Source organism: Chelonoidis abingdonii, chromosome 5, assembly GCF_003597395.2.
Source record: "Chelonoidis abingdonii isolate Lonesome George chromosome 5, CheloAbing_2.0, whole genome shotgun sequence".
Taxonomy (NCBI): domain Eukaryota; kingdom Metazoa; phylum Chordata; order Testudines; family Testudinidae; genus Chelonoidis; species Chelonoidis abingdonii.
Window position 1 is genome coordinate 33,553,728 of NC_133773.1, and position 64,607 is coordinate 33,618,334.

Here is a 64,607-nt window from a genome sequence, read left to right on the forward strand (position 1 = left end):
GACTGCATCTCAGAGGACTTTGAGCACTGGAACCTATTCATTGAAAGTTGTTAATATATATACACTATATGTCCTCAGCTAAGCCATGAGATAAGAATATGATAGATCTGGGATTAAAGTGGCAAAAATGGGTGGAAGTAGGAATCTGTTTCTTGATTTTTTCGTGATGAACAGTTCAAAGCTGAGTTACCTTGACACTTACACTGAAAGAGCTCCCAAATGAACTGAGAAAGCTACTGAGAAAGTGATAAAAAAACAAACTCATGAAGTGTTTGGCACATGAGCGTCACCTTGCCTCCCACTGTTGATCTTGCCGGAGGGGAGCTTCCAGTAGAGAAAACAGGTCTTTAAAAGTAAGTGACCAGTGGCGGATTGATTGCTTTTTAGCCACTTTTATTGCAGATGTTTATGTGAGATTAATGAAGCTATTTTCCCTTGAAGGAGCCAGGGAGACTGGGATTTTTCTGAGCTGAGAGCTCAAGTTAGCAGGCTGTGCAACCAGGTAAGCTGCACTGCTTATTTTTCATCCTTTGAATAAAGACTCTGCCTGAGTATACACATATAGAAATGTTATATATTGTATATATGTAGAGGGGGACAAGGTATTCAAAAGGAAACACAGGGAGAGGGGCAAGGTGGTTGGTTACAGGAGGGCCATCAGGAAGCACTACATGATGCAGCAGAATCTGTTGCAGCAATCTTCCTGAAAGGTAATGATAGGACTGTCAAAGCCAAAAGGGCAAAATTCTAAGCTGGTGACCACTTTCCATTCTTGCCAAGGCTTACCTCGGTATTCTCCACATTTGTTCTGGTCTGTGACCCAGCCCATTTATGGCCTTGCCTGCCTGAAGAAAGGAAAATACAGGTCAGGGTATGTGGACTTTCTGGTATTGGTGTGGCAAAAGGGCCTGTGTATCTAATTCCTTGCGGTAAAGCTCATAGACCATTTCCCACTGGTGCCTTGACCTGCCATGCAAGTGTCAAACCCAGAGGTTACCAAGTGAGAGCAGTTGATACCACACAAACAGGGGCTACACTCTGACTCAGTGAGACCAGCAGACCGCTGCTTGGTCACTTCTTAGCATAAAGCTTCCAGGCCCCATGTCTAAGCAACTAGTTGCTAGGCCTCTTGCCAGCCAGAGTCGTCCTGCCTCCTCCTTTGGTTCCTACTCCTTGTTCCTGTTGCCTTGCTTTGCCCCTACTCCTTTGCCCTAACTCTAGTTATTGGCTCTGGCTTGACCCTGGGTGTGACACTGGTTTGATCCTTGGTATGGCTTCTAATTCTGGCTGTAACCCCAGTGCGACCCCTGATGCTACTCTAGGATCTGACCTTTAGGTCAGACTGCTCACCTATGGGCCCTGATGTTATCTCAGCCACTGACCAGGAGTTGGGAGTGAAGAATGATGAATATCCCTACCTATATTAAAAGCTACTGTTAATTATGGCTTGGGACACTGCCCAATCTGAGCAGGGACAAACTGGAAAGTATGGAATCCAGGGTTTCTGTGCTGTAATTTATAAAGGCAGAACGATGTGTCCAGTCTCTGCTTTCACCATTCTTAATAGCTTCCTTCTCTTTTTATTTTCTTAATTAAAAAAATAATTCTCAAATTAAAAATAAAATGCTAATACACCATTGTTCCTGTTGGGAGAAATCATGACCCAAATTTGCACTTTGCTCACTTTGATCTCTATACTGTTTTTATTTTTAATGAGGAGGAAAGGTAAATTTACTAAGCAAAGGCTAATCTGGGTTTTTCTTTGTTAGGGGGTCACAGCAGCATAGCAGCACTCTTTTCCCAAGAAAATATTCTGACTTGATTGATCAAGTAGCTGGGACTGTGACATCAAAGCTAACCAGGGAAAGCAAGAAAATGAGCTGGGCAAAGGTAAAGATACAGGGACACGAATCCTGATTTAAAAATAAAATAAAATAAAGGTGTAAAATTTCACCAAAGCCATAGAAAGTTTGTATTAAAATGATGTGAGGTTTTGATGTCTGAAAACTTCACAAATCAAGAGAAGAAAATGGGTCCTTTAGGCACTGCTGTAATATAAATAAATGAAATAATATCTATTATTTATCTAAATTAAACAAAAGTTTCCAGATATTGCAGGTATGAACTATTAGAAGTAGAGCCCCTAAAATAACATAATAAAATAAACTCAACTCTACTTACTCTAGACTTTGCCCCCTTTAATTAATGACAGAATTTCTTATTACTACAAGGTGGTATTGCAGATCAATAGGTGAAATTTAAACTCTAGTTAGAATGGGACAAAATGATGCTCAGGTCTTGTGCCAGGCCTTTCCACATGGGGATGAGTTTCACTCAGCAAGTGCAAGAATGGTTGAGTCTAGTCTGTAGATGGAAGTAGCATTATAGTGAATGTTGATGACGGTGTGATTGCAAGTTGAGAGCAAAAGCACTGAACTAGCACGTAAGGTATTAATGAAATGCTTTTATTAGCTGAAAAAGATAAAAACAATGATTTTCTCCAGAGGGAAGGTAAAATGGGACACCGAGTGGTGTTTGAGATTTTTTTAGTGATAAAATGTTTCAAAATATTTTTTTGGTATTTAAATTGCTTGCCATGATAGCTGATAAAAAATGTTTATGGGCAAAATGTATTGATAGTATTGTTGTAAAATACAAAAGAAAAACATGACTGCAGTATATAAAGTCAGAGCAAGGAAGTCCTTCAGATTTAGGTGATTATAAAGCTGTAGAAATGTTGCTTTGCTCCAGTGACTTTCTGGTAGAGTGAAATTCACCCTGTCTGTGCTGAGGACAAGCATAAAGCCTGCTGAACCATGTAAGTCCCCTGTAAGTCTTGTAGGCTGGATTCTGCTCCCTTTGAGATAAATGGCAACACCTTCAGTAATTTCAGTAGGAGCAGGGCTGGCTACAGGCACCAGAATTCCAAGCTGGTTCTTGGGGCAGCAATCTGCAAGGGGCGGCAGTCCCTGTTGTTTTGCCTCCAAGCAGCGCGCCAAACTGCCGCTGCGGGCGGCAGGGACAGTACATGCGCCATTAGGGCGGCAGGTGCATTTCCGAAGTGAGGGCAATTCGGCAGCAGCTTCTATGTTTAGCTGTCTGCGACGGCTTCAGCTAAACATAGAAGCTGCCGCTGAATTGCTGCCGCTGCGAAAATGCGCCTGCTGCCCTAAGGGCACACAGACTGCCCCCACCGCCCGCAGTGGCAATTCGGTGCGCTGCTTGGGGAGGTGAAAACTGTAGAGCCGGCCCTGAGTAGGAGCCAGCTTGAGCTCTGTAAATAGAACTTAAGTGATGCACAGGCCTTGTGCTGGACTCCTGTACAGGGTGATTTTCACCTGAAGTAATCAGAGCAATGCAGACGTGCTGGAACAATTTGTGTAGGTGAGGTGCTGTAAGCCATTGAACCAAACGGTAAATCCTGTATATAATGGAAATCACTTCAAGTTTGGGGGTGCTGCCGCCATAGCCGCTGACTTCTGCTCTCCCCAGTGGGTGCTCGACCTCAACCCACTCCACCCCTTCCATGAGACCCTGCCTGTTCCCACTCCTGCCCTGCCCCAACTCCGCCCCTCCCTGCCCCTATTCCAACTCCTTCCCCAAATCCCCGCCCTGGCCCCGCCTCTTCCCTGCCTCCTCCCCTGAGTGCACCACGTTCCTGCTCCTCCCCCTCCCTCCCAGCTGTTTGGTGGCGGCTGGGCAGGAAGTGCTGGGAGGGAGGCGGAGGAGTGGGATGTGGCGCGCTCTGGGGAGGGGATTTTGGCTATGGAGCAATGCTTTTAAGACTTTGGGTATATCTGCACTTCAAGCTGGAGATGTAAATTCCAGCTTGAGGAGAGACATACCTATGCTAGCTCTAATCAAACGCCCTAGAAATAGTGTAGGTACAGCAGTAGGAGGGGCTAGCTATCCCAAATACTGTACATACCTGTCCGTGACACTAGGTATATACTTGGAACAGCTAGCCCCCTCCCACAGCTGCAGCTACACTCTATTTTTAGTACCCTCCCAGGTAATGTCGTGAGTTAAAAATTACACCTCCAGCTCCCTGTGTAGACATCCCCTCCTAAGAAAAATTGTGTGCATAAAAGTTAGATGAAAGTTATTTCAGAAGAAATTACTTTTTTTTAAGTATTTCGATACTTCCAACGCATTTGCTTAATATATAATGCAGAACTAAAACTCTCTTTTGCATTAAGGATTCAAAATCTCATAGAACTGAGGGAAACTTCATGCTAATAATGAGGAGGTTCCTTACCTAAATATGACTTTAGGAATCTAGTGTATAACTTTAACAATACTAACATATATGCATAGGAAGTCTATTTGGAGCTTTATTATTATTTCTATAGCACCTAAAGTGTGTTAGGTACATAAGAGAACAAAAAATAGCCTTGGTCTCTGCCTCCCCTGACAGTACAGGCAGGATACTATGCACAACCTGGAACTCCTCTACATTTTGTTGAAAGCTTGTTGCTGACTGAACACTACAAGATAAGTCCCTAGATAACACCATGCTTACCTTACAAACTGCACAAAAACCCACCCTTATTTATTGCATCTTACAAGGCCCTTCCTCCAGCCCCAGGCATTGGTAACAATTCACAGCTTTGTATTTCACTACATAGCTAAGTTAGGCAAGCAGAATGATATGTCCTGGGATCTTCCCTTAGCAGTCAACTTTACAAGATTAGCAAAACACTGACTGTGCTCAGTAGGTGACTTTCAAAGGCTCCTAAATTGATCAAATATAATCCAGCTTCCTTTGAAACAAGTGAAAGAACTTTCCAGTGAGAGTTATTTCCATAACATGTTAGCATTCAGCTTCAGCTGTAGACCTAATCAAAGAAAGTTTACAATACTTTTTTTATAATGGAAGAAGTCTACATTTTTTCGCTTTCTTCACATTTAAAAACTGTAGAAATGTTTTTTTCCTAAACTTTAAAAATAAACAAGCTCCAAGCAGAGACTATGCATGGAGCGTTTCAGTCCTAAAATGTAAAAGTTTCAAAAAGTTATAGCTAAGGTGTGACTGAAAAGAGGAGGTCTGCTAATATCAGTGAAGAAAGATGCCAACTCCTTGCAACTCATATTGCTGGTCTGCTGTGGATTGGTGAAGCGTTGCTGTTGGGTATGATTTAGCAGCTTCTATGGAGATGGAGATGAATGTCCCTTGGCCTGCAATACAACCTCCATGTCATTGTGAAGACTCTGTTATAATATACTTAGTAAATGATCATGAAAAATCACAGAAAAATACAAATATTTTATTTCTACATAGCCCTTTTTGCCATGAAAAATTCCAAGAAGTTTTTGCATACTACATACGGTAAATAAGGCACTACTAAAATACAACCACGTGTAGGGTGGCAGCTAATTAGCATACTACTGCACAGAAGTAGGATATATTGGACAAGGCCATTGGGAAAATCCCTTATTCTTACAAAAAGTTCCATGGAACCTTTAGTGTCCATATAGAACAGACAGGCCTGTTGCTTTTGAGATGAGAACCACAACCTTGAGCAGGAAACAAAGAGTCTGGGAAATCAGTGAATGTTTAGAACTAGTGGAGGGGACTGATATGGCTTCTCCCCTGAAAATAAATCATTGCCCATAACGTTTGAGATGGAGTAGTACAGTGTATGACAGCCAGTGTAATAAGTGGTTCATAGAGATCAGCTTTTGAGATCAGTATCAGATTAGTGATCAAAATCACTTTTGGCGATCAAGGGCCACATTTTAAAAGGATTTAGACACCTGGATAGGCACCAAAGTCCACCATGTTGGTACCCTGACATTTTCAAAACTGCAGCGCTGGTGTTGCCTGATGCCTCAGTTTTTACTGATCAGCATTTTCAAAACAGCCTAAGATCTACTGCCATCCCACAGTGAAGGAGCTGTGCCCAGCCTTACCTTCAGCCAAAGCCCTGGAGGCCCCAAAGTGGGATTTTTAAACTAGGTAGGAAAAAGTCTATTTTGACTGAAGATCCCAATCCTGTAGGTGTGCTGTGATATGTGTCTGTTGCCTGATATGTGTCAGTTGCTGCAGCGAGGGGTGGCTCCAGGCATCAGCAAACCAAGCGCGTGCTTGGGGTGGCAAGCCACAGGGGGGCACTCTGCCGGTCGCCGCAAGGGCAGCAGGCAGGTTGCCTTCGGCGGCTTGCCTGCTGAGGGTCCGCTGGTCTCGCGGCTTCAGTGGACCTTCTGCAGGCTGCTGCTGAATTCGTGGGACCAGGGGCCTCCCGCAGGCAAGCCACTGAAGGCAGCCTGCCTGCCATGCTTAGGGTGGCAAAATAACTAGAGCCACCCTGGCTGCAGGCCACCAATAGGTAGGAGAATAGCACAGCATACGCAAAAGACAGATGAGAGCACAGGGAAACTTTGAGTGACTGTGTGTTTTTCACCTGCCAGGGCCTGGGCTTGCTAAGTGGCTGAGCTGGCTTAGGTGCTTAACTCCAGGAGATGGTTCATGGCTGAAGATCCTGAGTGGAGGGAGCTGCTTATTTCTGTATCAGACAGGCATACCAGCTCAGTCACTTGAGCACTTATGCCTCTTTTGTCTCCCTGTCCTCCTGGCTGGTTTATGTGGCTCCTCACTCAGCTTGCTGGCTTCTAAAAAGTCCCTTCCTTAGGCACTTTAATATCCCTCTACAGGGAGTCTAGGCAGCATGTAATCATCCAACTTGAAAATTCCACTAGGCAATGTTCTGCCTCTAAAAATCTGAGCCCAAGAGTAATCAGCTACAACACTAAACAGGGACTCAAGAGACCTGGGTCCTATTCTAAGCTATGTCACTGACTGATGGTGTGACCTTGGGCAAACACTTACCTTCCTTATGCTATGCCTCAGTTTTCTCATCTGTAAAATGGGGCAATGAGACTTTCACTTCTTTATAAAATGCTTTTAAATTTATGGTAGAAAAGCACTACAGAAGTGCTACGTGTTTATTAATTCTTATTATACAGGAATCAAAACCAGTAGAGATCTTCTTTAAGGATCAATAAAGATCAGCATTAAGGGTATCAAAATCTAAAGGAATCAACATTGTGCAGCTCAGTTTATGGAGTAATATCAGTAGGGAATCAGCTGTAGGGCCAGTTCAACTCTGAGGACAGATATGGATCTAATTTAAGGATCAGCGTGGATCTGTTTAAACATAAGCCATAAGGATCTGAGTTAGGGATCAGCAGCTGTAGGGCTCCTGTACAAATAGATGCTGCAGCCCAACCCATGTTGTCTAGGCAGTAGGTGGTGTACACACCCCTGGGTTTGAGTTGTGTATAATCTTTTGCTTCCAATTAAAAAAAAAGCAGCAGCTATATTTTCCTTAGCCTAGAGGCTTCAATTTCTAAATGTTGACTTCCCACCCCCGTTTTGTGCCTCCATTCTTTATTTAGTAGGGACATTTTTGGTTAGTTTATTTCGTGATCTTTTATTCCCATCCTTGAAACTGATGAAGTTGGCCATGAATTTTTCTAAATAGAGCATCATCATGTATGAAAAAGTTTGACCCTTCAAGGAAGAAGTGGGAGGAAGACACTGAATCACCTCTCTGGTGGCCAGTTATTTCCAGTTTTTTTTTTTTAATAGAAATTAGGTAGATAGACATTAACCTAGATCAATGGTGTTTGCAATTCTCATGAGTCATGCACGCATTCGCTGCGAAGTTTGCACTTAGTGCTTAGAACTTCACTCCCCGCAGTCACGTGGTTACGCGAGACTCTGGGTTTTCACTAGGAAAAGTGTCTAGGGCTCGAAATCAAACGTTTGAGACTCCAAAGGCTCAAGAGTAAGAAAGCAAAGAAAGCAAATAAAATCTCCCCATTTATTGCCTTATTTTTAAGCCAATCTCATGATTTGGGGGATGGGCCTACCCCAAAATGTGGCACATTTGGGGCTGACGACGTGGCCAGCAGCAGGGGTACGTGAGCTGCCCCAGAAGCCCCTCTAACAGGTGTCAGAAGGGTGAGCCCATCCTGCTATTCCCACCTTCATAGCTGATCGCTCCCAGGCCAGGGGTGTGAGTGACCTGGCTCCCACTACTCACTCTGGCTTAGGGTGACCAGATGTCCTGATTTTATAGGGACAGTCCCGATTTTTTGGGTCTTTTTCTTGTATAGGATCCTATCACTCCCCCATCCCCTGTTCCGATTTTTCACACTTGCTGTCTGGTCACCCTACTCCGGCTGCCTCTGTTTTTGCCCCCTCCCTGCGCCTCCTGCTGCTCCTCTGCACCCCACTTCTGCACCAGGGCGCAGCAGCGGCCAGGCAGAGCCAGCAAGGGCAGCAGCTTCAGCGGCGGCCACCGAGCATGCTCAGACTGTCAGCCCGGCGCAGGAAGCGCAGGGAGCTGTGGCAGCGCCAGCATGCGTGGGGGGCTCGGGCAGGCCTTGCGGGGGCTACTGCTGCTCTCGGCTCGGAGCTGCTCCTACTCCGGAGCGGGACGGAGGAGGCGGCTGGTGCCGCCGCTGCCGCGCCGCAGCTCGCTCAGCACCATGGCCCAGTGCAGCACGGAGCAGCGGGGGCGGCCCCACTCGCCCGAGTACCGCCTCTACTTTAGTAAGTAGCAGCGCCCCTGGGGCTCCGGGCGCCGCAGCCTCTGGCTGGGGAGGTGCCGGGCGCAGTGGAACGCGGGGTGGCTGCGAGTTCAGGGACGCTGCCCCCTGCTAGCCGTAATGGGGGGCGTTCCCTAAAGGGGGTGAATGGAGAAAGCCAGGATTCCCCTCCCCCCCCGGCCATGCTTTAGAGCTTAACTAGGAAACTTGGCCTGGGGTGTTAGCATAGGCACCCCCTCTTGCTGCCCCCCCTCCACCCCGGGGCGCTGGAGCATTGGGTTGAAACCTACAGGCTTTTTCTACAAATGAATAAAGACTAAGATGTGGCTAGATGCATTAGCCCTTCCTAGGCCTGGAGAGTTGGCCTGTGCAGAGGGTTTGTCTCCAGCCCTGCAGGGAATTTGAATGTCCCAGAGAAACAGCTGAAGGCTTGTCTCCCCAGAGAGTAACTTTAAAAAAAATATAAAAAAACCCAGTAAAATTAATTCAGTACAAAGGAGTCTCTTGTTTCCCACTGGGTGAGACTTATGGTAGTGAGGGCCTTTCAGCCAGTGGCCCCACTATGGGGCAAAACACACATCCCAGAATGAAGATAAGGTGACCAGATGTCCTGATTTTATAGAGACAGTCCCGATATTTGGGGCTTTGTCTTATATAGGTGCCAATTACCACCCCACCCTCTGTCCCGATTTTTCACCCTTGCTATCTGGTCACCCTAAATGAAGAAGAGAAGACAATTACAAATAAAAAAAAAAAACACGTAGGAAACTTTTTAAGCAGTGCATGAGTTTAATTACTTTGGCAGGAATAACAGTGTGTAGACTCTGTTTTATGAGTCCGTGCTTCTGATGTAATAGTAGTGAGTGCTCCAAATGTGCTTGTAGTAAAGGGAAATTTGCATTTGAAATGAGGGTAGCTATTTTACTGAGGGCTAGCTGAGCAGTCAGCATGTGAAGGAAAGTGTGAAGGAAGCTCTCAGACCTATCAAGACAGAAAAACCTAGTGTGACAAGGTGGGTGAGGAAATATATCATTTCTTTGACCAGCTTCTTTTGCCTCACTTATCTTGTCTCCCTAATGCCCTGGGACAACATGTTTACACCAACATTGCAAACAAGAAGCTAGTGTGGTTGCTTTCAATTTCACACTTCCTTTTTTTAGTAGTTATGAAGACTTAAAAAAAAAAAAACCACTTTCTGATTTTGCTCCTAACTCTGATTTTTATACCACTGTCATTCCATTACCTTCAGTGGAGTCACTTCTGATTTACATTGCTGTGAGAGAAATGGACAGATGTAAATGGTCAGTTGCAGTCTGTGAGAAATTTGTCACACTTTCTCGAGGTTGGGTGTGATAGGTTTGATCTAGTGACTATCACTTCAGTTTGAACAGTGGCCTGTGAGTAGGCCCCTACCAATTTCACTGTCCATTTTGGTCAATTTCACAGAAGATTTTAAAAATCATAAATTTCATGATTTCAGCTATTTAAATCTGAAATTTCACAGTGTTGTAATTGTAGGGGTCCAGACCCTAAAAGGAGTTGAGGGGGTGTGTGGCAAGGTTATTGTAGGGAGGGTTGCAGTACTGCTACCCTGACTTCTGCACTGTTGCTGGCAGTGGCCCTGCCTTCAGAGCCGGGCAGCTGTGGAGTGCTGACAGCTGGCTGGGAGCTCAACTCTAACGGCAAAGCTGCCATTAGCAGAAGCATGTTATGGTATTGCCACTCTTACTTTTGCACTGCTGCTAGCGGGGCGCTGCCTTCAGAGCTGGGTGCCCGGCCAACTGCCGCTGCTCTCCGGCCGTCCAATTCTGAAGGCAGTGCAGAAGTAAGGGTGGCAATACCGCAACCTCCCTAAAATAAGCTGATTTTTGTCAGCAACTGATAAAAACTGCAACTCCCTATTGGGTCAGGACCCCCAGTTTGAGAAATGCTTGTCTCCCCTGTGAAATCTGTACCGTATAGGGTTAAAGCACAAAAAAGACCAGATTTTGTGGAGGGAGACCAGATTTCATGGTCTGTGATGCATTTTTCATGGCCATGACTTTGGTAGGGCCCTACCTATGGCTAAACTTTGTCTTTTATGTGCTGGAATGTAATACCTTATTTGTACAACAGTTGCATAACAATTGTTTTCTGCATTAATAATAATAGCTGGAGAGATACCTATCTCATAGATCTGAAAGGGACCCTGAAAGGTCATTGAGTCCAGTCCAGCCCCTGCCTTCACTAGCAGGATCAAGTACTGATTTTGTGCCAGATCTTTGTGAACTCACATCCGTGGGTATAGCAGGCCAATGCTCAAACCACTGAGCTATCCCTTCCCCATATTGCCGGGGTAGATGTATAAATTGACCATTTTATCGTAAAATTTGCAGTTTGACTCCAGAAGAGACTTTGTTACAACATAAATCCCCTGGGAAAGCAGTGTTTCAATTTAAAATACTCATAGACCCTTGTCTGTCTACAGTGATGGAAGCAATAGAGACATATTTATTAGTAATGTGGACATCTTTCAGCATGTTTGGTTTAGATTTGTAACAATTTTTTTTGTCCCGCAGAGAATGCGGAGGGTAAATATATTTCCCCGTTTCATGACATTCCTCTGCTTGCTGGATCTAAAGAGGTATATGTTAGACTCAAATGCAGTTGTTATTTCTTGAAATGGTGGATGTGTCGTCTAATGGTCAAAAGCAGGTTGATTTTTTTTTTCCTTTTCAATAGAAATCTTGTTTTATTTTTAGCAATTACTACAATAGATTCATATATTTTAGGACCAGAAGGGATCTTTATGATCTGTGGCAGGGGTCACAAACTCAAATGACCATGAGGGCCATATGAGGGCTAGTTCTTTGGCCCTAGGGCCCCATCACTGACACCCGGCCCTCGCTGCCCCCACCCTGCCCCCACTCCACCCCTTCCATGAGGCCCTGCCTCTTCCCACCCCTTCCCTGTTCCCATTCCAATTCCTACCTTGAAGTCCCCACCCCAACTCCGCCCTCTCCCTGCCCCCAGAGAGTGCATAAAGGGTGTGGCGGGGGCTCAGGGCAGGGAGTTGAGGTGCAGCAGGGGGTTGGGGTACAGGCAGGGGGCTCAGGGTGCAGAAGGGGTGGGAGATGCAGCAGGGGGCTCAGGGTGGGGGGTTGGGGTGCAGGAGGGGTGTGGGATGCCGCAGGGGTCTCAGAACAGGGTGTTGGGATGCAGCAGGGGATTGAGGTTCAGGCAGGGGGCTCAAGGCAGGGAGTTTGGGTGCAGCAGGGGGTTCAGGTGGAGAAGGGGTGTGGGATGCAGCAGGGGGCTCAGGGAATGGGGTTGGGGTGTGGGATGCAGCAGGAGGCTCAGGGCAGGGGGGTGAGCTGCAGGCAGGGGGCTCAGAGCAGGGAGCTTGGATGCAACAGGGGGTTGGGGTTCAGGCAGGGGGCTCAGGGCAGGGGATTGGGGTGCAGAAGGGGTGTGGGATGCAACAGGGGGCTCAGGGCATGGGGTTGGGGTGTAGCAGGAGGCTCAGGGCAGGGGTTTGAGGTGCAGGCAGGGGGCTCAGGACATGGGGTTGGGGTGCAGCAGGAGACTGGGATGCAGGCAAGGGGCTCAGGGCACGGGGTTGGGGTGCAGCAGGGGGCTCAGGGCAGGGAGTTGGGGGATGGGGTGCAGGAGGGCTTCAGCTCTGGGGTGGCAGCGGCGCACACTGGGGCCAGGCAGGCTGCCGGCCCCAACTCCGCTCCGCTCTGGGAAGTAGCTGGACTGAGGGGGCCGCAGGGCTCTGCATGCTGCTTGCTGTGCCTCCAGGTACCTTCCGCGAAGCTCCCATTGGCCGCGGTTCCCCATTCTCGGCCAATGGGAGCTGCGGGGGGCGGTGCCTAGAAGCTAGGGCAACACGCGGACGGAGCACTCTGCTTCTCCTCCCCGCCCGCTGGCCGCAGGGATGTGATGCCAGCCGCTTCAGGGAGTGTCGCGAGGCTCGAGGGGGCAATCTCACAGGTGTAGTTTCCCCGCCCCTCACCTGGAGGTAGGCTGGGGAGAGGGGTGCACAGGAAATAGCTCCACGGTCCGCCTGTTTGAGACCCCTGATCTGTGGTGACTTCCTCCATAGTACAGACCATAGAATTTCATCCAGTAATTTCTGTGTTGAGTTCAATAATTTGTGGTGGAACTGGAGTGTGTCTTTTAGAAAAATATGCAGTTTTGATTTAAAGACTTTCAAACAATAAGTCTACCATATCTTTTGGTAAAGTGTTCCAGGCGTTAATTACCCTGGCTGTTAAAATTCTGTGCTTATGTGCGCTAATTTCGAATACTGTTTCTACTGTTACTATTCCTAAATCACTTCTTGTTTCACCAAACCCATGTAAATTGGTATTTTTCTACAGTACCGGCAGTTTTACAGTAGAAGAGGCTTACACAATACATATTTATGTGAATGGTCTGTTTCTTTAATTCCCAAAAGACATGTTATAATTTGACAGCAATAATGCCCAAGAGAGGAGTGGTAATCGCACCTTTGGAGAATTACAAGGCATGAGGTGCAGCCAAGCACTTTCACGTATTGTTAGCCATATTCCCTGGAGTTTCATTATTGCTATAGTGAAATGCCTGTTTTCTATGTCATCTGTGAAAACTGCCAGCCTTCAATTTAGTCTGAGAAGAGTTTTGCTTATTATGGCATACTAGTTCCAAAAAATAGCTTGGGAAATTTTCAGCCTTTAAGGTGTGTTTCCTCAACTGTTCAGTTGATTTGTAGGATGGAACACTGAGAAAAAACTGCAGCCCTATCATGTGCCCAGAGGGGTTTTCCTAAAGAGATAAATGCTACATCAATATCATTCTGTTTAATCATTTACAACCAGGGCTTGAAAAGTGTACCTGATGCCTTTGTGTGGGAGGACTAAACCTACTGGTGAGAGGTTGATGGGAAAGACAAGAGTTGGAAGGCCTTACAAGAGAGGTCCAGGGGCCATAACTTTACTAGCACCTCTTACTATCCTTAGCTGCTGGGAGGGAGGAGGGTACTGACATTTCCACTAAGATGCTGTTCCTGCATCCTTCTTTCAGTCTTTTTTTAAACTTGCCTCTGGCAAGCAGATGTCTGATGAATTTGAAGCTCCTCCCATTCTGGCTGATGGACAAGGGAAGAAATTACTGTTTCTTCTGTCCCTCCAGAGCCTCCGGTCTGCTGGGAGAGACATGGGTCTCCACTTTGATCCCTCTCCCAGTTTCCTAGATGCTGGAAGGCGACTGGAGAACAGGGCCGCCCAGAGGGGGTGCAAATGGGGCAATTTGCCCTGGGCCCCGCAGGAGCCCCCACAAGAGTTTTTTTGGGACCTCTGGAGTGGGGTCCTTCACTTGCTCTGGGGGCCCTGGAAAACTCTTGCAGGGCCCGGGCCCCTGGAGCTGCTTCTACTCTGGGTCTTTGGTGGCAATTTGATGGCGAGGGGTCCTTCCACTCCAGGACCCGCCACCAAAGTGCCCCGAAGACCCACGGCAGGAGGTCCTTCTGCCCCGGGACCCGCCACTGAAGTGCTGGGTCTTCGGCGGCAATTCGGCGGCAGGAAGACCCCGGGCCCCCTGAGTCCTCTGGGCAACTCTGCTGGAGAATGAAGAGGCCTCTGCTACTCTTCCTCTCTTCCAGCCTCTGCCTTTAGAGTCCTCTTCACTTGTGAATAACTCCAATGCCTGCTGCTGTTTATAATGCAATTCACAGCTGTTGCAAGCAGCAGCAGGATGAAACTGACCTGGTTCTTAACAGTTTTGTGGGTGTCTATTGGAATCTGTAAAGCAGCACTGAAACTAACAGGTCTTAATTTCACTCAGCTGGGGCTTGGCAAAGAAGCTAGATTTGTCCCTTTCTGATTCAGGAAGATGAAAATGCATCAGTTCACATTTGGAAGGTTACAACCATTAGGAAATTTAAATGTTATTAAAATGAGTTACAGTTATAGAGAAATTGATGGCTTAGGTCCCCCCTCGTATTCTCAAGGACTAGCTTGCCACTCATGAGTGGATTTTTCAAGCCCTTTTAAAAACTACTAGTATAGTCCGTGTAGAATCTACAGTGTAGTAATTATTTATAGAAACACCATGGTATTCTTTTCTCTAACATTAATATATTTTGGATTCGACTCCTGTAAGTGAGCGTTCTAAATGCAAATTTTTCTTTTTCTGTATAGGATAAGGAGGTTCCTGCAAAGAGATCAAAGACTAATGGAAGTGAGGTACAGTTAGAAATTATTTTTCATTAAATGTAATTTTGCTGTGCTCTGGTTGTAATGGACACATTAGCATGGGGCTTTCAGTCATGGTGGGTAAAATGAGAGCTGTTCAGTACCATCCATTTTTCACTGAATACAACTGATAAACCTTCAAATACAAATGCCATGGGATGAGGGACCTCAAAGGGATTTCAAGTCTTCTGTTCAAATGGGCAAAAAAGTCATTTTTTTTAGTAATCAAAATGTTCTAAAAGACAAGTGTTTTATATTTTTCAGTAGAAGCTTCTTTCTGACAATTGTAAAGTTCATACACTGTATTTTCTCCTATTACATACAGAAGCCTGCTCAAGTAAACTCTCTTAGTAAAACATTCCCTATGTGCTCTGACTGCAGAGTAATATAAAAACAATTATAAATCTTTTCTGTTAGAGCAGTGGTTTTCAACCTCTTTTCATTTCTAATGGAGGTGAGGACCCCTTTGAAAATCACAGACGTAGTCTGCGGACTCTCCTAGGGGTCTGCAGACCACAGGTTGAAAACCGCAGGGATATTAAGTACGATGAGCCAAAACCCAGACTTTGCAGGTGTGTTTTGGACTGAAGGCATGTGCTTTTCTGGGATGTGCAGCTGTGCACAGTAGAGAAAAGTGCCCTGTGCATGTGCTCAGCATTGTTGCTAGTTAGAGAGAGAATGAGTGCCCAAGGTTTGTTTGTGTAAATGTTTGTGAAGGAGTCTTCTTTTAAATTGTATAGTTTCTAGTAAAGGTTGTCTTGGGACCTAAGTGGGGGCATGGAATCATTTTAAGTATTGAGTAGAATGCGAAAGAAACAATTCACTTTTTAAGCCTCAGATTTTCAAATATGGGTTCTTAAAGATGGGCTCTTAAATCCCTATTTAAGCACTGAAATAAGTTCTGAGTAACCAGCAATTATTAGGCAATATCTATGTGACCAATCAGTTGTATTTCAAATACCGCTAAATGGCATTTTAACTAGACAGAGCCACTCTAATGGTTTGGTTTCTAGCACACTTGAAATATTATTTCCTGCCACTGGTATGGTCCCATGTACCATCCTTACACTTCCATTCGCTCACACATACACATTAATTCTCTCCCACTCATAATTCATTTAACCCACAAATACCAGTTATATGTACTATTTAAATTTCAGTCTTTTTTTCTAATGCTGACGTAAGAATTATTTAAGTAGGAACACAGTCATTTATAAATGCGAATAAAAGATAAACATAAGGGGAAGCTAGACAGCTGTATAACAGGTGATGAGGCATGCACTCACATGACATATGCTATGAATTTTAACTAGCAGGCAGTCATGTATTCTGTTTCTTATCTGTCTAAGCAGTGTGTGACAATATCTGATCCTGATCATCTTGCAAAGCCTAATCTACAAAAATGGTTAAAAGTAGATGAAACTTCTGAGCTGTAATGTTAATATTTATACTTTAATATTTTTTTCATTTAGTGGAAATCTTCTTAAACTTGACTAAAACGACATCATTTCCTACATGCTATAGCCCTGATCCTACAGAGGGCTTCAGAGGATCCGTCTAATATAGTGCTTAGTTAGAAGTTCAACTTGATGGAGTATTGTTTTTGCAATATCTTACATATGTTTTCTTTCATCCAAAAGGATCTCAAAATTCTTCATAAAAGTGGGTATATTACAAATTATGAGTATGTAATTCACTCACTCAGAGATAGATAGACGTAAAAGAATTACTTTGCTCACCTTTTTAAAACATAGCCATGTCTAGGATGAAGCATAGAAACTTTTTAACACCACTCAATAATATTACACAGCAGTTTAGGACAGGAATACTATATTCAGTTGAAAAGGCAAGAGACATTATGGATACAAATTGTACAATAGATAACCAACCTGGCTATCTTTCCTAATCCCATGAAAAGTGGCATAGCTTTTTTTAAATAAGCACATGTGCTCAGGATCTTGCTTATTTGTTGGCACTTCTAACAGTACTAAAACCATATGTTAAATTATACTAGTCAAGTGTTTCTCTGGTAAATAATGTACATCCAATGGCAGTTTAAATATAGAAAATAGAAATAATTTGGCATAAGTCTCCTGAGTTTCAGATTTATTTAAAATTGTTCTGAGCACTTGTGATATTGAAGAGGGGACTACAAAATATTGGTCTATCTTTTGATGTGCTTAATTCAGTTCTTCACTGAAGTATGGGGATACATCTTAGCAGTTTGCAAGATCAACTTGCTTTGTTAGTTCTAATAAAAAAGGTTTCCCCAACTTTTCCTGGTATGGGGCGTCGTTTAGTAATGAGGCCATATTGTGGGCCACCTCCCTTTCCAAACTCTGATTTACTCTCAGATTTGCAATCACGTCAACCCTGTGTAACTACTGTGATTGCTAGCATGGAAAAGAGAATAAAGAAACTAGTTATATATTTAAACTACTTAATGAGTTGGGGATGGCTGCCTTCCAGATGTTAGGTGAGATAATTACCTTTCGTCTCAGATCGTTTTCATCTTGTAATCTGAACCTGTGCTTTGTTTTAAGTACTGCAAGCACTGAAAATTCACTCTCTCTCCCAGGTAAGTAAATGTGAAAAGCATCAAAAGTTTCAAAAACATCTGTGAATGCTGGATGTTCGTCCTATAGTTGCAGTCACAATTCTGTCAGGGGCTGGTTCTGTAGTCTTCAGGGTATATCTACATTGCAATTAACCCCCCCCCCCCCCCCGGCTGGCCTGTGCCAGGTGACTCAGGTTCACAGGGCATGGGCTAAGGGGCTGTTTAATTGCGGTATAGACATTTGGGCTTGGGCTTGAGCCAGGGCTCTAGGACCCCTCGAGGAGTCAGCTGGCCCGGGCCAGCTGAGGTTGTCTGATTGAAGTGTAGACATTCCCTTAGCCCTGGTCTGCACTATGAGTTTAGGTTGAATTTAGCAGCGTTAGATCGATTTAACCCTGCACCCGTCCACACGACGAAACCATTTTTGTCAACTTAAAGGGCTCTTAAATTGATTTCTGTACTCCTCCCTGGCGAGGGGATTAGCACTGAAATCGACCCTGCTGGGTCGAATTTGGGGTAGTATGGATGCAATTTGATGGTATTGGCCTCCAGGAGCTATCCCAGAGTGCTCCATTGTGACCACTCAGGACAGCATTCTCAACTCAGATGTACTGGCCAGGTAGACAGGAAAAGCCCTGCGAACTTTTGAATTTCATTTCCTCTTTGGCCGCCGTGGTGAGCTGATCAGCAGAGATGACATAGAGTCCCAGAATCACAAAAGAGCTCCAGCATGGACCGAATGCGAGGTACTGGATCTGTTTACTGTATGGGGAGATTAATCTGTGCTATCAGAACTCTGTTCTGAAAGATCAAATGATTAAGGGCAGCCAGACACCAGGGCGGTTAGAAGAGCGCAGCAGGGCACACTGCGCATCAGAGAAGTTTTGAAAATCAGTTTCATGACTGGCCAAGCTACGGTGTGAAAGTTCTTTTTGTTTCTCCTTGATGAAAACCCGCCCTCTTGGTTCACTCTACTTTCCCGTAAGCCAACCGCCCTCCCTTCCCTCCTTTGATCTCCGCTTGCAGAGGCAATAAAGTCATTGTTGTTTCAGATTCATGCATTCTTTATTAATTCATCACACAAATGGGGCAATAATTGCCAAGGTAGCCCTGGAGGGGTGGGGAAGGAGGGAAGCACAGGGATGGGGTAGTTGTAGGGGCACCCCCTAGAATGGCATGCAGCTCATCATGGAACCGGGATGTCTGGGGCTCTGACCCAGAGTGGCTGTTTGCCTCTCTGGTTCTTTGGTAGGCTTGCCTGATATTTCAGGCAGGACTGAATCTCCATTAGACGACTTTTGAAACTTAAAGAAGGGAATGACCTGGAAGTTCACTCCCATGTATGTTTCAGGTGCAGCCCAACTGACCTCACCGAGGCAGCAGGAAGCACCCCATGGCCAGGGATCCTCGATCAAACCTCATGCTTTGCCCAGGATCGTCCCCCGGACAGAACCTCACCCGGGGCCGGCCAGGAGAGGACCAGGAGGGACAAAGCAGCAGATGGTACAATACGCTGCTAAGCGGGGTCTTTGCTAAAACTTGGCCAAAGGGCAAGGAGCTTGCTGCTGTGTGCCACTGGCAGTACCGCATCTGCCCAAGCAGGGAACCCAGGTGATGTACAGTGACAAGTGGAAGGCTGAGCGGCTCCATGCTTTGCCATGTATGGTCGGTCTGCACGGGTTTAAACCCCCAGAAAAAAAGGCGAAGGAAAATGATTTTTGGACTGTTGGAATTCATGGAGGGTGGGGGGGATGGGTATAAACAAAAACATGTAAACCAAGGGGGGAAAACCCAACCTTGCGGACCAAGTTGTTTTTTGCCCCATTCAGGCATGCGAAGGTTCAAAAAACGATTTTTCTTTGATTGGGCAGGGAGAATGCGGGGGGGAAACTTGTGGGGGATAGCTTACCCCATAAGTTGGCAGCCCACTCCAAAAAGTTTCAATTTTGCTAAAACTCGGGACTTGTGGGGGAGGGCCCACTTCCGGACTTAATGGGTTTTTACAGTGGAAAAACCAACACAGGGGGGGGGGGGGGGGGGGGGGGACTTGGTTAATTCAAAAATCGATTTTCTAAAACATCGATTATATTAAATTGACCTAATTTTTGTAGTGTAGACTACCCTTAGTGTCTTGGTTTAGGGGCCATAGTGTCTTTTAAGACAAATCTTGAAATGTCGCTCCCTGCTGCACTAATGTTTTTAATCACAGATGTTCTGTTATCAGCTGAGGTCAGGTGTTCTTTGAATACATGCTTTTACTTCAAATGGAAGATGTTTGTGGGCTTCAGTGAGGAATTACTCTAGGCACGTCAGATTATCCTCATTTACTTGCAGTCCCATAAGTTTGTTTTTTTCTTAAATTAGAGGCTCAGACATGTTCTCTGTGTTAAATAGCATCACAGGCTGTCCTGCAAACTCAAGTGAGTTCCCCTCTGTCAAGTGAAAACTTCTGCGTACAAAATAAACCAGCTGACGTGAGCCATAGGGGTCACAAAACAGGTGCGAAGCAAGTGAGTGACTTGCCAGAGAGACTGCACTTTGAGAGGGAGTTTTCAAAAAGGTGTGTCAGTATCTTTCTTACTTGATAAAACCAAACATTATACCAGTTGTGAAGGAGCGGAACTTGGCACGCATTGATCACTCAGCACAGCAAAACATTTAGGATTCATGGATAAGCTCTAAGGAAGTTACTGTTCTTCCCAGCAGTATCCCTTCATGTTTTTCAGATATTGCTGGTGATTTTCCTTGTGATTAGGGCCTCCTGGTCTGTACAAGAGCCATTACAAAGCAGCTATATGTAACCAGACCTCTGTGATGCCATTGCTTGTTGTTTCCATCTGTGGAACCATCACAATGTTCCCACCTTCAGAACGTTTTCCGTATGAGGTTATTTGAAAAACTTTCCCCTGCAGTTGTGCTGGTTAGCAGAGAGGGCAAGCAAAGGAAGTTGTCTTGCACTCAAGCCACAGATAATATCTGGACCTAGGCGCGTGCATGAGCCCCCAAAATCCTAAGAACCTATTCCCTACCGGGTTCCTTGATGGCACTTCGGCATCGCGTCTTCCACTCGCTCTGGCGTTTTCAGTTGCATTTTGGCGGTGGTCCTTCACCCGGAGTGAGTGAAGGCCCACCGCTGAAGTTGCTGCCAAAGACCCGTAGGGAACTGCGCGATGGTACAAGCTCCACGTGGCTTGTCTTCCCTCCTTCAACCCATGCCTGCCCCGACTTGCAAACCCCTAGACCACAACCATCAACCCCCTGCCTATGTCTCCTGACCACCCCTTCCTGATACTCCCCACCCTAACTGCTCTCCCCCGGACCCTTTACCCCCTACCCTACTTGCCCCTGACTGTCCTTGACCCATCCACCCACGCTGAAGACCCCCGCCCCCTTACCACGTGATTCTAAGCAGACGGCTCAGACCCGCTGGAGCCACGCTGCTGCAGCGCTGTTCAGGGCTGATCCTGGACGTGGCGCACTGAGGCTCTGGGAGAGGTGGGGGTAAGAGGCATGGTAACGGGCCTAGGGGATTGAATAAGGGGCAGGGGAGTCCGCGGGACAGGAGCACAGGGAGGGTGGGAGGGTTGGATGGAGCAGAGGTTCTGGGGGGCAGAAATCAGATGGGGAATGGGGGGGTTGGGTAGGGGAGAAGGCGGGGCCGGGGTGGGGAGGAGCCTCAGAGATTCTCTTGGGGGGCCCCTGCGGGGCCTGGGGCAAGGGGAAAATTGCCCCACTTGCCCCTCCTCTGGGCAGCCCTGGCAACCCCTCCGGCCCGGCCTGGCCCCCTTACCATGCTGCTAAAAGGTGGCAGGAGCTGCAGAGCTGCGTTGGTGCTGGTAGCTCGGCACGCTGTGGCTCTGTCGGGGGGAGGAGGGAGGAGGAGCCTCCCCAGCTGGTTGCTCAGGCAGACCGGACAGGATGGTGTGTGTCCACCTGCCCGCCCCTTTAGCAACCGGTTCTACACTAGTTTCTAAATTTAACAACCGGTTCTTGCGAACTTGTGTGAACCAGCTCCAGCTCACCACTGCCTAGGAGAGAGAGTTTGCAGAGGAAGCCACATCAGTGAATTAGTGAGATTTAATTGCAGAGAAATAGTTGCCTCAACTTGAGAAGATTGATGCTACATTTTCCCAATGGCAGAGATTCTTCTTGGTCTTGGATCTTTCACAACTTTAAAGTGTCCAGTTGCGTGCTTATCTTATCACTGAACATCACCGAAACTTCATTGTACAGCTTGAAGTAAAAACTGTTTCCTTGTGCTATCAGACTCCCCTTCACTTTTCAGTGCAAAGACTCACAAGATGAGATGTCTGCCTGACTTCAGAGTGGACATTGCGCATTTTTGGCCATGTAGCTTTGTTAAGTTATACTGGAAAAACTCCAGAGACTTGTCTTTCAGGCTAGAATGTTTGGTCTCTAGATATAGCTGGAGATTGTTGGTTTGATTTTCATTGGTCAGCACCTCATCGCAAGTGATACATTGGGGATGGGCCTTATATTGTGAACAGGTCCATAGTAAGCACGTCTCCATATATCCGTGATCATGTGTCATGGTAGTCCTTCTTTTCATCCCTCTTTGCTCTTCTGTAGTTGAAGGCACTGGGCTGTGGCTTGCTCTGTTCACTCTTCCTTAGACCTTCGGCTCAGGCCTGTGATGAGAGTTGGTAAAATCACAAATGAGCAGCAGCTGCATTAAATCGTCACAGAAGAGAAGCAGTGGAAGTATAGCTGCTGTCTTCTATCTCTGCCCTTGTCATGGTACAAAGCGTAAGTGAGGTATGTCAGCAGGTCCAGAATGCTTTTTTTGTTTTTAAAAATTATATTTTCCAAAAACACTTTGCTGTACAAGTGGCTGGAGAAACTGCAGACTTTTTCTGGAAAAACTCACCATCCTTTTTGTTCCTCATTTTATCTCCTTCTCTTCCCATCAGTTTTGTTCTCTTCCTCATTCTCGACACAGGCTGCCCTGCGTTCTGCTTCCTCTTCTACTCAAAATTGCTTTATCCCTTAAAAAATTCCACAGCAGCCACTAAACTCTCAGTTTCCCCCATCCCCCAGGCAAAAATCAAATTTCTTTACCCCCTCTCCCCCATTACAAATAGGTTCTAATCCCTGCCCCACATCCACTGGTCACAGGATCAGGAGCTCAGCAGGGCTGGGGAAGGAAGTGAGCAGCTCAGCAGGGAAAGGGTGATTTACCAGGAGGAGAGGAAGGTTGTATGTGAGAAAGTACACTTCAAGCCAGAAGGCAGCTTGTAGGGAGGTGGTCCAGGAACGGAGCCAGAAACAGATTTCTTTATGTAAACTATTTGCATCCCTGTTTCCTCCTCTCCTGCCCTTCCTGAAACGGCTCCTTTGGCTATGGGTTGCTCTTATATGTCCTAGACAAAATATTGTAATTTAAGGGATACTACTAAATATTTTTAATTGTTTTCTTCCTGTTGGCATATTGTATCTTTGAAACTAGAAAATGTAATGCTTTAATTTTTCCCCATTTGGCAACCAATGATTCCCCCTCTCAGCTCCCAGGGTATTTAATGGAGCATAAGTGAAAACGACTGTACTCTATATTAATGCAAATGAGCAATACAGTCTCGATTCTTATATATAAGTAGAGAATCTGTGTGTCCCTGAGAACTGAGGATGCAGCTAACATGGGCTGTCCCTGTCTTTATTACAAAAAACTGTTTTGTCCTGTTTTTTCCCTATGCCCCCGCAGACTGCTCTTCCAAAGAAGCCCCCACCCAGCAGATCTGGTGAAACTGTAAGTAGGCGGTGTGAACAAATATGCACCCCAGGGGCCAGCTCTGTCCAGGTCTATCATACAGCCTGCCCTCCACGAAGCCCCTCATACACATGTATGAGAGTCTGCACCATGTGGAGTCTGGGGCATTGCTCCAAGTTGCGAGCCTAGAGGGTGCTCACCATGTACAGGAGGCACCTGTCAGACCAGGGTTGGCATCTGTACTTCTGCTTGCTTCCCCTGTAACAGAGGGGGGCAGCACGTTGTGGCAAGCCATAACGAATGGTGGAAGCAAGTGATATTCATGGGTGGAAAGGCAGGACTGAATCTATGTGATGGAGAGAATAAGAGGGCACGCTGGGAAGATCCAAGGGTGAAATCTAGGAAGGGAAGGGAGAGGAGAATGGAAAAGAGGAAGTGAGGGAAAAGAAGAGAAGACACAACATAGAATATATGAGGGGGGAATGAACAGCCTTTTTTCTCTTCCCTTTCATCTCCAGCTGTCAAATCCTCCTGTACATACCTCCCTAACCCCCACTAAAACCATCCTGTTATGAACCCTTTGCACTCAGGGCAAGGGCTGGTTAATCCCTGAAAAAAATTGATTGTCCCATCAACAAACTGTTTTTATTTTTAAACAAGGATTGCATGAAGCTATTAAACTCTTGTAAACATCCGCAGCAGCTGAAACTTGGGCAGCTCAACCTTTCAGAGGCCTTCTGAATTTTTTTATTTTTTTTTTTTGGCATATGAATTAATCTATCAGGCTGTTACATTTAGTGCTCGTGACCGTTTGTTTTCAACCGCTATCAGAAATCCTGAGGGACAGATTCTTGTCTGCAATAAATCAATGTAGCTTCACTGAAATAACTTGTGCTACACCAATTTATGCTAGCTGAGGCTCTGGCCCTGAGAGTCTTCTTTGACTCACTGCAGGCCTCAAGCAGTTCTTGATCAATTTAGGTTTTTAAAAAATCTCTATATTCTCCAGATGCCACAGTTACAGATGCAGTCAGGAAAACGCAGTTACAACACAAGCGTACGGCTAAATCTCCTGCAGTCGTCTTCACAACAAAAATAAGGCTCTGGTGGCGGTGAAAGTTTATCCTGTTATATTTCAGCAAGACTTTATAGATCCTTTTCCTGGTGTAATTATGAAAGTCAAAATGATTATTTGTTTAGTCTTCTTGTTTTTTTTTGTTTTTTTTATGCGCTCCGCACCAGAATTGGCCTTAACATTTTTTGGAGTGAGCCCATTAAACAGTGTTTTGCCATCTCTCCCCAACTGCGAGAGCCTGTCCCATCATGATTGCAGTGCTACGCAGTAAGCCCAGTGGTTCTGGGAGAGAGTTAGAGATGGTTGTCAGACACCCCCCATAACCGGTTCATTGCATTCCTGTCCTTATCTGCTTTTTGTCTCTTATCACACTTTCATCCCAATGTTGTATCCTTCGGTGCTGCCAGCTTTGAACTATGTTCATTCATAACTATGTTCTTTTTCTTCAAGATGCTCTTTACCCAGGGAATATTCTCACTTTACTGATTCTTAAGGACTCTGTGCTTTCTTCCCTGCTTATTAGCTTAGGTTTTGGACTTTTCAGGAGATGGATTCTGTCTTATGAATTTGGACAGCACGTTGTGGGCATGACTATTATACAAATTAATATAGAATGTGTTTTGGGATCTTCTGGCTATGAGAGGACCGTGAATTACTTGCGACCTTGGGGAAAAATCAGTGAGAAGTGACTGTTGAGATTCCCTCTTGCACTTTTTAGTTCATCTCTCAAATTTGGGGAAGAGGGTGCAAATTTGGGACTGCAGAGGCTCGCATTGATCAGACTATTGTATCAGCCCTGGAAATGTTAGTTAATACAGCAGATCACTAGGAGCAAAAATCCAGGTACTTCATGTCAGTTTCAGGGTTAACTGCACCTTTGATACCATTTTTCCCCCTCCAATCCAGTCTTCCTTAAGCACCCACTTAAGGTTTAGACTCCCAGCAATCACCTCTCTTGTGTGGAGACCTGTGTGTCTCTCCGTTCAGACTGGGTGTTAGGCTTGCAATCCCTCTATACCTCACTGTGATATCCCCAGCAAGCTAGTCTGGCTCACAGGCAGAGCCTGTGTGTTGTTTTCTGTTCAAAGGCTATGAACAGCCTATTGCCAGCAGTTACAAGTTATCTCACGGCTCTTTCTAAGTAAGCACAGCTATTCTTAAGTTAAAAGCATCACAGAGGAAACATATAAAAACAATCGAAGTTCCTACATGCTTGTCAGAGACCACTCCACCTCCAGCATAGAGCTCTGGTAGATGTCAGTCTTTGCAATCCTTCCAGGGGTTGGGTTCTCCGAGGATCCAATCAGAAGAAAGCCGTGCATTAGTTTAAACTCAGTCTTTTTTGTACAAAAAGCCCTTTCTTTGTCTGTTGGTCTCTGGAAAAAGCAGTTTGACCTGGTAAATGCAAACCTTCTCAGGGAGAGAGATCTTTCTAGAGATGATTACAACCTGAGTGATTGACCTTAATAACCACCTCCACTGTTTTGATTTCCTGGAAGAACTGTGGTAGCCTATCCCCCTGGAGTTGAATACAACCCTTGGCCCACAATGATACAGAAACCATACCTCAACTCAATACAATGTGGTCCCTAAAGATGTTGCATGAGGTTGCAATATCTTACACATTTTACATTCATGTAAGAAGTGTCTGTTAGGGTCCTAGTCAAGGTGACGTTTTGGAACAAATTCAAGCCTGGTGCAACTCTAATGAAGTCAGTTTGATGGTTCATCTTTCTTTTTAAGAAATCATGTTAGACTTTGTCTACACTGGCACTTTCGTCGTTAAAACTTGTGTCGCTCGGGTGTGAAACCCCCACCCCCTCCCGAACAACAAAAGTTTTAACGATGAAAAGCACTGTTGTGGACAGTGCTTCATTGGCGGGAGCCGCGCTCCTGATGAGGAAGCTACTGCCCCCCATTGGAGGTGGTTTTATTTTGTCTCCTGGCGATAAAGAGCAGCTACACAGCGCACCTTACAGCGGCACGGGTGCAGCGGCACAGACATACTGTTGTAAGGTGTGCTGTGTTGACATAGCCTCAGTTTCTAAGAGCAGGTTGGACAAACACCTGTCAAGGATGGTCTAGATAATACTTAGTCCTACCACGAGTGCAGGGGACTGGACTAGATGACCTCTCGAGGTCCCGTCTAGTTCTATGATTCTACACTTAAAACTGCAGCGGTGCTGCTGCACTGTTTCAGTGAAGACAGTTCTATGCTGATGGGAGAGCTTCTCGCATCGGCATAGTTAATCCACCGCCACAAGAGCTGGTAACTATGTTGACAGGAGAAACCCCTCCATCCATGTAGCGCTGTCTACACCAGGAGTTGGGTCAGTATAACAATGTCAATTAGGGTTGGGGATTCTTCACATCTGTGAGTGACGTAGTTATACTAATGTAAGTTTGTAGTGTAGACCTGGCCTTAGTTTCCCAGACCTGAAGAAGAGCTCTGTGTAAGCTTGAAAGCTTGTCTGTCCCACCAACAGAAGTTGGTTCAATAAAAGATATTGCCTCACTCACCTTGTCACACAGAAAATAAGGCATAGGAGCACCGGAATTGCCATATGGATCAGAGCAGTTTTGCCCAGTATCCTACACTCAACACTGACTGGTACCAGCTGCTTCAAAGCAAGGCGCAAGAAACCCCGCAGTAAGCAATTATGTGATAACTTGCCCCCAGGGATAATTTCCTCTTAATCTGCATTAATTAGAGGTTAAATTTTGCCCTATTCTATTCTCAGTTGGATCTTGATACTACGGAGATGAATGTGATATGAGCATCTTCCAGTAGTGCATTTAACACTGTAACTACCCATCTGTATTCTCTTACCCCAGAGGACCAAGTGTTTGCACTGTAGTGTCTTGACAGAGTATGTGGAGTTATTTTGTTCTGTGTTTATGCTTGAGTTTATATTTCTTCCAAAACTCCTGTTTATTTTTCAAATATCCATTTTATCTAAAAACGTTCAATCCTTTTTGAATCCTGCTAAGCTGTGGGCTTCAATGATGTCCTGTGGCCATGGGTTCCGCAGGCAAATTGAACATTGTGTGAAGAAATATATCATAGACCAGACTGAAAAGCATCATGGAGATTTCTAAGTCTTCCTTAATAGTTATCCTGTCTTCTACTTTTGGGGAATATGGAATAACGTGACAAACTATAGTGTTGTAAATATGTTGCATCTAGAAAATTAAACGTCTGAGTTGTGAGTGTCAGCAAATATTGCTGTCAGATACAGAAAAAATAACTTATCACAAAATTGTTTATCACCAACTTAGCTTTATTTTAAATACTTCAATTTTTTTTCTCTTTTTAGGTAGTGTTTAACATGGTTGTAGAAGTGCCTCGCTGGTCAAATGCTAAAATGGAGGTAATTAAAAAAACAATCTTGGTTTATTAAATATATAGATATTTGCAGAATTGATGGTGATGTAATGGTTTCCAACATTTTAGAAAGTCAGTTTATTCAGTTGTATCCTTACACGTAAAATTCTTACGACTAGAGTGTTCTTTTGCGGTTATTCATGCTGACGTTTTTCCTGTAGTTAAAAAAAAAATTAAGGGCCTGATTTTGTCTCCCTTACTCACCTTGAGTATTTCCTTATTCCTCAATAACCCCATTGATTTCAAGGTGCAGAGTAAGGTGCTACTCAACATGAATAAGAGGGGCAGAACAGGATAGTAGCAGGATAGTGTCCTGAACTCAATCTTCCTCTCAAATACACAGGTGCCGTAACTTATTTAACTTTGGATTCAAAAGATTTAATCCTCCATGAGCTTTACTGGTGAATAAATTATAGTGTGCCAGCCCTAATCTTGACCTCTCTGTATTGGCTATTGAAAAACATCATATTTAATCTAAGAGCAGTTGTTGGCACTTAGTTACTTTTGAAGTTTTTTTTTCTTCCTGGGAAATGACTTTTGAAATTTTAAAAGTAGAGCCTGATTGGAGCATTCTTCTGCAGTGTCACAATACAAAGGCTTAGGCATGCTTTATTTGTGGTGTAGGTAAAACACTTCCTAAATTGTACAGGAACTAGCTTGTTCCCTTGATAATAGATTAATTTCAGGGCTCCCTTCCCCCAAGGTTTTATGAAAGTTTGGGAGTAAGCTGCTGTTAGTCTTACCCGTGCTGGTGCCCTGTCCAGAGCTTAATTTTTTTCCTGATCCTGAAATGACTTCGAAAGTTGGATTTTAAACTATGTTCACTATCACCAGGGCCGGTGCAAGGAAGTTTCGCGCCCTAGGCGAAACTTCCACCTTGTGCGCCCCCCACCTCCAGTCCTATGGCAGCTCCCCACTCCGCCCTAAAGCACCTCCCCGCCCCGCAGCAGCTCCCCTCCTGCCCTGAGGCACTCCCCGTGGCAGTTTCCCTCCCGGGAGCTGTGCAGCACCTCCCCACCCCAGCTCACCTCTGCTCCGCATCCTCCCCGAGCACTCCGCCCCTACTCTAATTCTCCTCCCAGGCTTGCGGTGCCAAACAGCTGATTGGCGCTGCAAGGCTGGGAGGCAGGAGAAGTGGAGCAGCAACTGCGCACTCGGGGAGGAACCGCTGTAAAAAAAAAGTAAAAATTGGGGGTACCGCTTTTTGACACCCTCAAATCTTGGTGCCTTAGGCAACTGCCTACTTCGCCTTAATGGTAGCACCGGCCCTGACTATCACAGTTCATACTTGTAGGAATAATTCTGCTATTTTTTTTTCTTCTGTCAACTCACGTTGCATTTTAAGATGACGTCAGGGGAAGGCTGAGTCCGCTTGCCAAATGTTCTGATTTCACTGCACCATTTAAAGGCTTAACTTGAAATCTGGCTTGCTTTTAAACGTATTTTATTTTCTTACCTAACACTGCACTTGACCTCCGGAGGTATAGAGACACCTGCTATCCCATTAGAATCAGGTTTCAGCGTGGCTCAACATCCTTGTCTGGCTTTTCCACCTCTAACTTCTTGCAAGAGACAAGAAATGGCTGCCTTTACTTTGCCATGCCAGCTAATCAAATAACTGCTGGGATATGGAAATTCTTAGAATACCACATTGGCAGAGATTATGTTGGTGCCCACCAGATTTCTGTTTTCCTAACCCAGCAGTGGGCAAACTACGGTCTTCCAGACATTTTACTCTGGCCCTCGAGCTCCTGCCGGGGAGCGGGGTCTGGGGCTTGCCCTGCTCTGGTGCTCCAGCTGGGGAGCAGGGTCAGGGGCTTGCCCCACTCTGTGAGGCTCCTGGAAGCAGCAGCATGTCCCCCCTCCGGCTCCTACACGTAGGGGCAGTCAGGGGGCTCCGCACCAAGGAACCACGGCCAATGGGAGCTGCAGGGCTGCACCTGCGGACAGGGCAGTGTGCAGAGCTGCCTGGCCGCGCCCCCATGTAGAAGCTGGAGGGGGGGACATGCTGTTACTTCTGGGAGCTGCTTGCAGTAAGCGCCACCTGGAGCTTGCATCCCTGGCCCCCTCCTGTGCCCCAGCCCTGATCTCCCTCCCGCCCACCGAACCCCATGGTCCCAGCCTGGAGCACCCTCCTTCATCCCAAACTCCTCATCCCCAACCCCACACACCCAGCCAGAGCCTTCACCCTCTCCCGCACTCCAGACCCCAATTTCATGAGCATTCGTGGCCCACCATACAATTTCCATACCCAGATGTGGCCCTCAGGCCAAAACGTTTGCCCACTCCTGTCCTAACCCCTTCCCCGCTCCGAGACACCATCCCTCAGATTGGACCATGGTAGGAAGCCAAAATTAGACATAGATCACCACACATCTGTGACTCCTGGACTGCTCCTCCCTTCATGGGAAGATTTTCTTAACTGATCTAAAGAATTTAAGAAACAAAGTTATTGAAACTTGCCTCCCCTGCTCCATCTTATTAGACCACATTTCCTGCATGTCACTGAGCCCCAACAGTTCACATAGTTTCCTGTTGGCCTTCCTTGACTTCCTTGAGGTCATTCTCATTTTTGCATTGCCAGTAGCCTCTTCCAAGATGCTCTGGCAGCATCAGGCAGGGGCCAAATTATTTTGCTCAGTTACATCACTGTACATCTGGAGAAACATCACCAATCTTGGTGGAGTTACTCCATATTTTCACTGGTAGGATTTGGCCAAATGCAGGGAAAATCCTGACTGAAATCAGAATTGCACAATCAGTCACAACTTTCGGAGCATGCTTTGTATTTATACAAGAAACAGACCTATAATTAGAGGCACAATGTCCAGCTCTGACCTGATGTAAATAGATGCAACTCCTTTGGAAATCTGTGGACCAAAATCAGTGGTGATTTAAATGGTGGTGTATGTCACATGCTTAGTGTAAATGGGTCAGAGAACATGTGTAGATGGTAAAGTCAGACTTGTCTACTTGGGGATACTGGCCAGAATAGCTATTGTAGAATAAGCTATTTTGCAATAAGTCCCCGTGTGGAGACACTTATTTCAGAACAAGGGTGCCTTTTTCTGATTTAACTTAATCTGCACCAATTTGGTGTTCATTGGGTATGCAGAATGAGTGTACAGAACAAGTGTAACTGCTATACTATGGGTAGAGAAAACAGATGGCGGAAAACAACTAACAGTTAAAGCAGTTTTTCCATCATTGTCAACTCCTTGTTATCTGATCAGCTTGGGCCCCTAATTATGTTATTGCCAAATTTGGCCCATAAAGTGCAGAGCTTCAAAGCTAGTTTCTCTTCAGTATTTGTAGCTGACTATGACAGACTCCTTATAATGGTATGCCTTTGCTTGTCTGGGTCCAGCTTTTTATTTTTTTTGCCATGAATACTTCACACCAAAGCTTAAAACATTAATAGCAAGTCAGATTTTTGAACATGACCCTGGAGAGTTAGTGAGGCTATCACACTTTAATAATTTCCAAACCTCAGGCATGCTCTCCCCACTGCCCAAAATGCAACTTCTTACCCAGTTGGGTACAGGATTAATTGCTGTGCATTTTAGAATTCTTTTCTCACTCTCTCTCTTTCACAATCTGCTTAGATTGCCACCAAGGAACCATTGAATCCCATTAAACAAGATATAAAGAGAGGCAAGCTTCGATATGTGGCCAATATCTTTCCTCACAAGGGTTATATATGGAATTATGGTGCCCTCCCTCAGGTAACATTTTTGTTATAATGGTGAAACCTTCTTGTCTTCTGAGTAAATTACCTTATAAATCCTGAGCATTGCTTGAATGCAAATAAGTTGCAAGAAGGACGTTTTTGTTTGATAGATTTGTAAATTAGGAATTTTTTATGCAGAGCTTTAGTGTGTCCATAAATTTTGATCAGAATTGGGGCATGTTTGTAAATGTGTGCGCTATTTCAGGAAGGAGTTAAGTATTTAAGGAACCTTGAATTTATACTTTTTACTTCCCTGTACTATGTGACAGGATTAGGCTGTCATCCTCCTGTCGTTCAAAAGTACTGAAACCAAGAAGTAGTAATATTTTTTTCCTATTACGCAAAGTTCAGGTAGTAAATTCATGTAGGCCATTCATATTTGGCAGTGTAAATAGTAATTGGAATCTCTTAACCTCTCTGACAAAGGAAAAACATATAGGGACTTTTGATTTTGGGTTAAACTAGTTACTTTGACTCATTTCATTTTGACAGACTTGTTTGATCATATTTAATTCAAAATTTTGTTTTGTGTTTATAAACAGTGGCTGAAATTCCATATTTGGTGACAATAAGGATTTAGATGTTTGCTCACGATTTAGATGTTTGCTCATCAGCAACCAGTGGTGAAATATTTGAGGGTGCTTTAGAAGAAATTTCACCACAAGGGTCTTTTCTCTCTTCCCAAAATCCATATTTTTTGGTGGGTGGGTGTGGGCGTGTTTTTTCCCTCTCATTTCTAGTAGATTCATTACTTCAAACATGGAAAAGAAAAATCCCCAAATTGAAACAATTACCTACTTCAGAGGATATAAAAATCACAAAAACCAAAGTCACTTACAGCAGGAAAATAGCTACTGATGGCAAACTTTTTCTAAAAGTGGAAATAACTAAGTTTTAAAACAATCTCCTTTAATTAAAAAAAACAACAAACAAAATGTTGAACATATCTTCAGAAACACATCCAGTTTTGACTTAGCATTTGTACCTGAAGAGGGACTTAAATTCCAGACCCTCAGATTAAAAGGCTGGTGCTCTCCCAGCTATCTTATCGAGGCTCATAAAATCTACCATCTTTCTTGAGCTAAGCATGCCTATTGCCAGAAAAAGGAGAGGCTGTGTCTTTATTTACTGGTGTTTTATTAACCTCTGTAATTTATAGGTAAACTAAGGAATTGTGATTGAAGTTTAATTATTGTGTTTCTCAATCCTTTAACAGACTTGGGAAGATCCACACCATAAAGATAAGGATACAGGATGCTGTGGTGATAATGATCCCATTGATGTGTGTGAAATAGGCACAAAGGTTTGTCTTAATAAACACGGTTATTTTAATATTTTGGTAGCAGCTTTTTGGATAGAATGGAGAGGGGCAAGGTGGAAGCAATTGACCAGAGGGAAGAGGTTACACTATTTATTTGTGGCTGAGGGATGACCAAAGTACAGGGCCGGCCTTGGGGAAAATGGCACCCTGGGCAAACTTGCATTTAGGTGCCCTGGCCCCTGTGGGTGTAGTGCCCCCCTATTGCCCCTGGTCCCCCATGGGCTCCCCACCCTGCCTTTCCCCCTAGTGCCTTCACTGCGCCCCTAACCCTGCACTGGCATGCCCCCTCGCCCTAACACCTGCATTCCCCTCCTGTGCCCCTAACCCCTGCACTGTGACACCTTCACCCCAATGCCTACTCCCCCTTCACTCCCAACCTGTGCCTCCTTGTGCACCCCACACCTGTCCCCTTCTTTGCCCCTACCCCTGCAGTGTGCCCCCTTCATCCCAACCGCTGCACTCCCCTTCTGTGCCTCAATCCCTGTACCCTTTCGCTCCTACCCCCTGCACCTCCCTCCTGAGTCCCTAACCCTGCACTGTGCACATTTCATCACCCCAACACCTGCCCCCTCCTGTTCCCCTAACCCCTGCAGTGTGTCCCCTTTATCCCAACCGCTGCGCTTCCTGTACCCCAACCCCTGCACAGCGCATACTCCCACACTTCAACACTTGCCCTCTGCACTGTGCCCCCCTCACTGCTACCCCCTGCACCTCCCTCCTGAGCCCGAGCACCTAACCCCTGCACTGTGCCCCCTGTGCCCCTAACCCTTTCATTCCCCCTCCTGCACCCACGTTGAGAAACTGACCTGGATGCACAAAGCAGCTGGCGTTGCTGCTTGCTCCCCCACTGGACTGCTGCTCCTCTGCCCCATGAACTCCCTGGGCTGTGTAAAGGGAGGGAAGGAGAGCAGCAGCTTCTGGATCTCTGTAACAAACACAGTACAAGGAGGCAAGTGGTGAAATCAGGGCCGGCTCCAGGCCCCAGCGCACCAAGCGCGTGCTTGGGGTGGCATGCCGCGGGGGGCGCTCTGCCGGTTGCCAGGAGGGCGGCAGGCGGCTCCGGTGGACCTCCCGCAGGTGTTCCTGCAGAGGGTCCGCTGGTCCCGCGGCTCCGGTGGAGCATCCGCAGGCACACCTGCGGGAGGTCCACCGGAGCCGTGGGACCGGCGAGCAGCAGAGCGCCCCCTGTGGTGTGCCACTGTGCTTGGGGCGGCGAAATGGCTAGAGCCAGACCTGGGTGAAGTGACCTGAGGGAGCCCGGGTGTTGTGTATGTTGCGGGGGGGGAGGGAGGGGAGAAGAGAGAGAGAGAAAGTGTGTGTGTGTGTGAGAGAGACAGTGCGTGTTGTGTTGAGGGGAATATGTGTGTGACAGTAGTGCACTGTCTCTTTAAGAAAGCACTCAGGGTCAGGAACCCGAAGGCTTGTGTTCAGACACAAGCAGCTACCAGCAGCTCCAGACCTAGAGAGGCAGCAGCGCACACACAATTTCCCCGTCCCATCACCCAAGCTCAATGGAAATCGGGTGCACGGGTGAGGGGGACAGCCTGTCATCAGGCTCCACCCTGCCCCAGCAGACAGGAGGACTCTCCCAGTCTGGAATGGCCAGGGGCGACTCCGGGGAGGAGTAAGTGGGGGGGACAGGAACAGCAGTGGCTGCACACGTGGAGCAGGGCAGAGGATGGGAACCTCTGCTCTGGAGGAGTCATCTGATCGCCTGATTCCATGGCTGGTCGTCCAACTATCCCCTGCAGCTTGGATCTCTCCCCCTAGTCCCCTCTCCAGTGCTGCTGCCTGCCTGCTTCCCGCCTCTGTCAGCCCAGTTTTCCCTCAGCAGGTCAGGTGGGAATCCAAACCCTGCGCACGTCACCCTCTTTGGTGGGCCGTCCTGGGCAGGTGCCCAGACAGCCCACCCCAAAGACCAGCCCTGCCAATGTATGGGCAAGGTTCTGTTGTTAGAATCTGAGAAGAAACTGAGGGTTGCTTGTGTTGGTAGGGGAAAGGTTTAAAAACCCTGGGGCTCACTTCAGGTTTATGTCTTATGTTCCTAAAAGCTCATGCTTCAGGGTTTCAGCCAGCCACTGGCAGGGGGTCAGGAAGAGATTCCCCCCACTGGCTCCCAAATATTCTGGAAGTGTTTTTATCTTCTTTTTTCTGTACGATTTGGTGGTCTATTCTGGCCTTAAACTCAGTGAAATGGTGGATTTTAGAGAGGGAAGAAAGAACCAGCAGGATTTCACAAAAGCTTGGGTATTGAATGAGAGAGACAAGAGGAGATAAAAATGGCAGGTTTTATGGCTAAAATAACTCACAAGGGCAGTGCAGTTCTTAACAGCAATAGAAAAGAGAGAGAGAACTTATTTTTTTTTGCCATGTTGAGCTTGAATTGCCAATGGGGAAATCTAGGAACGCAAGTCAGAAAAACAAACGTGTGAGACTGGAGTGAGGGGGATAGATTAGGTGAAAAGGCAGATTTGGGAGTTTGAGGCCACCCAGAGATGAGAGAGAAAGGAAAGAGGGTCTAATATAGCGCTTATGGGATGTTGACTGCGATGAGAGGAGAAGGAGACTCTGAAGGCTCATTTGAAGTGGTAAGGTGGTAACAACACAGAGGGAGAAAAATTCTGAAAGTCCACAGAGTTAGGAAGGGAGGTAGCAATCATCAGTTGTGCTAAAGGTGGTGAATATATCAAGGAAAATGACTTTGCAGAAGATGCCCCTTGGACTATGCCAGAAGGAGACTGATTGCTAGTGACCTAAGTAAAGGTTGTGGCAGTGGAGAGGCGGAACCTGAATTTGGATTACAAGGGATCAAGAAGGAATTGGAGGAGAGGAAATTGCTGCAGCAGGAAGAAACGTCACACTCCTGGGGCTTGGAGGAAAAGAAGAGGAGAGAGATGAGGTGCTACTTGGAGAAGCTAGGGTGAATTTAGAGTGTGGAGATAGGTGTATGTTTGAAGGCTAGGAGAAAGGAGCCAGGAGAGTGAGAGAAGAGATGAAGACTTGGGATGGGGATAGGTAGAAGGCATTAGAAGATGAATGAGTGATGCCTCTGGATCACAGATTGGGGTAAATATAGAGGGGAGGGAAGAAAATTCTTGCTAGAACATGTCAGTTTTCTCCTTGAAGAAATTACTGAGATCTTGCACAGAGTGGTGGAAGAGAGAATCAAAGATGAGAAAAGACGGGAGAGGGGCAAATAGATCTGGGAATCTATGAGGGACAGGAAGTAAATCTCTGAATGGGAATGTGGAAGAGTTGAAAGAGGAGAACAACTTTTTGGTCTGTTAGAGGAAAACAAAGAGGTTGCGACTGTGTAGCCTTTTCTGTACCTTTCTAAGACAGAAATTGTGCTGCTGTGCTTTCAGGTTCACTCTCCTGGTGAGATCATTCAGGTAAAGGTTCTTGGAATTATGGCTCTTATTGATGAAGGAGAGACAGATTGGAAGATTATTGCCATCAGTGTGGATGACCCAGAAGCCCAGAGAATTCATGGCAAGTATCTTTATCTGTCCTCAAACATCCACTTCAGCAAGTGAACTTTGAGGAACAGGATAAATTTAGAATTTGGAACTGGTAATACAGAAATGTGACCTAGATTACGAACTGTGCAGCTCCAGATTTAAATATTTGCACCTTGGTTTTAATTGCATGGTCAGTAGAGTGGTGTTTGACATTGACACACAAAGGATGAATCAAGGCAGACCGCTTAAAGAAAAGGGAGCATGTATTCATCGATTTGCTGTAGTCTGCACTTAAACATCTTCTTTAGGGAATGCACTTATGTATCTCACACTAAGCTTTAGGAAAGCTAGCGGCTATCTCCGGACTTCCTCAGATGACCTGTCACACAGAGAACCCTGTGTGAGAGAACATGATCTTTGAAACATGACTGCCTTAGTAAGTAGTTGGGAGAATTGTAAGTTTAAACCCTTGCAAATGTCATTTACTTTGAACAGCCCTAATTTCCATTGGCTGTATGAGGGTTTTTTTGTTCATGAGTGTTTGGATAGGTATAGTTTTGCACTCTGAAGATGCCCCTACATTTTTAAAGTGTCCTGTCGGGTTTTGACAACGTGATTCCCAAGTAACTGAGAATTTTTGCACATGTGAAATTAGTTGGTGGGCTCATTTTAGCTTTTTGTAGTTCACATTGCAAAATCATTATCACAATTGACTCCAACAGAAGCCTTGATGTTAGTGTCAGCAGAGAGAAGGTACAGATTAAAGGAACACATCTAACTTAAAAAATAAAATCACATTTGTCTGAAAAGCTTTTACTTGCAACTGTGAAATAGTTTGTACTATTGCTGAAAGAAACAAAAAGAAACAAATTAGGTTTTTAAGTGTTTACTTTCAGTATTGTTAGTTTGTCTCCCCAACAGCCATTCATCCACTTGTTTGTTTTGTTTGCGTCCTTTGCACAGTAAGAGAGAAGAAAAAAAAATACAAAAAAAAGGTGTGATTTGTGGAGCCACAAAAAATGGATGGCAGGACTCCAAGGCAGGTCTAGCACCTGAAATGACCTTTAACTTATTTTTAAAAAATTGACTAGATTTCAGCTTGGTAGGGTTGCTTTAAAGTGGCATGGTAACTGGATTACCTTCCCATTCCTGCAGGTGTTCCCTTCAGAAGAGTTAAGGGTGTGTTGTCAAATGTTTCACACGGTGCTTGTTCTGTACCTTTCCTGTAGCTAGCAAATAAAATAATTGGGAATCCAAGGGCTAAAGTCATGTGCAAGTCTTCGACAATTTTTGTCAAGTTAATAATTGTGTTCTCAGGCTAAATATGTTATGTACTCTCAGGTACATGTGGTCAGGACTTATCCTTTTGTTGGGATAGTACCCGTTTTAATGGTCTGTCTGTAGTAACTGATGTATCCAATAGCATTCCAGATGTCTGAGGAATTATGCTGCTCAGCCATTGAACCATTTTCCTGGTGGCTGAATGCAATATTAAGGCAAGTTGTTATCCGCATCAGTGGGCTGCTACCTTGATGGCCCTCCCCTTTTCATTGTTTCCACAGGTCACCATGGCAGATTACCTCTGATGAAGGGATAAGGAAGCTATTAGGCTGGTAAAATCACTGAGGCAGATCAATTGCAGCAGAGTGTTTTTTGCCTTCTTGTACTGTGTTTGTTACAGAGATCCAGAAGCTTAGTTTAGGGAAGCAGTGAGATGTCTCAGCCTGCAGCTTCATCAGTGCGAAGATGGCACTCAGATCTATGCCTCTTTTTTCATCAAAACCAGGATGAGATAGAACTGATGTTAATGGCATAAGGAAGCATCTACATGAATGGATAGGTGATGTTAGTGTGCCTTCTGTCTAAGGGGCTTGCTGGCATGGTTCATAATCACACGGTCATCTTGGATTCATCACTAGCCCTGGATTTTTCAGGTGTCAGCTGTAGCACATAGATCCTCTTTCCATCTACTTTTGGTTTGGAGGCTGAGACCCTTGCTTTTTGCCATGGGCCTTGCCCCCATGATCAGAACGTCTGACAGCCCTTAGAAATGACTCTGAAGTTTCAGCTAGCTACAGTGTAGTTGCTTGTAAATAGAAAGGCACATCTGGTAAGAAGGGCTAATTGATTTGAGATTCAGTTATCTGAGAACATCTTTCTGTCTTCTTCCCCACCTCCTTCACACAGAAACTAAGATCTGTGGAGTTGCCCTCAATGTTTGCACTCAAGTTTACAACGTTCCATAATGTTCAGTGGGTATCAATATACATTTTGTAATAAATAAGAACCACTTGGTGGCTGGCTAAGTGATCTTGACAAACAATTAGTGATATATTTTTAGACATTTTTTCTTTTTTAATCTCTTATACTTTTTTTGACCATAACTTAAACTGATTAAGAAATATGGAAAAAAACTGAGCCACTGTTTAACACTTAGTGCATTAGTGCTGTCTTAAATCTGATTTTGTTTTATTGAGTAATATTCTTGCCGTAAAGGATTGAGTGCTTTGGTGACAGAACTCCAATTTATTTGGAAATAGACTATTTATCTCTTTTTTTAAAAACAAAAAATATGAACTATGGCATGTGATGTGTGTACGCACACAAAATTTTTCATTTGAGAATATATTTGCATGAATAGCTGTGGTTTTCTAGTTGTATTTCTTAAACCTTCAAGTTCAATCTCATGCATCCATTTTGTGTTTTCCAGAAGAAGGAACCTAATCTAGCAAGCATAATTGTCTGCTAATGTGATGCTGGCCAACCAGGTGTCAGCTCATGCCAGGGTCCCCCTGCCTCAGTTGACTACTGACAAATACAGAGTTGAAATGAGTCTGGCTCACCTCTGTGTACAGATTGTTAAAATAGATATTAGAATTATAATAATGTGTTGAATGTTTAGACTTCATTGAATGCTTGTGGGTTGATGTATGCATTAATCTCACTTATAACATCTGTGTCTGATGTTGTAAGATAATATTTAAGCATTCACATTGTAAGCCTCTATGTTTAAATCACCTGACAGAAGAGAGGCATTAACTAGTATGAAGTGCTAATCTCCAACAGAAGCTGTTATGTCCTGCTCGACAAGGAAGGCCCATCGACACCAGTGGAGCATTAAAGAGAACAAAATATTTCTTTGTTTATTCCCCATGAAGATGAGTCTTGCAAGTGAATTGCTCCCATCACCTGAGTTTGAAGTTCAGAGCAGAAGGGTGGGGGGAATAAAACCCCTAGCAATGAGGAAAAGTATCTTTATGCTGCTTTGACTGTGGGGGGCAAGGATTACTAGGCATAAGCAAAAGATCCCCAGTGCTTAGCCTGGATTAGCTATAAAGGACAGATAGCGCTTGTTTATTATACAAGCTTCTTTCACATTTTGAAATTTGAGATTGAAATTCATGTGTGTATATATGTTTACCTGTTTTGACCTTCGAAATAACTCTCTTGTTTCCTTGTCCCATATAAATAAATCTTCAGATAGCTTGTAGTCAGTCTTTTAATAAACTGCCTTTGGTGGGAGATCCAGTGTGCAATTGACCTGGGCTAAGTGCCTTGTCTTTTGGGACTCAGAGTAACCTGAATATTGCTACAAAGAGTCCTGTGGCACCTTATAGACCAGGGGTCAGCAATCTTTCAGAAGTGCTGTGCCGAGTCTTCATTTATTCACTCTAATTTAAGGTTTCACGTGCCACTAATACATTTTAACATTTTTAGAAGGTCTCTTCCTACAAATCTATAACATATGACTAAACTATTGTTGTATGTAAAGTAAATAAGGTTTTTAAAATGTTTAAGAAGCTTCATTTAAAATTAAATTAAAATGCAGAGCCCCCTGGACCAGTGGTCAGAACCCAGGCATGTGAGTGCCACTGAAAATCAGCTCGTGTGCCATCTTTGGCACACGTGCCATTGGTTGTCTACCCCTGTTATAGACTAACAAATGTATTGGAGCATAAGCTTTTGTCGGTGAATACCCACTTTGTCAGACACATGACTGACAAAGTGGGTATTCACCCATGAAAGCTTATGCTCCAATACCTTTGTTAGTCTATAAGGTGTGACAGGACTCTGTTGCGTTAGATCCAGACTAACACGGCTACCCCTCTCATACTGAATATTGCTGTGATCCTTGGGGTAAGGATCCATATGTCACAAAGGTAGGCTAACCTGGGTGGCAAGACAGAGAGTACTCAAGAGGAATATCTGTGACTCCATGTTAAGATTGTTATAGTGTCTGAGGAGTTCACACTTGATGATTTGGTTGGTGAAATTTAAGTATAGAACTCACAACCAGTTGGGGGTTTGTGTCCTGGTTCCTAACGGTCTGCCCTGAGGTTGGGTCTCTCACTCTTGAGCCACTGCAGGGCAGCTTGACAGATGGGAAATACACAATTCTGAGTGTATGTCAACACAGCAACCAGATACCTGTGTCTGACCCATGCCAACCGACTCCGGCTCGCAGGACTTGGGCTCTGGGGCTGTTGCATTGCTGTGTAGGCTTCTGGGCTCGGGCTGGAGCCTAGTCCATTGCGACTCTGCAAGTTGGAAGGGTCCCAGAGCTTGAGCTACAACAGAAACAGCCTTGCAGCCCGAGCTGATGAGCCTGAGTTGGCTGCCAAGGGCCAGTTGCAGGTGTCTGGTTGCTGTGGTGACATACCCTGAGAAGCATCCATCTAACAATCGGAGGGTGAAGCGGAGAACATTTCTTAAATATAAGAAATGGTCACTTCAGAGATTGTCTGAGTAATTCAAGGTTTGGAGGGGAGAAGATGTCCCCCATCTGATTCAACAAAACATAACTGTTGCTTGCAATGGTTAAAAGGAATCCCTCTTCGTTTTGAAAATAAACAAATTTGGTGGAATGTGCAGTACAAAATGTCCCTTCATACTTGTTTTTCCTTCCTCCCCATGAGACACTTTTTATTCAGATGCACGGTGGATAAAACTAAGACACCTCTTCTAATAACTAACATCTTCAAAACTGAGACACATCTTCTAATAAGCTGATGTCATTGAATTATGCTATTGGCATTGGTTACTTTTTGTTGTTCACTTAATATTTCTGATTGGGTGTAGAGTTCTTATATTTGGTCTCTGCCCAGCAAAAACCTTTCCTGTCTCCTTTCTCCGCTTCAGAAGTCTGAACAACATCTGTTCAGTCTTTTTTGTTATGCTAACATTTGTGAAAAGTGTTTAGTTTTTTTCTTTTTTTGCTTGGGTGATTCAGGCCACTTTGTGTTAAAATTTCAAAGTAGGCATGTGCATCGTTTCTGGTGAGGATTAGTTACAGTAAATCTGGAAAAAATAATTCGGGGACAGTAAAGTCATAAATGCTTGAAAATCCTGTCCTGGGCTTGTGTTGTATATTAATTTTTTCTTACTGTTTTAAACACGCAGCAGGTACATCATATTTCCCCATTCTGGGTTTTTGGTCATTCTCAGAACTGCAATTGATTTCCAAAACACTATTTAAAGCAGAGCATTTCCCATGGTTTATACAGAGTCTTCCCAATATACAGGCCTCCAGTTCTTGAGGCATTTATTGATAAGTACTGCTTAAACTGGAAACTCTGCCTATGCCAATGAAAAAGCTGTAATTTGTATTTGCAATACCTGAATGACACAATCTGGGGTTTGAGAGATGCTGGGCATCAACTCCCATTGACTTCATTGGGGATTAAGGACAAACAGTTTCAAAGGGCTGAGCCTTATGTATTATGTTGGGGTTATAAAATTACGACTTAATATTAGAAGGAGTGGGGACAAGCCCTGTTTCAAATTGAGCTGCAGTTCAGACACCGGCTTCTTAAGTGTGCGCACGTGTGTGTGTAAATTAAAAAGTTTAACCTGGAAATTTTCATTGGTGTAAGGGAAGCACCAGTTTTAATACAATCAGCTTTTGTTTAACTCTGCCCTTTCCATACTTGAGTGCCGTGTTCTGCCCAGGCAGTTGCTAGGCAGATAACAGTTGCTGGACTCAGTGAAGCAATTTAAAAACAAGGAAGTGGGTCTGGGTGTGGATCTAAAATTTTTTCCCCGCTCTTGAATCTCTAAATCAGGCCTGAGCTTTGTGTAATATCTTGGCCAAGAAGAGAGTCAAATTCTTGAAATGGAAATTTTTTTTGACCACTTGTCTCATAGTGGGATTTAATTTATGTTTTGAAGTTCAAATACAGATCAGGACCAATTTACCTTTCCTGCAAACTCAGAGAAAGATTTGGGCGTGATTATGTTTAGCCCCAATTACAAAGGCCTAAAATGAGATTCATATTGGCTGAGTGTTTTGAAAGTGACTAATGATTTGGGATGCTGGGTTTGAGGTGTCTTACAGTTGCTCTCAGAAAGTATTGAGCACTTCCCCTCTAAAATCCAGGTCCCTTAAATGTGTCTCAAGGTCGGCACATAAAAACCAGGGAACCCAAAACCACTGGTCATTTTTGGAAATCTTGGCCAGGTGATTTTATTCTGTGGGTCATTAGAATGAATATCTGTAAATAATTTCTATTAGTGTTGGTATATTAATAACTTATTGTATAGTTACTGTACAATATCAGCACCCTTCTCCTCTCCCCAAACGAAATAGTCTTTGCTGTTTATAGACATAATACATAGCAATGGGCAGTGTCTTGGGTTGTTTTTCTTCATTGTAGATGATGACCATATGTGGTGGCTTTAAGTTAGTTTTGAGTTATGTGGTCAGTCACTGAATATTGCACTACTTGGTATCATGTATTGTGTATATTCCCTTTCTGTATGCATGGGTCTATTTATATGCAGAACAGCAGAAGAGGCCCATGAAAGCTTTTGTAGGGAATTTGTGTAAGCATTCAACATAAAGAAATTAATTGTCTGTGCTAGGGCTTTTTTCTCCCCCTTGCTGTAGAAAATACAACAAATGCCTTTATATGGAATGTAGCTGCTGCTTCCTGTAAATGTTTATAAGATGTTATTAAGAACATATGTCTTCTCTTCCCACAGATCTTGTTTAGAAAGCTTGTTGCAAGCATGTTGTTTTAGCTTTGCTTGCAAGAAACAGCATCTGTTGTACTAAAAATGGTAGTTTTGTACAAATGTGTTTATCGCTTCCTTTTGTAAGGCCCGATAGACTTGGGATCCACATTTTCATTGGCTCTTTCTTTTGACAAAAAGCAAGCCGTAATCATTCGTGCCAGCCTCTAGAGATTTTCCTTATTCAAACCAAGCTGCTTACGCTCACTGTAATAACAGCTAACTTTTTTTCATCTGCCTTTTTTTAACCCTGGGGTTGACTTTGATGCTTATGAAAGTGGAACTGGAAAATGCATACCAGTAATATGCAGAAATCACACCCCCATACCAGTGTTAATCATGTTAATACTGTATGACCTGCAAGGCTCCTGGCATTCACATCCTGAGCCTCTTCTGAGCAGAGATTGGCAAAATAGCTAAATAGGACCAAGTTATATTGGGCAATACATTTGCTATTCTATACATGTTTAGTTCCCTTTGACTTCAGCCTGAATACATAGTTTCAGTGAAGACCACTTGTATATATCCGGTACCAGAGTATGGCACCTAATGACTGTGATGTGGGGAAGGCAGAAATCAACCGACTCCTATTTGTTTTATTCTAATACAGATATGAAACTCAGCTTCTAGAGAGTAGTGTATTAAATCACTTCATCTGCTATCTTTTCTTCCTATTTTTCTGCTCCCTTATCAGAACCCTGGGAATGTCTCCTCCTTTCCCTGCCCTCCCCCGACTTTACATCCACCTGCGAAGTCCTGTGTGAAAGCTCTTAGCGTTCAGTGGACTGAAAGAGCTGTCTTTCCAGCTTGTCCGTGATGTCTCTTAAGTGACTGGGGTGGGTCGCTCTTGAGTGACGAGGCCCTCTTTTCCCCGTTTCCTGTCTGGCTGAGTGCTGGCTTCACAACAAGAGGACTTCCATTGTAACACTTCCCCCAAATTAAGAAGAAAGACATAATAAAAAATTTAAAAAAAGCCGGACAATCACATGGTGCTAATGTTCCTTTTTTGTTCCAACTGCTTCTGGAGCCTATTAAAGAAAGTGGAAACAAGGAGGAGAAGCCAAGCTAGCCCAGATGCCTTTACTGAAGGTCAGGGGCCATGAAATTCAATGGTGCCTTTAATTCCCCAGGTTGTCCTTATTTCTCTTTTTATAGATTGGCACTATGTTTGCCCTCTTCCAGTCCTCTGGAATGTTTCCCATCTTCCATGAGTTTTTGAAGATAATCACTAATGGCTCAGATATTTCCCCAGGAAATCTCTCTCTTGCCTGGCAACTTGAAGACATCTGACTTGTCTAAGTACTTTTTTGACTTGTTCTTTCCCTGTTAGCCTCAGATCCTACCTCATTTTCACTGGCATTCACTGTGTTAAGCATCCAATCACTACTAACCTTTCTGGTGGATACAGAAACAAAGTCATTTAGCACTTCTACCATTTCCACATTTTCTGTTGTTATCTTTTCCCTCTCGTTGAGCAATGGGCCTGCCACGTCCTTGATCTTCCTCTTGTTTCAAATGTATTTGTGGAATGTTTTCTTGTTACCGTTTATACCTCTAGCTAGTTTAATCTTGGTTTGCGCCTTGGCCTTCTAATTTTGTTCCTACATGTTTGTGGTGTTTATATTCATCCTTCGTAATTTGACCAGTTGGACCTAGCTGGGTTGTTCAGAGTCCTTGAGGGTCATTAGGACTCAAGAAAGCACGAAGGGCCCTTCTGCCACATGAGGCCACCACATGCTATGTGACCTTGTCTTCTCCTGCCCAAGCTGTTGCTTCTTGTCTGGCTTGCTATAAACCCATCTGGCTTCCTTTGTTCTATCTCTCAGGTAACTTTCCCTGCTCTGACCTCACCCGTCTCCTTTGAGGAGTTAAACTAAAACTGGTTTTTTATGGATGCAGCTGTCTTTAGTATAACTTTTGTGAGGTCTAAGCACCATTGTTAACGTTAGAGAGAGAAGGGGAGTGAGGTAATATCTTTTATTGGACCAACTTCAGCTGGAGAAAGAGATTTGAGCTTTCAAGCTTACATAGAGATCATCCTCCGGTCTGCTGAGTATTTCCCATTGTCCTTGTCTGATTTGTACCTGCTTCAGGACTGATCAGCAGTGATGGGTCCATATACATACAGGCACTCATGTTACAGAAATTTTTCGTAATACAATTTCACAATAGCAACCAGAATTTGTAAGTTCCATTTTCCAAATTCATCATGCTCTGCCAAGGGCATGCGTCCCTGTCCTATACTTGTGCGGCAGGAACTTTCTCATCCTGCTGCCAGGTGCTTTGCACCTGCAGAGGTAAGGGTAGAATGTGGTTAGTGCAAGTAACTAGCAGTAGGCATTAGAGTACATAATGCTAGTAGCATTTACGTTTTCTCTATCTAATTGGCCAAACTCATTACTCTAATTAGCATAATATATGCTATATTACTCTAATTGGAGTAATATATGCTATCGGGTGTGTTTTTAATATACATTGTAGATTTTCCTTTGCTACACCAAGTTTATACTTTGTTTTCAGGTGCTAGTTTAAAATCCATGAGCTAAACTTGTTTTTGCCAGTTGTTTTTCTATTATCAAAAAGACGCATTGGCACAGTTGCTGGGAAATAAAATGTATAAAGTAACCCAAGTCTCATATGAGGTACCTAGTGAGATGAAAGCCTATAAATATGGAATTTTCTTCCCCACCTGCTATAAAGATGATCATTTTATTCATTGGCCCTTTGGGTCTTAATTAATGAAGACCAGGAAGTGACTGGCTTATTTGTTTTAGTTGTGGTAGTGAAATAAAATATCAACCATAGGCAACTGAGGAAGAAACTGAAACTCCCTAATGACTTTGAAAGAATTCACTGAAATCAAATTGCTTGCAAATATTTTACAAGACTTCTAAAAATTGATGTTACCAAAACTGTGAGTAAAAAGGTGATACTTTTATTTTTTTTATATATGCCTACAGATATTGATGATGTGAAGGAACACAAACCGGGTTATCTTGAGGCTACAGTTGAGTGGTTCCGATTATATAAGGTCCCAGATGACAAACCGGAAAATCAGTTTGCTTTTAATGGAGAGTTTAAAGACAAGGTGAAGATAATATGGATTTAAAGATGCATCTTGCTGGCATATGTGGTTTTTGGAATGATATATCCTAGATTTTTTGGAATTGCTTGCAAGGAAGTGGTTGGTCCATCATAATGGAATAAAGCTATGTCAGCATTCTTTAAATGCAATATGGAGCGGGTAGGAATATATTATCAAACATCAGAACTTTATTTGGTTTTATTCATGTGTTTGTAAGATGAAAACCTTAATCCATATAGAAAATTTTGAATAGCTGTATTTTTGTCTGTGTAGATAATTAGGTAAACTTGCAAATTTAAACGTTTCTCAAGGAAATAATGGTTTTTGAATAAGTGGGTAAAATATTAGGTCCCACTCCTGTAGAGATTTACACACAGGCATATAGTGTTTGCAGGATCAGGGCTGGTTTTTTTTCCCCAATATCTTTGTCATCATAGGACAGTAATGGGGAATAGATTTTGTGCATAGACTGGCAAATCTTCATGACAGTTTTGCAAGACTGTTTCTTTTAAAAGAAGCAGTACGGTAGGGTGCAGACTTTTCCATGCTTGGTCTTTGCTCAGAGGTGAATTTTTTTGGTAATTTTGAGTAAAAATATTTCAGCAGTTTTTGTCTTCAAGACTAAAGATCTTTTCCCATCTTAAAAAAAAATTCTCATGAGTTTTTGACAACCTGTGGCTAAAATAGGTGCTAATTGGAAGTGCAGTGGACATGGGAATAATGTTCCCTGTAGAGACTGTGCTCACTGTAGTGCTCATCTTTTCCAGGTGAAATTGGGTTCATTTGAGTTTTTCAAAATATTTTGAAAATCACACATTAGGTACAATCTGTAGAGGGATTTTTTTCCTAAGCATTATAAATGGGTTCCAGTGAAATGATGCCCATACACAAATTGGCTATAAACTGCCTAAGCTATAAAATGCCTCCTAACCAACCCAAACAAACTTTCCAGTGTTGTCTGGGTGTAAAGATCCTCTTATTACTCTTCTCCCTCAAATGAATCATTAGCCTGGTGGAAAATACCCCGTATTGCAAGGCCAGACAACCTGAGCTCTATTGCCAGCTCCTCCACTGTCTGTACTTTGCAAAGCATATTGAGTGAGGCTTGAAGAAAGCAGCAGCCAAAACTGCTGGAATTTTGGGTCAGTGTTTGCACAAAATACCTTACCCCCTGACCAACTTGGATGTGCTTCATTTGTTTCTAGAGACCCAGGATGTAGAAGAGTAACTCTTCCCCAAAATGTTCCAGTGGCACTGGTGAAGGGTGGCAACATCTTAGTGGTGTGTAGCCACCTAGTCCAATTATGAAATGTGCACGCTCTGTCTGCAAGTATGTGTTAGTCCATAGAGCTGTGATGCCCAGAACTTTAAAAACTTCTTGGACCTTTTTAATTTCCTCCCTGTATTTCCTTTTTTAACAATAACAGCACAAAACAAATTCCCACCAAACAAAACTAGGCAATTAATATACCATTTTAATGTAACACTAAGGTTGGATGTTTGAGCAGTCAAATCAGGAAATGCCAATATATTGCTCTGTGTGCAACATTAATTTTAACCCTTGTGTGTATGCGTTATAATACAATCTTTAATAAGGATCATGTGTTGTTTCTCAAATAATAATGCATCATTCAGTGTTACTACATCTGTAATTACACATGTAGAATCCTGTATGATGATTTATTCCTGTACACATACACTGATGTCTTTTTTCACGAATCCTTCTTGTTGTGTCTGGCCACCAACCAAAAAGTATTCTCAATGTGATGCCAATGTACGTGGTGGGTAGTGAGGTCTGTTTCTCACCTTAGAAATGTGTGATTAGAGGGAGCCTCCTGTGAAGCCTTATTAAAAGTTTTGGAAAATATACCATGTGAAATTGCATTTTTAATAAATTTAATTCTTTGGAATTTAGTTAATAGTTTTTTATATCTCAAAACTTTTTCTTGATATAAACTAGGATTTTGCTGTTGAAATTATTAAATCCACCCATGAATACTGGAAAGCTTTGCTTCATAAAAAGGCTGACCCAGGTGCTATAAAATGGTAAGTGTCCATTCAAAGCTATTCCTATTTGTATTGTACTCATTCTCTCAGTGCAGCAACTATGTATGAACCACTTACATTTTTTGCTTTGAGGTGGCAGTAACATTTCTGTTTTTACAGCATCCTGATAGATAATTGCTCTTGCATGGTAACTACATAGGGTTTACTGGAAATTACTCCGAAAATATATATTGATCATGTGAGTCCTGCAGATTATTCATAAGTAAACTTTAGTGACAGCTCAAAAACCAGTTACTTTGTAATCTGCTGTTTTTTGCACAATGCTGATAACTTTTAATTTCTTTGAACATGTCCTGTTATGTAATTTGATAATATAGGAAAGTGTAGCTCGTTAATATTTAGGAATTACTTAATTGAAAGTACTCACTTTAAACCAGAGAAAGAAGGTTAGGGTTATGTTAGCCATTTATTATGGTGACGTTATACAGTTACACTGTAAAATGAAATTTATGAATTCTTTAAACTGTTAAAGATAGTAACCTAACCTAAGGAAAAGCAGAGTTACTGCTGTCATTTTGTCCTTACCATCCCACTGTGTATCACTGCACATAAATTTATGATCAGCTTCTCTTCTAAAATTCCTGCAGTATTTAAATACAACAAAGGAATTAAGTTGTCAAGTTAGTCCTCAGTTATGAATTTCCCTGTCTGTCATAATGCTGTTTGGGATTTTCCTGAGAGCCTCCATATTCCATACAAAGCCCTAATGAATCCTCTGCCTATCATTTATTCCATACTATTGTTGTTGTTTGGATTCCCCAACTGAGACTGGGGCCCCAATGTGCTGGATACTGCACAAACACATAGTAAGAGACACAATCTCTGTCCCAAAGAGCTTAACAGTCTAAATAGCACACAGTTAAAGAATTGGAGAACAAGTGCATTGTTATCTCTGTTTTATAGATGGGGTATCTGAGGCACATTGGGATTAAGTGATTTGCCCAAACTCACACTGCAAGTCTGTGGCAGAGCCAGAAATTGACCCCAATTCTCCTAGCCAGCATTCTTATTGGACTGGATGGGTTCGTCTTAGAAAAGGGGTGGCCAGCCTATGGCTCGGAGCCACATGCGGCTATTCAGAAGTTAATATGCGGCTCCCTGCATAGGCACCAACTCTGTGGCTGGAGCTACAGACGCCAACTTTCCAGTGTGCTGGGGAGTGTTCACTGCTCAACCCCTGGCTCTGCCACAGGCCCTGCCCCCACTCCACCCCTTCCTGCCCCCTTCCCTGAGCCTGCCATGCCCTCACTCCTCCCTCTCTCCCCCAGAGCCTCCTGCACGCCACAGAACAGCTGATCAGGAGGGGCGGGGAGGCGCTGATGGGTGAGAGGTTCTGGGAGCGGAGTGAGGGAGCTGATGGGGGGGCTGCTGATATATTACTGTGATTCTTTGACAATGCACATTGGTAAATTCTGGCTCCTTCTCAGGCTCAGATTGGCCACCCCTGCCTTAGAAGCTGGTCACTGAATCATCTTTGTTGGCAAGATGTGATACCATCCTTAATGTTAGTTTTGTTTAACGTTCTTTGTTTAAATGTAATGTAAATTGGTAAAAACGAAAAACAAAAACAGAAAGATCTATTGTTGTTTTATTCGGTTGAGTTTCTAGGTGTATCCAGTTGCTTACATTGCAACTGGAACTATTTGCAGTTTTTCCATGAACTCTCTAAGAAAATTCAGTGAAATCTCAGAAGGTAGCTGGGTGTATTTTTGCATATTAATGTAACTATGGTGTTGTTCATTGAGCTAAAGTAATGGGCACCCAATCAATGTGCAGGCACTCTTAGAATACAATCAAAGCATAGGAGTAATGACATTTTTAGTTGTTTGCCGGGATATTGCATGGCCTTCACTCAACCCTTCTGACCCTACAGAAGGAACGGTTATGATGTAAACCATGACACGCAAAGATTCATTGGAATCTGGGAAGTGTGTATATGGCTCCAATTCAGCAAAGTGTTTAAGCGTGTGGTTAAAGTTAAGCATTGGTATCAGTGTGATTTTAAGCAGTGCTTAAAATTAAGCATGTGTTTAAGTGCTTTGCTGAATGGGTTCCAGTATTGCTGTGTGTATATTGATATGTAACTGTGTATATATACATTTTTAAAAGTTTGGACATAAATTCTTCTAAGTGTTAAGATTTTGTTTTTAGGTAGTTAGTCCTCTTGAAGGTTTAACTGCCATAAAATCCCAGGTTTTGGCTTGATACACATTTAAATGGCCTATTATCAAGCTCGCTGAGCTGATTTGCAGTGGTTTGTCAGCACAGTACCTTCAGGGGGTGAATGTTCTTCTGGGTCCTCTCTTAATACTATAAATGCCTGACATAAACCAAATGTGTAATGCAAATTCTGATTCATTATAGTCCTCCTATATGTTTCCTGGAAAAATGTGGTGTTCTCACTGTACTCTGTTAATAGTTGGATAACTTGGTAATATTTTGAGCTTCATATTTTTTGATTCCAAAGCACTTAGGGTGCATGTTAGTATAATTTATAAATAAATCCCAGCCCTGCTTTGAGGAATCAAATACTGTGTAGTTTATCCTTTCGGATAATTTAGATGAGACCTTACAAACCGAAGTCCAAATTCAGCCTTGGTATAAATGGATGCAACTGCACTAACTTCAGTGCAGCTTTAGCCATTTACCCGAGCAGAGGATTTGGCTCCATGTTTCCGTCTGCTCTCCATGAGCATTAAAGATCTTGGACGCTTTTTGGAAAAGCAGAGGTTATTCCTAGGTCTTCGATCAAAATTTCTCCTTTGCCACCAGTGTGTTGTGAAGTCAATTTATTAGATCCCTTACCCAAGGGTTGTCTCCGTGCCATTGTGTCCATTTTTATAGAGAGCTTTGGGATCCTTTTAAGGACCAAAGGCACTATATAAATGTAAAATATCAGATGTATGAAATGCTGGTTATTGTTTCTTCATTTTTGACTGACTCACTTCTTGGTAGACATAAACATTTAGGCTCTTAGCAGAGGCTGTTTATCATAGGTAGGTTTTACTCTGTTCCATTTTTTTGATTGTTAACTATCTTATTAATTTTTATTTTTCAGTACGAATGTTTTGGTGCGTGACAGCCCCTTTTGTTGCAGTGAAGAGGAAGCCAGGTTAATTGTGCAATCAGTAAGGGCAAAATGCTTTTAACAGAACTTGTTTATTTTTAAAAATTGTTACTAATGCTAGCAAAAGATCCAAAAATTCAGCATTGAAATAAAATAGGTAAACGAAGTGGGTCCTTGCATTAAACAAAGATGTGAGGTTTAAAAAATAAAATGTAGAATACAGAGGTTATGGGGGACATAAAGCCATTATAATATAAACCTTTTTTTGCTGCAGTATAATAATTGTGTTTTCTGGCAGGTTCGCTACCGTTTTGCTGATTTTCTATGGTGCTATTTCTTCTGATGCTAAATAGCAAGATTGACTACGCGTATCTAGCCTGCTGTCTTCTCTGTCTGCCCTGTTGCCATGAGTTACCACCCAGTGCTAAAACTCATTGACTAGCTGACTGTACTCTCTAATCACTAAGGGAATCCTTTGTTTGCCTACTTGCATAATTAAATGCATCGCAGTACAAGGAAGGGGGAAATGTTTTTCTAACTGCTTGTTAAAGAATAGCGCCTTGTTCTGCAAATTAATGTAAAATTCAAATACAAATTAACGTGAAATTCAAATACACGGGTTCTCTATTTAAACTAGAAAAATGTCCTGCAGGTTTGATACTTACATGTGCAAACGTCATTTGAGGAGAAGTTATTCCATGTAAATGTTATATTTTGAAGACCATAACTTAAGCGCAAAAAAAAAAAAAAGGGGGGGGGGCTATGTAAAGTGCCTGATTTAACCAAAAAAAAAAATAAATCCCTAAACATTTCTCACATGTATTTGCTTTGGCCATTCCCATGAGCATATCAGATGTTTTGCACTTGGATGTGGCTATATAGGCAACTAACTAGCCTTAACTCAGACTCTCTCAATTGCATGATTTGTGTGCACAGTTATAGCAATTGTGCAAGTGTACGTGTCAAATGAGACCTCAGAGCTCTTAAAACCAAGCTCTGAAAAAAACTAATGTTTTTACTTTCAAAAAGCAGACATACAGAACATATACATATTTGGAGTCTTCTTTTCTAGTTGCATCACTTTTTCATTGTTTACATGTAAGATACAGGCTAAAATCTTCAGTAGCTTACACCAGTAATATATCAGTGATTCAAAGTCCAGGACCTTTTATGTATTGGGATAGTGAGTCAAATATTCCTGTTTATTTTAGCTAGTTGAGGACTAATAAATTTCCCTGTGATGGGTGCTTATGACATTGTATCTGCAATAAGCAGTTAAAAGTGAACTCCCTTAAAAAGAGTTGCCAGAAGATTAAATATAGTAAGGTGTCAGTTATACCTTCTATCTAGGGGAAGCTTAGAACTGAATTTCCCATTTCTGTGCATTTACAGTCTTAACTAACATTACTGTAAAAGGGTTACTGTCTTCTTTAAAATGTTGTATTTTAAACTAATAAGTCTTTGTTACTCACAACAAAGCTGGTTAAACTGAAAGAAATTTCAAAATCAAACTTTTCAGTGTTGATTCTGTTCAATTTCTTTATACATTTGTCTCAAAGTATGTCTACACATGAATTTTTAGGCATGTTTTTTAACATGTTAATTAACAGTTGTAAAATTTTAGTTTAGAAATAAAGAAATGTTTGTTTCAGTACTCACACATTCATTCCTAGTCACATTTTTCCAGTTAAATGCAACTATCAGCAAACATTTGTGTTTTGTCTGTGCTAGAATTTACAATAATTTTTCGTAATCACGTATTAAAGCACAACTAAATATTTAAGTTGAGACCTACCATCAGCATGGACAGTGAAAATCAATGAAGAAATTGTCAGTTTCAAGTCCTCTGTGCTGCAATGTTTGCATTTGAAACATTCCAGGTCAATTTGTTTGTTTTAAAACAACTGTTTGTATGTTTTTTTAAAACAAAAATTCCAGTGGAAATATTTCTACTGCAGTGTTTGCAAAATCAAAAATTTTAAATCTCATTTGAATTGGTGTTCCATGGTATTGTCTTATAGTATCCACCAGTGCGTTAAACTTTTTTTCTTCTTGCTCCCATTCCTCACTTTCTTTTCCTTGAATGGTTTCACTATTTCTTTGTAGTATTTTACTAAACCACAATCATCCATGACCCTCCCCTGCTTCTGCTGCTTTTACAGATTTTTCTTCTTTAATTTTTTAGGGCTGTCAAGTGATTAAAAAATTAATCATGATTAATCATGCAATTAAACAATTATAGAATACCATTTAAATATTTTTGTTGTCTACATTTTCAAATATATTGATTTCAGTTACAACACAGAGTACAAAGTATACAGTGCTCACTTTATATTTACTTTTGATTACAAGTATTTGCACTCTCGACAATCCAAAGCAGTGTGCAGACTGACGCATGTTCATTTTCATTATCTGAGTCAGATGCCACCAGCAGAAGGTTGATTTTCTTTTTTGGTGGTTTGGGTTCTGTAGTTTCTGCATCAGAGTGTTGCTCTTTTAAGACTTCTGAAAGCATGCTCCACACCTCATCCCTCTCAGATTTTGGAAGGCACTTCAGATTCTTAAACCTTGGGTCGAGTGCTGTAGCTATCTTTAGAAATCTCACATTGGTACCTTCTTTGCGTTTTGTCAAAATCTGCAGTGAAAAGTTCTTAAAATGACACATGTGCTGGGTCATCATCTGAGACTGCTATAACATGAAATATATGGCAGAATGCAGTAAAACAGAGCAGGAGACATACAATTCTCCCCCAAGGAGTTCAGTCACAAATTTAATTAATGCATTTTTTTTTTAATGAGCATCATCAGCATGGAAGCATGTCCTCTGGAATGGTGGCCAAAGCATGAAGGGGCATATGAATGTTTAGCATATCTGGCACATAAATACCTTGCAATGCCAGCTACAAAAGTGCCATGCAAATGCCTGTTCTCACTTTCTGGTGACATTGTAAATAAGAAGAGGGCAGAGCATTATCTCCTGTAAATGTAAACAAACTTGTTTGTCTTAGCGATTGGCTGAACAAGAAGTAGGACTGAGTGGACTTGAAGTTTACATTGTTTTGTTTGCAGTTACGTAACAAAAAAAATCTCCATTTGTAAGTTGCACTTTCATGACAAAGATTGCGCTATAGTGCTTGTATGAGGTGAATTGAAAAATACTATTTCTTTTATCATTTTTACAGTGCAAATATTTGCAATAAAAATATTTCAGTTACAACACAGAATACAATAAATATGAAAATATAGAAAGACATCCAAAATATTTAATACATTGCAGTTGGTATTGTTTAACAGTGCGATTAAAACTGTGATTAGTCGTGATTAACTTTTTTAATCACGATTCTTTTTTTAGTTAATAACATAAGTTAATTGCGATTAATCGACAGTCCTCATTTGTTTGTTTTATCTAGGTAGTACAATTACTCTTAACATATTTATCCTTGAGTAAAATGCACAATATGTTTTAATTGGTATTTTTAATGTATGTAATTTCCAATCAAAAGTAACTTGAAGCGGAAACAGTACAGCCTTTAATGCTCTCTTGAGAGCAGAACATCAAATTCTAGATATTAAGTTTTAAACAGGTGTCTTTTCCACAGTCTTGCATTGCCAAATTCAGTTGTCAGACATTCAGCTTTTGCAAGCTGAACTGACAGTATACAGAGATCAACAGCAAAATCTTAATGGCTGTGAGGTTTTCACATGTACCTGGAAATTAAAAAAAAAAAAAATGATTTCTGTGGTTTCTTTTACTTCCTTCCATAAGGATAGGAACAAGAGAAATCAAAGCTATAGTGGGATGTTGACTTATCAACTATAATTGGAAACATAGTTCCATATTCCAGAGTCACCTGCACTCTTTGGAACAGCTGCCATGCTTGTTTCTAACCCATTTTAGAGAGAAGATTTTTGTATTGGATGAGTGGTATATACCTTCTATTTTCATGAGATATATTAACTACAAAAATAAAAGGTATACTCTGTTGCCATAATTCATGTATTTTTATGGAGAGTAGAATGCCTAGAATTTCCGTGCCTAAGAACAAAGTGAAAAGCAAATGATAAAAAAGTCTTTATTGCACTGCTTCTGCATATATAGTTATGGCTGGGCCAGTTTCTGATACCCTTATTGTTGTTGGGTGACACCTTACTCCATGGGTAGACCTGTTGACTTAACTGATTTAGGGTATTGGCATCTGGGCCTTTATGATTTGACAAGCGTTATATTTGAGATGCAAATGACTTGGCAGTATTGGGAATTAATTTCTGTTCTGTTACCCTAATGGGTGCACTTTTGGATGGTTTCTGCCTTCCTTTTAAGTATCCAACGTTGACCACTTTGTGTGTTTCTGCATTCTCTGTCTCTTAAGTGTGTTTGACGTTGTTGATCTTTCCTCCTTGTCTCCCTTTACTCTTCTCTCCCAGCTGAGTTTCAGGACAGTTGGTCTAACTGTGCTCTGACATTAGTGAAAGTCAGGAGCGTTCCACTGCGGTTGATGGAGTTACCCCTGAGTAAAATTGATACAATCAGAGAGATCAGAAGAGGTAGTCTCTGTCTGACAGCAGTAGGTACTGAACGTTTGAAATACCCAAAATTACCCTGGCATTCTGTAGCCAGACGTACACCAGAGTTTATAACTGTCTGTAGACGGTGAAAGTTTCTGGTGTTTCCTGATACCTTTTGCTGTCTCTTTCTCAGCACCTGTGTTGGTGCACACTGAAAATTACATGTTGGAACACCAGAACATGTCACTGGATATACCAATGTTAAAATGTACCATTTTCTTTACAGCAAGTATTGCCATCTATAAAACTGACCTGGACAGCCAAGCCTTTGTTTAACATTAATCCCAAGAACTGCTTGCTCACTCACTCTACAAGGAAGCTGCTTAAAATGTTTTCATAAAGTTGGAAAAGCTCCAAAATGAACTATAAATAGCTTGCAGAACAGTTTTTCTCAGACTTATCACATTATTCTTCCCTTATAAAACTGGAAAGAAAATGTGATAGAAGGGCTTTGCTGGGAGGGGTATCTGATAAAAGTACTTTGGTAGGAATACTTTCCAGGCAGAAGTAAAAGAGAGGAAGAGGGGCAGTCTTCCTCTGAGAACTTAAAAAACCCAACCAAACAAAATAACAACCTGGTATATTTTCTGTAATGTTGATGATGTTGCATGTGGACAGTAGGAGGGTTATGACTAAAACCCAGGTAAGAGCCCTAAGAGTGGTGAACTCCCTTCCCCTTCCCTATTAATCTCATGGGGCGTTAACTGTACAGCCAGATGCTGATACTTTAAATGTCAGTGTTAAGCATTTAATTGCTGATGATTTTAGCAGATGAGATGGGACTGAAGCCCACATGGAACTGAGATTTGCTGGAGAGAGGGAATTTCAGAGAGTCGGAAATAGAAGAGAGGAGAGAAATAGGAGGATGGGAAAGGAAGTAAGACTAAGGACAGAAATAGTACTGATCCTAAATGTGAAAATATTTTCTCACTGAGTGCTGCTAGATGTGACAGTAGGTAGATAAGTAAAATTAACAACCAAGTTTAGTTGCACTAAGCTGTATTTCCTAGCATTGATCTTTGTGGAACCAACGTAAATGGGAGATTCAGTGTGGGCTGAGGGATATATGTAGCTTTAAAGTTATACAAAGCCCCATGGACCACAGTTAAATATAGAATGAATCCCTTCCACAGAATGAGTTTGACTCCCCTCTTATAGAGATTGTTCCCCCCCTAAAAAAAGCCAAGCAAACCCCACAGTTTTAGAAAGATGTAATTGTAAATTTACTAAGAAACTTAATCATATAGTAGCATTGCTGCAAAGATGTTTTCATTTTTGCTGTTTGCACATCAAAAAATCCTCTTTATCCTACAAGAGTAAATCATCTTTATTCTAAACAGGTATTCATCTGCTACTGGTAGGTCTGTGCCTGCATGTGAGTGAGACAAATACTTATACAGGTTGTAAGAAAAATGGAGGTGTGAGAGGGAGAAGTATTGTCTTACGGTGCCAGTGGTATCTTTCTTTTGTCCTATCATCTGTTGAATTTCACAATAAAATAACCTAGAGTTTGGATACTCTACATATGGAGTGTTACTAATATTGTGTTTTTTTTGTGTAGGCACCACCTCCTGCGAGTGGAGATTCTGTTTCTGCAGAAGGTACAGTTTATTTTTACTCCAAATGGCAACATGTATTTTTGTTTCATTTACTGGAAAAAAAATGACATAAAAATAGATCAATTGAAAAGCTTTTGTGAACTAAACATACTAAGCATGAGAACTGATAAAAATGCTTATATAGGGCCAGATTATACTTCTCTCACTTTTCTTGAATAGTACCTTAGACAACGAGTAGTTCTACTAAAGTCAAAGGGACTACTAGTCAAGTGGCATAAAGTACTAATACCTACTCAGTGTCGATAAGGGTATTGTAGTCTAGCCTATGTCAGTCTAGAATTAGATGAGCAGTCATACTAATATTCTTCTGTTTCAGAAATTATGGAAGGCCATATTTATCCTTTTAAGAAATGTTGCTTTGCTTGTAAAAGAAGCAGTGAGAGATAAAAAGACTTCCTTTAAAAAGTGGAAGTCAAATCCTAGTGAGGCAAATAGAAAGGAGCATAAACACTGCCAAATTAAGTGCAAGAGTGTAATAAGAAAAGCCAAAGAGGAGTTTGAAGAAGGCTAGCAAAAACTCAAAGGTATAACAAAATGTTTTTAAGTACAATCAAAAGCAGAAGACCGCAAACAACCAGTGGGGCCCTTGACGATCAAATACAAAGAGCATTTAAAGATGATAATCATTACGGAGAAAACAGAAGGATCTTGCTTAGTCTTCACGGACGAGGATGTTAGGGAGATTCCAAACCTGAGCTGGCTTTGTAGGTACACAACTGAGGGAACTATCACAGATTACAAGTGTCACTAGAGAGGTTGGAATAATGATAACTCACACATAACACAAGTCACCGGACCCAGAGGCATTAACACCCAAAGGTATGAAAGACTCAACATGTGAAGTTGAGAATCATAATTATTAAGTTTTCACCTGTCCTTAAAATCCACTACGGCTACCGCAAGACGGGAAGTTAGCTAATAGTAATGCCAATATTTAAAAAGGGCGCTAGAGTGAGCCCAAGCAATACAGAACGTACGTCTAAATCCGTACTGAGCAAATTAGTCGAACAAAGTATAAGCACTAAATGTCCAGATACATAACACAAATCTGTGACACTAGATCAACATGGGTCCTAAAGGGAATCGGTGTCCTTTACAATCGAATTAGAAGTCTTGAAGTCACACAACAAACAAGTTGGACAGGGGATCCAGCTGGAATAGTCGTACTTAGATTCAGAAAGCCTTGACAAGGTCCCTCACCAAAAAGCTCTAAAATTACTGTCATGGAATAAAAGGGAAGGTCCTTTCTTGGATTGAGGAACTGCTAAAAGACAGGAACAAAGAGTAAGGAATAATGGTAAATTCCAGAAGAAGGGTACACATGGTGTCCCAGGTAGTCCGAGGACGCAATCTATCAATAATCATAAATGAACTGAGAAAGGGGTAAACATAGATGGCAAAGTGCAGATGAATACGAAACTATTCAAGACAGTTAAGATCAGCAAATTGTGAAGAACTCAAAAAGATCTCACACATAAGACTAGGGATTGGGCAACAAAAGCAAATAAATTAATGTGGATAAATGTAAAAATGCACATTGAAAAAAAAGCCCCAACATAGCATACAATATGAGGGGCTAAATAGCATGAGCAAGAAAAAAGATCTGGCGTCAATCGATGGATAGTCTCTCTGAAATCCACGCAGTGGCAGAGGCAGGCAAAAAAGCAAACAGAATGTTAGACACATTAAAAAGGGAATAGAGAATAAAGACTGAAAAGATTACTGCCCTTCAGATAAATACAGGGACGACCCACATCTTGAATACGTGTACAGATGGTCTCCTTCACCTTAAAGATATACTGCAACAGAAAGGTTCAGAAAAGGGCAACACATGATGAGGGTGGAGAGGGCTCATAAGACGAAAGAGTTAAGAGCAGAACGCTCAGCTTGAAAGAGGAAAACTAAGGGGATATATAGAGTAAATAAAACATAAGTGATGTGAGAAAGTGGCTAAGAAAAGTTTTTACTTATTCCCTAATACAAGACTAGGGGTCACAAAAATGAATGAATAGGCAGCAGGGTAAACAAATAAAAGGAAGTTTTTCTTCACACAGCGCACAGTCAACTTGTGGAACTCCTTACCTGAGGAGGGGGTAAAGGCTAGGACTATAACAGCGTTTAAAAGAGAACTGGATAAATTCGTGGTGGTGAAGTCCATAAATGGCTATTAGCCAGGATGGGTAAGGAATAGTGTCCCTAGCCTCTGTTTGTCAGAGGATGGAGATGGATGGCAGGAGAGAGTTCACTTGATCATTGCCTGTTAGGTTCACTCCCTCTGGGCACCTGGCATTGGACACCGTTGGTAGATAGATACTGGGCTAGATGGACCTTTGGTCTGACCGGGTACGGCCGTTCTTATGTTCTTATGTTATGTTGCTTTTATTTCTTCCTTGTGGTAACTTTAAAAATGAAACAAAACAAACTATCCAACAAAAGTAAGCCAAACTTACTTTTTCAGTGTTAATTAAAGCAAAACTGACTTTCCTCATTCTTGTGGAACTGGTTTTCAAGTTAACAAAAATGATAGTTTTAGTTGAAGTACAGGATTCTGAACTAAGTTTGTTCAATATGCTTTGTTTACTTAAAAAAAAAAAAAAAGCTGTTGACTTTTTAATGCCAAAAGCACTGTATGAGAGAGGAACATGCACTTCTACAAATTGGAGGGGGAAGGGAAAGACAACAAGGAACTTAAAATCTTGAGTCTAGTTCCAAATTCTTCACAAAATAACATCTGTGTAATCAATTTCATGGGAAAGCAAGTTGCATTCCTTTTGCCCTTATATGGTATGCCAATAAATAGCATTTATTTACTAAAATATTCCATCTCAAGCCTCTGACGCAGAACTGGCTACAGTCTGCCTCATCTTTGATGTGTGAATACATCAAGGCTGTACACTGTTGCAGGATGTAATTTTCGACAAAGTTGTATCACAAAATAAAATGTTTACTTTGGGGGCACTCTTTTCATGGATTGGTGGTATGGTTCAAGGAACTGTATGTGTTTGGGAAGGGAGGATACAAAAGAAGCTGGAATGTAGACTACTGCATTTCCAAGTGTTTGCATCTGGTTATCCGTGTAGAATTAATACCATTCTTGACGTGTATTTTTGTTTTAGTTGATGTGTGGCACTTTCTTAACAAGTGATCATCGGAATGTTCTGAAGTCACATCATCAAATCTTAAATCATCCCTTTTTTCCTGAGTTTTGAAGAAAGGCTTGGTTCCTAATTGCTGGGTTCCTGTTGGAACAACTTTTCAAGTAGCATAAACCCTCTATCATGTAAATAAAGTGATATTTTTAAATTGTTTCCTTTCTGTGTGTTTCTTTGTGTGGAGTTTTGTTTGTTTCTAATCTTGAAAACTCTGTGGTTCCTTCTGTCCATCCAACCTGTGGGAGACAAAGGTGGCTTCAGTACACATTTACATCCTACAGATGTAGAGTTTGATTTGGGATGGTCTGGTATACAGCTGAACATTAGAGCAGCTCTCAAACTGCTCTAACATAAGCCAACTGTTCATGGCCCTCAAGGGGCTGCTCTGGCAACCAGGGGTCACAAGGTGTAGGGATGTCCTGGCCATGATCCCTTTCAAATAGACAGTATCGCCTACCCTGTGGGCTAAATGTCTATGCAAATATGCAACAGTACACAAAGTTTGACAGATTGTATCCATAATGTGTTCACATCCACAATTACCTATTTGAAATTTCACCTAGTTTGAGTGCAGCATGTTTGCTTATTTAAAAAAAATAGATGAAAATAACAGCACTTCAGAAAATTAATTGAATTGGGAAGTGCAAATTCCATGATGAAGCACAGCAAGGATGTGCTAACGTGTGTTCTGTGGAGTATAGTACATCCTGTTTTGATAATTTTTGAACTTGATCTTCCAGGAAGGATTTTTACCTCTTGGCAAACTTTTCATGTTTAGAATTGTTCATGGTTGGAAGGCTTTTGATGCTTCATTATCCCATAGGGCAAGATTGGTAAAATTTGTGGAATTAAGCCTTCTATCTTTGTTAGGGTAAAAATACCTGCCAGATTTCCTGCTTCAATAGGCAACGCCACGTACAGCATACTAGCATTTTTTCTAAAAAAAAATTTCCTATTGTATCTTCACTTGTGGAATGGAAGGAGTGCGATGTAGACAGACTACTGGTGTTTTAACCACCGTGCCATTGAGACCTATTGTGAAAAGGATTAGAGGGCACAGTGATTAAAACAGTGGCAACATTAGCACTCCTCCGGTTGCCACCACTTGCTGAAGTTGCATTGATGCTAGGGCAAGAGGGTGAAACTTACAGAAAATCGCTAGTGTAGACACAGGCTGCGAGACAGTGGTGCTAATATAAAGGATGAGGTAGATTTATATTATCCCTTGTTACTCAGAAAATTCTGATTGCAAAGAGTCATTTCATTGACTTAAAATCACTTTAGTAGTGTGGCCTAGTAGGTAGTGCTTGACTGGGACTCAGTAAGCCTGGCTTCTATTCCTGGCTCTGCCACTGTCCTGATGGGTCTGGAAAATGGGAGATAATCAGACTGACCTCTGTAGTAAAACTCTTTTTAAGGTCTACTGACGAAAAGTGCAATATAAGAGCTAGGTAGTATTTTCATTAGCACTTCTTACATAATGCTTTTTCATTGTTAAGGCATATTGCATCTGACATATTCTTGTATAGGAGCTCCAGTATGGTCATTTATTCAGGGATCTTGTAGTAGAATGTGTTAGACCTATATATTCAGTGGCCGCTGTTTGAAAATAACATGTTCATTCCAGTATTCTGGGCCCACGTTCCTCCTCTTTAATGTAAAACCATCTGCTACAGGTGAGCTATTGTAGCCTACCTGTGGCTGTAGTAGTATCTAACATGGTCTTATAAGGTGAGTGAAGTAATATCTCTTACTGGACCAGCTTCTGTTGGTCAAAGACAAGCTTTCAAGCCACACACTTTTTCAGGTCACGCAGAGCTCTGTGTTGCTCAAACGTTTGTCTCTCTCACCCACAGAAGTTGGTCCAATAAAAGATATTACTTCACCTACCTTGTCTCTAATATATTGTGACTGACACGACTACAACTACACTGCGTACGTGTCTCATAAAGCACCAAGGGGCAGCTGGACTGTGAAAGGGTCTATATGAAATCAAATTACACTCTGTATAAATTGTAATTTTTAAAAATTATTTTTGAGTCTTGAAAAGGAAAAGACAGGGTGTAAACAAATACAAAGACCATTGGTGAAGTATTGGTTATAAATGAGCACCTATGGCCTAACTATCAAAAGTAGATCCCATAACCAGTATAAACAGAATTTGTCAGAACTCCATTCTTTAGCCCTCAACAAGGATTTCGGTAGCTTTTTATTAGTAATAAAATTCCTCACTAGATGAGCCATAAGGAGACAGATTAGAGTATTTGGGACTAAACTACTGGGGAAGGGAATAAAAGAGATTGTGGAAGTCTATTGAGACTGCAAGTAAATAATGCTAAACTAGGAGAGTGGAGTGCTGCGCAACTAAAATTATCTTCAATGTCCAGTGCTCTGGCAAATGTTATTTAAAACATTAAAATATTTCATACATACAGAACAATACGATGATATGGCATTGTCTCTTCATACTGCTTTCAACATCTGCTTGTATAGGTTTTCTAAACTTTGGTTTGTTTTTTTTCCAGATGCGATAAAAAGACATGTAGTAAATTTTAGTAAGAAGGTTAAATGCTCCTAATAAAAGTCTATTTCAGAAGTGAATAGATTGAAGAGATTAGAAAAGTTGTGGAGAGAACATCTGCTTGTGAGAGGTGTAAGGGGATGGGAGATAAAAACTCAGGAATAGATTTGCAAATCTCTCTACAGACTTACCCCTTCTAAACAGTTCTTCTAGTCAACTGTCTAGTAACTGGCTAGTCTAGTAAATGGCTACATTTATAACTTCTAAGTGCTGCTGCGGGAGGGCTCCCGCGGCAGCGCTTTGAAGTGCAAGTGTGGTCGTGGTGCCAGCACTGGGAGAGAGCTCTCCCAGCGCTGCAGGTACTCCACCTCCCCCGTGGGGATTAGCTTGGGCACTGTTTACACTGGCGCTTTACAGCTCTGTAACTTGCTGCGCTCAGGGGGGTGTTTTTTCACACCCCTGAGCAAGAAAGTTGCAGCGCTGTAAAGCGCCAGTGTACCCAAGGCCTTAAAGCCTTCTCATATTCTAATGAGCTTGAATGTTGTATTTAAAACTCAGTCCAATGTGGTGGTAAGCTTAGCTACTGTACAGCACCAGCCACTGCTCTGTAGCCATTACATATGAACACTGTTGGTAACAAATAATGAAACCCCAAACTAGACTATTTCCTGGAAAGGAGTCTTTAAGAGAATACATGTGTATTCTGCAAGCTATAATAAACTTTTGTGGGCGATAGGTCTATTGTATATTTCTTCTAAAGACAACTTTCTAGGAAAACACCAACTTAATTTAGGTTTGGAAGGGGTGCTTACTGTAGTGGTAAATGCTTCCTTTACATAAATAAGGCAGCAGCTGCTGTTGTCAATAGTTGCTAAGCTTCTGATGACACCAAACCTAAGCCTCAATACCACAAATGAAAACAGGGTCTGAGTTTTACTTAAGTGGAAATAAGCATCCAATAAAAACATGACTTTCTTTAAAGTGTGAAAATAATAGGATTGTGGAAATCATATGCTATTGTCACTGTTAGGATGTTATTTTCACTGCGGTTACTAACAGGAGACAGCCTTTTAAAGCAAAGTAATCGTGGCTTGAAGTGGATTTTTTAAGATTGTTCGGCGGTGGTACATGTGGGGAGCAGAATACAGCTTTTAATCTTCATTCATTTGGAAAGGCCTACCGTAAGTGGCTTATGGCTGAGACTTGCTCTGTCCCTTCGGAGCTACCGCATGCAGCCAAGGGGTACGTCTACGGGATTATTCCGATTTTACATAAACCGGCTTTATAAAACAGATTGTATAAAGTCGAGTGCACGCGGCCACACTAAGCACATTAATTTGGCAGTGTGCGTCCATGGTCCGAGGCTAGCGTCGATTTCCGGAGCGTTGCACTGTGGGTAGCTATTCCGTAGCTATCCCATAGTTCCTGCAGTCTCCCCCGCCCCTTAGAATTCTGGGTTGAGAGCCCAGTGGCTGATGGGGCAAAAATCATTGT

General features: G+C 42.6%; 1 protein-coding gene across 1 annotated transcript; it reads left to right on the plus strand.

Annotated features, from left to right (window-relative positions):
• Positions 1-8,314: 8,314 nt before the first annotated feature.
• PPA2 (inorganic pyrophosphatase 2) lies at positions 8,315-60,746 on the plus strand. Its single transcript, XM_032794253.2, has 12 exons — positions 8,315-8,560; positions 11,115-11,179; positions 14,718-14,762; positions 27,446-27,499; positions 31,119-31,238; positions 32,460-32,546; positions 35,930-36,056; positions 45,997-46,124; positions 48,082-48,167; positions 51,247-51,316; positions 57,383-57,422; positions 60,557-60,746. Exons 1-12 carry the CDS (start codon positions 8,368-8,370, stop codon positions 60,583-60,585), a joined length of 1,044 nt encoding a protein of 347 aa, XP_032650144.1. The 5' UTR covers positions 8,315-8,367; the 3' UTR covers positions 60,586-60,746.
• Positions 60,747-64,607: the final 3,861 nt, after the last annotated feature.

What these genes read in the sequence shown, in the direction of transcription:
- PPA2 (XM_032794253.2), top strand. Translation starts at nt 8,368, where the DNA reads ATGCGTGGGGGGCTCGGGCAGGCCTTGCGGGGGCTACTGCTGCTCTCG. An exon ending in TGTGTGAAATAGGCACAAAG is followed by an intron (nt 32,547 to 35,929) that starts GTTTGTCTTAAT and finishes CTGTGCTTTCAG; the next exon opens with GTTCACTCTCCTGGTGAGAT. An exon ending in AGAAGCCCAGAGAATTCATG is followed by an intron (nt 36,057 to 45,996) that starts GCAAGTATCTTT and finishes ATATGCCTACAG; the next exon opens with ATATTGATGATGTGAAGGAA.